This window comes from Cricetulus griseus, chromosome 3, assembly GCF_003668045.3.
Source record: "Cricetulus griseus strain 17A/GY chromosome 3, alternate assembly CriGri-PICRH-1.0, whole genome shotgun sequence".
Taxonomy (NCBI): domain Eukaryota; kingdom Metazoa; phylum Chordata; class Mammalia; order Rodentia; family Cricetidae; genus Cricetulus; species Cricetulus griseus.
In genome coordinates this window covers 186,418,479-186,490,163 of record NC_048596.1, presented here as the reverse complement: position 1 = coordinate 186,490,163, position 71,685 = coordinate 186,418,479, and the positions used below count along the sequence as shown (strand labels likewise).

Here is a 71,685-nt window from a genome sequence, read left to right as displayed (position 1 = left end):
CACAAATCAAACATTTACTAATAACATAAGGTTTATTTTCAAACAGTTCTTTGGTATACATACAATTTTACATTTATTAAAAGTTAAAGGAAATTTGCATACTAATGAGATGGACTTGCTTGTCTAACATCAGACAATCAAAGGCATACTAATTACATACATGCTGAGAACTGACCATAGGAAAATATCAAAAAAGTATTTTGTTTTCCATAACTAAGCTATTATGTTTCTATTAGAGCAGATATCTTTATTCATGCAATGAAAACAGTGCAATCTATTATTTGCTATAATTTCAAGTCTGAGTTGAGAGGTGTTTCAGGTGGGCTGATTGGTGTTTCATGGCACGACGGTATTCACAGTACAAAATAACACGTGCCGTATTTATTTTTGTTTCATTTTGATCTTTTGAGACAGCATCTCACTGTGTAGCCCTGGCTGGCCTGGAACTCACAATGTAGACCTGGCCTCAAACCCAGAGAGATCCACCTGTCTCTGCCTCTAGGATACTTCCATGAAAGGCGTGCACCATCATGTCCAGCCCACCCTATAGCTGGTCACCCCAGCTGCAGTGAAGGGACACAGTGCCACAGGTAAGTGCTGACAGAAACACCTGATTACATGTCTGATTCGGAATTGTGGCCCACTGAGCGTTCAGAAGCATTTTATCATCATTGTCAAATGTTTTAACTCTGCCTTGCATTCTGAGTGCTGACACCCAGGTTGGGGGTGGGGGGTGCGCTGGGTCCCGACACACAGTTGAACTTTGCTCTATAGGACACACCATCTAAAAAACCCATCAGAAAGTTTCATGGGTTACAACCCATGCACGTGAAATCTGAAGAGAACAATGCTCAACACGCTGGAAGCACACTGTAAAGAAGCTGTGTCTCCCTCGTAAAACAGTTAAAGGACTTAGCTCTTAATCCTCACCTCAGTATAACTATTGTTTCGTATTTCTAGACATGGTGACACAGAACTACAAAGTAATTCACCTGAAGTAACACAGTGGTAAAGTCACCATCCCACTCAGGGAGGCTTTATGGTTAGACTTCTCAGTACAGTGGTAGGGAGTCTTTGTTTATTGTGTAGGTGTTTGGTGAACACCTTTGATAAGGTAAAGCCCCTGCAAGAAGCTGGGGACATGGAAGTAAAGGTCAGCTCTCCCCTGGCTGCTGGGAACATAAGACTGAGGTGAGGAAAGTAGCAACTTGGCATGCTGTGGTGACCGTGGTGGGCTCAAGAAAAGCCCAGGAAGAGACTCCAGGCTGAGGCAATGGAGCAGCTGAGAAATGTAGGATTGGGCTGGGAGCGGGAGCCAGAGAATAGAGAAGCACCAAAAACATTAACATTCACAGAGGCCCCAGGTCAGAGGTAGCCTGTCTCATCCCAGGAGCTTCAAGTCACTCAGTACAGAAGTCCAGAACCATAATTAAGAGGTACAGCTCAGGGAATTGAGGGAGTTATCTGACCACAGGCAGTGCTAGCCTGCTGACTGGGTGCGGGTGTCACTTACCCACTTGTCCTAGATGGCAGCATGGCTTGCTTCCCTCCTTTTGGTTCTAATGTTAACTTCTTGGTGAGGCTCACCCTGAGCAGACTGTCCCCCCACATCTACCCTCCTCACTCCATAGCTGCTCCTGCCACCCTTTCTGCCTATGACACTTTCATGTATGTTTTGGTGCTCTCCCAGCTAGGATAAAAATGCTGCCAGGCTGCCCACTCGCCTCACATCCCTGGGGGCACCTCTTCCTTCCAGCCAGGGCTCTGCCCCCACCTATTGCCTCTATCTTCTCTAGAACAATCAAGTCTCTAGGGCTCGGCAGGCTGTGTAAAGGTCAGAATGATGATGACCCACTCAAATACACCTGTGTTCTAATCACTGATGGTGGTAAATATGTGACTCGTGTGGCCAGGGTACAATTCAGCTTGGGGTGGGGGGTGCAAGGAGCAGAGACAATGATCCAATTTCAGGGTCACCTGGATGGATTCTTACAGTCCCACAGAGCACCGGCATAGGAAAGGAAGAGCCTACAGCTGTGGTCTTGACCCTGTGAGAGGAGAGGCCAGGACAAGAATGGCCTGGGGTGAGAAAGACTACTGTAGCCAAGGGCTTTGAAAACTGAAAGCTGCAGCTAGAATCCAGAGAGGACAGGAAATCTCTTCCCCCCACTAGGGCCTTAGGAGCCAATGCTGATGCCCTCCCTTCCCCCCAGGGAGACCTGTTTGCAGGCACCTGCCACCACAAACCCCCACCAGTGTGCCCTGTCACCGCCCCAGGGCTCACGGGGACCTGGTTGGCTTCAAGTTCAGCAGTTGTACCTCACTGACCCTCAGAAAAAGTGCCATATAAGATGTCTCCTCCTGTGTGTCCATTTTCTATTACTTGAACAAAATACCCAAAGCTGAGTACATTACAAAGAGAGCCTGGTGGCTGGATGTGTCCAAAAGGCATGGAGAGGGCTCAGTGGTTAACAGCACTTACTGCTCTTACAAAAGACCTGGCTTTGATTTCCGGCGCCCCACACAGAAGCTTACAATCATATATAACTCCAATCCCAGGGGATCCAAAGCTGCCTTCTGGCTTCCACGGTCATCAGGCATACATATATATATATATATATATATATATATATATATATATATATATATGCTGGCAAAACACTCACACATAAAAATAAATTTAAAAATTTGTTATACTTTTTTAAAAAGCAGCAAAGTACCAATGTCCTGGTGACAACCTCTTGGCTGTGACACTACATGGCAGAGAAAGAGAAAATGAATTGGCAGCATACAGGAGCCAAGCACAGGGGTAGGTACGCTCACTTTATAATGACATAGTAACAAAAAGGAACTTATTTAAAAAGGCCAACATTAATCTGTAGCAATATATTCTACTCCGCACCTGTAGGCATGACCATGCCTTTTGGGTGTGGTTACAGGTGAGGACATGACCGGTTGAAGGGAAAGGATTGGGGATCAAAAGGCCCCTTCGGGTCATGGAGAGCATCTGGGAGGCAGGGTCTGCATCCTAATATATTTCGAATATATCGCTCCATTAATCCATTCTGTGGGCAGTAAACAGTGCCCTCATAGAAGGCCACAGCTCCAGCCCTACAGTAAAACCACACTTGGGAGCAACCTCCCTGGACATGAACCTTGGGGAAACACATGAAACCTCATCCAAACCATAGCCCTCCAGCTTAGGATATGTGGTGCCTCTGAACTAGGCACACCCCAAGGGCATACTTGTCTATTTCCGTGGAGTGACCTGAACTGCACACACCCATCCTGTGGCAGGAGCAGGAAAATGCTGAAGAGATAGATACAGGGCCTAGGAGGTACCCCAAAGCCTGACTTAAGGTGCCAAGTCCCCCTCCCCTCCACTCTTTGTTTCCATGCTAAGACTACCATCCTCTGGCCAGACTTTCTTTCCTGGGCCTTAGGTTCCCATCCCCATCTATAGGACAGGAAGTTTGGAATGAATGACACACAAGGCCCTTCAAAGCAGCATGCTCTGACATTTCACTGAAGAGCATGTGTGAGTGATTGGCAATAAAAGATGATTGACACCATCAGACGTTGGGGAAAAGCAAAATTAAAACCACAGTGAGACACACCCATGCGCACCCATGGAAAACAATGATCACTTTCAAATGTTTTATTTTAGTTTACAAAGGCAGCATCTATTTAATTGCTGGGTTTTACAGAGGACTGAATGGGGTGGGGGAGGGGGGCTTCCCTGAGGTGCCTAGGAATAAATAGAACATTAACAATAGTTTAAATAAATAAGAGATCACACTGGCATTCTCCTGTTGCTTCACACAGTCCTATACAATTACTTCTCATCCCATTGTATCATGGACCTCATCTGCTTACGGTAAGCAACCTGCTTCTGGATCAAGAAAGGTCATGGGATACCAACTTGCTATGGGAGCTGCCTATGTCGGTCTGAGGAACCTTGCATAGTCATCCACCAGCAGGTTTGACATCTTCTCTCATGAAAGACACAAGCTACAGAGCAGAGCCACCTGCAGGCAGAGACCTCACAGCTGTGGTAAGGTTCTTATGCTAACCAACCATATCAGAAGGGAGAGACGGACAAGCAAGGACCTTGACACATCACCGGGGACTTCCTTCCCAGCAAAAAGACAAGATCTAAACAGATTTCTTAGCACCATTTTGTCTGTACAAGTGGGAATCTCTTTGGATCTGGTAACTGTCCTTGTACAGATCTTACAATAAAAGAACAATCTCTTGGACGTTCCAAGCCCCGCCCCCTCCCTGGGAAATCTCCAAGACCACTCACTGTAGGTTCAAAAGATGTCCCAAGAGCTAGTTTCGTTCATTCTCCCTGCCTAGTTTGGGACGGCAAGAGCTGAACACTGTCACAGCAAAGTCAGGGGTTAGTCCACGGCCACAGGTGCTGACAAGCAAGCTGTGCTTTATCCACTGAATTGATGGCATTCCAAAGTAAACAGGCCCAAGAGTGCTGAAGACATGCTTCAACATAAAAACTAATACAACAAATGTGCACAGCATCGTTGGTCATGGTCTCAGAGTGAAAGTGATTTGAATTGCCACCTACCAGTGAACAGAGACAAAACATTACACACTTCCCTAGAGTGGGTGCAATTAGTCATAAATAGCACAAAACACTGCAGCAGGCAAGGACACAGGCGAACTTCTGAATCATGATGCAATGTGAAAGAAACCAATCGTAGGGGGCCATACTTACTGAATAAAATCAGAATTTATATGAAATATCCAGGATAGGCAAATCCATACAAACAAAACATGTTAGAAGTTTCCTTGGGTTGGAGATGTAGAAAGAATATGAAATCTTATTTTGGAAAAATGTTCTAGAATTAAGAGATAAGGTAGCAGTAATATTTACACACCTCGATAATGTGCTGAAAACCATCAACCTGAACTCTTTAACAAGGCAAAGAATATCTCAGGATTTTTATAATAGCCTGCACAGTACTGGATGCAAAAATAAATAGTAAAATGAACATAAATCACTTAAAATTGAGGGGTCTTTATGGGACACTACAAATCCCACACAAACACCAGGAAGTATTCTAGTGAGGCACAGAACATCTGCTAACCAGAATGGCTTTATAAACACAAGCAATGGTGTCACTCAGGAACTAGAGGTTCAAATCCATCAGCCCCAAGCAGATTTTGCTAAATCCTTAGCTTCTTTCCAGCACTTGTATTATAAAACCATGAGAACCAAACTCACTTTATGAGTTTTCATTGTTCATTGGGCCCTTTCATACTGCAGAACAAACTGTCATTTATCTAGAAAAGGGAGTCTACAAGGGCAAAACTATTTTCCCAGTAATGCTAAAATGTGTTAACACACATGTTCATCATTGCTCTTTTCAAATGAGTCCATAAATATTTTAAACAACTCTGTTTTACGTTCTAGCATAGTGAATATCAGAAGTTTTAACCCACATAAACAAAAGCTCTTTGAGTCATTTCAGTATGTTTTAAGTGCATGGAAGGACAGTCACATCTTAAGATGTAACATTGAGTAAGAAGGGGGACACGGAACACCACCTAGGTATTAAAGGCACCCATACACAAGCAAAGCTCTTTGTTAGAGCATTAACAACAGGCACCATTGATTAGCTCCATAGTGGATAGCCTTCCATGAGGGAGGAAGCCATAGCACTGAGAAACCCCATTCAAACTGAACAAGACAAAGAGGAAGGCCTACTTAGACCACTGATAATGGACTGCTAGGAACTGCAGCAAGCACACAAGCTACGAAACTCAGCCTTCTGCACTAGAGTTCTCACGGCCTTGCCTAAAGGAAACTACTATCAGCACCTGGTGCTGTGGTAGCTGAAGGTGACCATGACAACAGTGACACCAAAGACTTCTTGCTCCTGGATCTCTGGCATCATCACCTTCCTGAAGATGCCCCAACCTGAAGGATTTTCTCCAACAAATCCACCCAAAGTGAGAAGTCCAAAACAACCTGTCTTGTTGACAAGTGACACAGAGGAAACTGAGACTTGGCAGAGATGCAAAGAATCCAGAGTCGGGGGCCACAAATTTACAGGTGACTGCTCTTTGACATGTACGACTGGACTGGGAAGATGGCTCGATGAATAAAATGCTTGTATGGCAAGCATGAGGACCCGAGTTTGATCCCTAGAACTCACATAAAAAAGCCAAGCATAGAGGCGCGCTCTTGAAGTCCATCTTATCCCGGAAGGCAGAGACAGGGGGGCCTCTGGTGCTGACTCGCCAGCCAGCGTCACATGAGAGATGAGGTCTAAGCCAATGAGACCATGTCTCAACAACAACATCAACAACAAAAAATGATGACGCTCCTGAGGAGTGACTTCTGATAGTAACCTCTGGACTTGACTTGTGTGTGCAGAAGGCCTACTTTGTGCAAGCCATTGATGGCTCTGTGTTGTCACCTAACCATAGGGTTTCTGCTTCCCCAGGGTCACTGGCTGAAAACCCATTGCTTGTCAAAGGGCGCCATCACTCAGAGTGAAGGTGAAGGCAGTCACTGTTTGGCAGCTGTTCCCTTTGGAGCACTGCTACAGCATCACCTTGTGCCAGGCAAAGGACTTGGGGGGGGACTGCTATGCAGAACTGCCTCGCAAGAGGCAGGTCATCCTAATGGAGTTTCTCTTTTCCTGAATTCCATACAAAAAAAAAAAAAAAATTCCCAGATTCTCCTCTGGCTCCTCCTATTTAGAAAGCCTTTGGGTCTTCCAGCCCTTTTCCTGTCCCTCAATGGCAACCTTTGGCTGCCCTTCCCCTCCCCACTTAGGGAACCTTCTGTGGACACCCCCCCCCACTCTGACACCAGCATACTTCCTCTCTGACATGGCCCTTCTTCAGAACCATGGGACTGATCTGTAGAGCCTACCTCTAAAAGCAAACTATTTCAAAGGTCATTAAGAACTTCAAGATGGCAAGAACAGAGTGCTAAGCCAAAGCCAAGGCCACATGTGACCACAACAGCACACAGGCAGTCCCTTCAGGCCAACTCCTCTTAACTATAGAGGGTGAAAGGAGCCCTCAACAAGCAGCCCAAGGCAGAGCAGGCTAATGGCCCCTGTGCCCTCAGCTTACCATGAAGAGGGGACATGCTGCCTCGAGGTTGTTAGGGAAGCACCCAAAATCTCAGCATCTTTCTTGTGAGATGGCCACAAGTGGCCAGAGCACAAAATGCAAAATAAAGTTGAAGGTTAAGGAATAGAACGATTTCCAAAAAGTCATTTTAAAAACCATAGTTAAGTCTGGAAGAATCCTTCCTGAGCACAAAAACAAAAGAGCTATGCACCCATTCTGTTCCCTGGGGTGGGTGACTGCAGCTATGGGGGGACCGGGAGGCTTGGGAGCTCAAGACAGGCATCGTGGGGGCATGGTGGGTGCCAGGAGGGACTTCCTGTTGTTAGAAAAGCAAAAGGGTGCGAAGTGCTGAGGAATCTCTTTGTAGTGACTTCTCTCAACCTCTGGTTTCCTGAGTCACTGAAGTCCTACCTTGCAGATGATGGGAGGATTCATTAAAGGCAGAAGGTGAAACCAGTTCATTGGGAAGAAGCTGAAAAGCTACAGGCACAGAGAGAGGGAGGAAGAGGAGGAGGGAGGGAGGGAGGGAGGGGTCAGAGGGAGGGATACAGGGAGGGGGGAAGGGAGGGAAGGAAGAAACTATTCAAAAGATTTGATGCCACAAGCTCTGCAGCATTAAGTCTCCCCCCCCACCCCCCACTCCTGGCCATGGTGTTCCTGAGCTAGGAGTTACACAAATACCCCAACTTCCTGGTTCTATTTAACTTACATTACATGTCCCCTACCACCCAAGCCCCAGGCAAAGCACCTGCCCTTAGCATCTGCTGCTGAATACTATGGTGACAACCCAGAAACTCAGACAAATCGGAGCATGGTCCCCAAGACGAAATATTGCTGGCCATGTCTAAGGATAGGTAGTGATCCACCAGCCAAAAGGGGAAAAACAGAGGATGCCAAAATCACACTAGAAGATCAGCAAGGAAGGAGCCTCACGCAAGCTATCAGAAGGCTAGCACCAGCAAGTCACAGTTCTGCCACACGGACAGTCAGGAAGAATGAGAGTGGTTTGAAAAAGAGGCTTCTTCAGGTTTTTTTCAAGTTGAGAGTTGGGTTAGGAGAGGTGAGTCACCTGGAAGACCAGGACAAGAGGCCCCAAAATTCCCTACACCTCTGAAAAATGAAGGCAAAAGCCACGTAGAGCCAGCCCTCTCTGGGGACTGCTAGAGCAAGGCCTGTTGGTGGACAGGCGGCTGATCAGGAAGGAGAAAGAGAAGAAGCTGCTTGAGGAGGTGAACACGAACCAGCGCCAAATCAAAGACCTGGATAAAAAACCTAAAGACACAGGATGCCCAGAAGCCTTCTTCCTAGCCCTAGGGACTAAGAGTGCTTCCTGAGCAGAAGTGGGGGAGGGGGCAATGTGCCAGCCCGAAGCACATTTTCCTATAAACACATGGAGGGATTGGGGGGTGGGGGCTGCCGCTAATCCATACTCTCCAATAAGCTCAGAGCAGCAGCAATCAGTAGAGATGTGCTAGAGACAGCACCCACCACCACAGCATTCTCCTGACCTCCAGAGCAGGGCAGCACCTGGTCACAAACAGCAAGCAGCCACCCACCCGGCTTTCTTTTCTCTGAGGAGTCCCATCTAGACCAGAAGTCCCCAACACCATATCCTAAGGTCCCTGGAAGTTTCCAGCACAGCACACAGCCCCAACCTGGTCCAAGTGGCCCACCCCCAGCAGGTGCAGGAATCTACCTCTTCTGAAAAGCTACATGGCAGGAGTAACTGGTCGTTTCCATGATAAGGACGCCCACCCCACCAGGGAAGCCACACTCCAGTCAGCAGAGTTTCTTTTGTCTTTCTCAACTCCATCCATTGTTTGTTCCCCTTATAGCTCCTTGAAAAACTATAACCCATGCTTCCCTAAACTAGATCTTCTGATTGTCCAAAAGGGTATATAAATGCCATAGTCTAGGGCTTGGTACTAAAAATTAAAAAAAATTCAAACAAAAAAAACCAACTCTTTGACAAGTCTTTCTAGAAACATCCTTCAAGATTTTGATTTCTCCAAGTAACAATGAGTCAGACTATTTTGGCCCTCACCCCACACTGGGAATCTCAGCTCTGCAGAAGGGTGGCCCGCTAAGGGAACACTCTTTAACTTGTTCTCACCTGATGCCTTTTCTGATTTTTGATCTGTGCTTGCCTTGAAAGGCTTTCTTTATTCGGGAAAGAGCAAAAGAGCCACTGCATGAACACATCAAAGAGGAACACCCCATTCCTGAAATGATAGAAATGACCCCAAAACAGGGGTCAGCCTGACCCTAAGCTTCCTCAGGTCCTCAGCACCTGACCCCAACTCTTAGAGCCAGAATCTAAAACATCTAACAAGACTTGGGGCCAAGCCTGACTTCCTGTGCAGGCTAAATAAAAGGTCAACCAAAAAAGCAACAAAGGCCATCATCACAGTCAAAAGAGCAGGACGTGGGCTCAGAGCCCACACTTAGGAAAACTTCCTAAGTAATGGAGATTCCAGATGCCTCCACCATGACTCCCATCTAACCTGTCAAAGGAGTATACTGTTTGTTCTGGTACTCACTGGAAGGAGGAACCACCTGCTCTCGGGTTTGTAGTTAAACAAAACTATATTCACTATACATCAGGGTCAGATCCCTGTTTCCCATGCCACATTCACCGTTTGACCATGACTCATATTTTACCCAAAAGGAAAGGACCCAAAACAGTTAAGTGGTGCTCCATAGCCTTCCAGACCTTTAGGTTTAAAATAACAGGACCTACAAGAACTGAGCAGCAGGTGATCTGCTGCCCAGCCCAGTCGGGACCCAGTCATTTGTTTCAAATGGGGTTGTGATGCGAAAAGTCAACAGTCCTTAAACTTAGAAAATAACCTTTCCCAGGACTGATCAGGCTCCTCCAGTCAGTGTACATACATAGTTTGGAATCAGCAAAATTAAGAATCTCAACAAACAACAACGCAGCAGGCTATAAGCAATTACAGAGGTTCACCCCAAAGGGAACACAGAAATGCAGTGATTCTCCACCAGGGTGACTCTCCTCCCTTCCCAGGGGACATTCAGCAAGGTCTAAAGATGGTTTCCATTGTTAAAACTGGGACAAGATGGGATGGAAGGTGCTACCGACATCTAATGGGTGGAGCCTGGATACTGCCAATCATCCTACAATGCACTGGACAGCCGCCTTCCCCCTCCCCCCAACCCCCGCCACAAATGATTCAGTTCCAGTGTCAACAGTGCTGAGACTGAAGAGGTCTGCCCTAAACATAGTCACTTGAAGCCCACCTGAGGCATCCAGCAGGGGCCATGGCCTCTGTGAGCAGCTCAGCTAAGCTGTAGACTCTGCTGCCAGGAGCAAACAGTGTAGACTCTAGAAATGCAGGCACAAGACACGAAGATCCCCTGGGGCTTGCTGGGGCTGGGGCTCATCAGCCCCTTGTGTCCATTCATGAGCCCCTGTAATTACCAAATGCTCAGCTATCAAGGTCAAGTGCTATTTTCTTTCCAAGTAATCCACCTTTTAAAAAGACCCTCCCTAGCTAAAAGGAAGCCTGGTTCAAATGAACTGTTTCTACTCATGACCTCATTTAAACCTCCTAGGTATCCAATCGGGACCATTATCACCATATGACAGAAAAGAGGACTGGGGTACATAGGTTAGGTTTAGACAACGCTTCCAAGATGACACAGCTAGTTAGTGACAAGGCCACAGAAAGGTCTCCCCAGGAACACTGAATTTGAAGCTTATTTGTGAACTCTGGAGTGGGAACCCAGGCATCCTGGATCCATTCAGCTCTCCATCTGGCTCACACAGATGAAATGTGAACGCTGAGCCTAAGAAGTCAATACAAGCACTCTTGTTCAGGTAGATGAGCAGAGCTACACCATGGAGGTTGCCATGGAGGTGGATTCCAGGCATTAATCTTTGAGGCTCACCGGAAACTTGTCACTGCCCTGGTTTCCACAGGTGTAGGCGTCTCCAGGTTTAGCTCTTGCCAGTTCACTGCTACCTTATGGTACCTCTTGGACTCCATCGGCTTCTCCGTTCCACCTCTCTCCGGCAGACATGACAAACAGCATGAATGGCTGATTTGTGACATCAGCAAGCCAGCTCCAGGATTCATTTACTACCCCTGACTTGCCTGCACATTGGTCGGTCACCAGGCCTCATTCCAAGCTCCCTCAAGGCCAGAAATTCGATATTATCTAAAAATAATGAAAGGAAAGTAATTGTCAGTTCCAAGGTTTCCTTATTTTGCTCCCAGGGCCCCTTGGCCTCTCGCTGCTTTCTTTTGTAGCAGGAGGCTCTACTCATAGACCAGGCAAGCTATAGACCTTTCAAGAACACATCTTACCATGTCAGGAATTGGTTCTGAGCTTGAGAAGCCCAACCCAAAGAACTGTGCCTTGTCCTTATATCTTGATGGTCATTCCTTCAGTCTCATTGCCATTGAGACCAACACAGCACATCATCTTTTCATCCACAGGAAGCCAGTGACAGTTAAGGAGCCGCATTTATCCAAATTGTGTTCAGAAGCATGTTTCTGATAGGTTGGTGATATATTCAAGTCTAATACTTGTTTCAGAAAACAACTGGGATGGTGAGTCAGTGGATCAAGGTGCTTGCTGTCGAGCCTGACAGCATAACTTCAGTTCTGGGATCCTGTGTGGTAGCTGAAGACAACCTACTCCTACAACTTGTCCTCTGGCCTCTGCGTGTACACTATGGCACTAGCATATCCCCCCCTCTCTCTCCTCTCCTCTTCTCTCTCTCTCTCTCTCTCTCTCTCTCTCTCTCTCTCTCTTCTCTTTCTCTCTCTCTCCTCTCTCCCTCTCTCTCTCTCTCTCTCTCTCTCTCTCTCTCTCACACACACACACACACACACACAAAATGTAACTTTAAAAAAAGAAAACATCTAACCAGACTTACCAGATGGAACATAATTGTCAGATCCACTTTTAAAAATTTGATTTAGGGGCAGGTAAGATGGCTCAACCGTAAAGGCGCTTGCTGTCAGGCCTGAGGATCTGAGTTTGATCCCCAAGACCCACATTGTGGAAGAAGACTAAATTCTGACAGGTTGTTCTCTGTCTTTGCATGCATGTACACACACACACACACACACACACAAAATCAGTCGATAAGTGTACCTATAAGAAAATAAACAAATAGGTTTTAGATTGATTTATGTGTGTGTTAGATGCACATTTGTCTATGCACTGCGTGTGTGCAGTGCCCACCAAGGCCTGAAGAAGTCAAACACATTAGAACTCGTCTTCCAGATGCCTGTGAGCCACTCTGTGGGTGCTAGCGACCATACCTAGGTACTCTGGGTGGTCAATGCTCTTCACCTATGAGCTGTCTCTCCAGCCAGCCTTTACAACATTTAACTTATTTTTTAAAAAAAATGAGTTAAATGTTGTAAAGCTAAGCTTCCTGCCTCCCAGCACTTGTAGGATTTCACCGTCACCAAGCCCTGCCCTTGTCTGATGTGTAGCCCTTCTCCATGCATCTGTTACTGTTTGTTAGGGGACTGTCATATAACCAGAACCAACATAGCTTGCTGTCTGGTGAATTTTGATATTTAACAGGCACTGCACCCTGTCCTTGTCTAGGTGCTCTTGAGGGGAATTTCTGGGAAGGCAGCAATAACTCCTGGACGGCTGCTTTTATCCCTGTTGCTGAGCACGGGTGGCTTTGGGAAGGGGCTGAGAAGTGCCCACCTCAAGGCCTCCCTCTACACCTGGAGGAGGTTGTGTTCCCATGATCTGGTCCCTTATGGGTGATGGCAGCTCACAAAGCAGGGGTCCAGAGCCCTTGCTAATCTAAGGAGCAGTGCCTTAGCACAGAATGGTTTGGAATCAGTTACTCTGAATTGTACAACAGGCTGGAAAGGATGAGCCCCACCATATGGTAGTGGGCAAGCAGCCTAGATGGTGAGTGCCAAGATCACACAGGCAGTTGGAGGATGAGGCAGCGACTAGACCCGTGTCCTCCTGCTTCTGCAGACCCTTCCTCTTACCAGATCCCACAGACAGCAGGATGTGCAGATCCCACTGCACTTCCACCCTGAGAGAAGCCACCTTAGTGCTGCAGTTATTCCCAGAGAGCATGCTGCTATCAGGGCTAGAGATTCCTATCAAGACAGAGAGGACTAGAAACCAGAGAAAACTCTGCCTGATACCAGGGTGCTCTCTGCTGGCTAACTACTGAACAAATCAAATCTTAGATATAAGGCATGTGAGATATCTCAGAGAGCTGTAGGATGGGTTCCAGGAGTGAGGCAGCCAAGGGAGAGTGTCCTTCCTTTCTAGATCACCTCTTCTGAAGCCCCAGGAGCCCTGGGGGTGGACAAATCATACTGTATTCCTCTGACTGCATCCCTAAGCATGCCTGCCACTAGGATGGCACTGTGGGGACCAGGAATGACGGTGTCTGAAAGCACAGACCAAAACAAATAAAAAAAAAAAGTGATAACATATATTTGACAAGACTAATCAGCAGAGTATACTGAGCTGGAATAGAAAAACAAATGTCAAGGAAATCTAAGAGAGAGGGTCTACTTGTGCCTGGGCCCCCAGCTTTGAAGAGAAAAAAGAGGCTGATGAGAATGACAATGAAGATGGTAGTGAATTTCTGGGAGAAGAAGCAGACTCAGCTACTTTGTCCCCCACCCTAACCACCAAGCTTCCACTTTCTTGTTCCCTCCCTCCAGTGCTGAGTAGGTGAGTGGGGCAGCTCCTTGCCAGACCATTCTAGTCCTCAGCTAGGGCTGAGAGCCCAGAGCTGAACCTCTGGAGCTCCAAGCCTAGATCACTGGAAACCAGTTAGAAGTGCAAGCTTTCAGGCTGGGGAGCTGGCTCAGTTGGATCCCCAACACATATGCAAAAATCCTGGGCATGGTGGTACAAGCCTGAAACACTACAATTGAGGAAGCCCAGACAGTGAGCTGGAGATTCAGTGAGAGAAGCTGCCTCAGGAGCAAGGTGGAGAGTGATTGAGAAAGACACCTGACATTGACCTCCGACATACACACACATACATACACATGCACTCTCTCTCTCTCTCTCTCTCTCTCTCTCTCTCTCTCTCTCTCTCTCTCAAGACCCATCTAGATTCCACATTTTAACAGATTCCCCAGGGGACTCCTGTGCCCATTAAAGTTTGAAGGACTTCTGTCCTTGTTACCAAAAAGGCATTTTGAGAGAATCTGGTCATGTGCTATACTGACAGATAATAGATGCAGACATGGAAGCACAGAGTGAAAAGAAGGTACATGCATCATACAGGTACCCTGGCTTCCCCTACCCATGAGGACTTGCCCTCAGCAGCCCCAGAGCTGGGACCAGGCCCTGGATATCATTAAGTCATGCCAGGCATACAGCAGAGTCTTGCGAAGTCCCTGAACTGTTATCCTATGCTTCTCAGGAAGCCCAAAGAAGGCTAAGTGACTCTTCTGGCCCAAAAAACATGTGTGTGTGTGTGTGTGTGTGTGTGTGTGTGTGTGTGTGTGTGTGTGTGTGTGTATGGGTCAAGTGTGACCCAGCTAAGTATACATAGCCTCTCACCTGTAAAATCAGCATGCATGTGGAATATCACCACAGCAGGCTAGATCTGAGCGTGTGGGTTAGATTTCAGTGGCAGTAACAGAGACCTAAAGAACAAGACGGGTGGGCAGTATTCAGAGCTAAAGGCAGAAAGGAAATCAGTGTGACCAATGTACCAGACTAAGGACACAGCAGCAGTGAGAGCTGAAGTTTTGGATGGGATGGAGGCTTAGAGAAGACAGCTGATTCACACTCTGGGCTCCTTAGAGGCCTTGGGGAACCATAGAGAATGTTTGGATGGGGATGGGGGACAGTCTGGGCCTTAGAATGACCCTCTGGTGTTGGTTATGTCCTTTATTGGATGTTGCACAGTGGCAGAAGATAATATAGGTACCTTCACCCTGGAAGCTCACAGTGGCTACAGTACCACCAGCTTTAGCCTCTGAAAGGGGCCCTGTAAATGTCCATCTAGGAGGGAAATCAGCCTTTAGGTCAAGGGTCACCTGTAACCAGATTAGGAAAGGAAGCCAAACCACCCTCTCTAGACCACAAGTCTGTGACATGGTAGAGTGGGGATGGTGACAGAAAGTCCTTCCTCCTAAGGGTACAGAAAGAATTGTGACTACGATTGCTACATACCTGGCATTCAGCAGGTGCACAAAGCCACAGTGACTCCTCTCTACTCGAACCCTTCCCTTCCCAGACAGGACTTTAGCAACTTTTTGAAGGCGTTGTTTTTTCTGTGGCCCCTTGAGGTGCCTCTTCAGTTTCTTCTTGCCCCTTGTTAATGATAACATTGGTTGAGTGCCTTTTGTATACCACAGCCCCAGACCCAGGGGCCCATCTCACCCTGAAGTGAGAGGCTGATGTTAGTGTTTTCCCACTTTAGAGGTAAGAAACACAAAGCCAATCCTATAGGGCACTAAGGAGGTAGAAGGGGGATCCAAAGCTCAGTGTTAGTATTGGCCACATAGAGAGTTAGAGGCTAGCCAGGGCTATGTGAGACAAAAAAAAAAGGAAGAAAAGAGGGGAGGAAGGAAGGAAGGAAGGGAAGGAAGGAAAGAAGAAAGAAAGAAAGAAAGAAAGAAAGAAAGAAAGAAAGAAAGAAAGAAAGAAAGAAAAGAAGGAAGGAAGGAAGGAAGGAAGAAAAACTCACAGGCATATAACTTGCATTTGAGCACAAAGGTACCTGAACCAGATGCCAGCTTAAACATCTGTCTTCTCCTGCAACCCCAACATGAGACAACCCAGGACTGTAACCCTCAGGGTACCCTTTCTCCCTCTATAATTCATCCTCAGATAGTTGTGGGGGCAAATCTTAACTGTTTGAGTCTTCTTCTTTGACCAACAGGCCCACATTTCCAAAGGTTAGTGGGCTATAACCTCATGAATGCCTATCTGCCCCTGAGGGTAAGCAGCCCAACTACCAGCCTCAACTCTCATGAGCCGCTGACAGCTTTTCCCAAAGCCCTTCATTGAGGTCCTAAGTTCATGCCACTGTGTCTGTGCTGCCCTAGTTCATAGGATCCTTAAGTGGCCTGTCCTAGATTTTGTGGTAGGGTCCTGTGAGACAGAAGTATTCTCAGTGTCTCTTACCAAGTCTGGCAGATACAGGGCTTATGTCTTTTCCAAACCAGCATCCTTGATGAGTTTCCCTATTCTGCTCATGAAACCAGAGCAGACCTGTCTCTCTCCAACTGTCTTCTTGCCAACCGTGACCCTCTCAGCTCATAGCCACCTTCTAACTGCCTTTTAGATCGTTCACTCCCTGAACATTCCAACAAGCCAACCGCTCATTCAGCCCTCCAGTGGCTCAAGCCAGGTCCCTCCCTGACCATTCTCTGCTCTTCATTAGTTATTTTCCAGGATGCATGCTTCTCAGTGAAGCATGACCACAGACTCTTTAGGCACAAGAACTGTCTTAACTTTTCATCCCCACAACACTGGTCACAATAACTGGGGCCCAAAATTACTAAAATTTATTCTAACTGTGGCTGGAATGAATGTGAATTGATATGAAGAATTAGTTCAATCAAGAGGGTTTTAGATTCATAGGTCATTTGGGTTTTCCAAGATAACATGAATGTGCTTCTTAACACAGAACCTTACAAAATTACCCACCCTCACAGGGTTCTCTAGAGGAATAGAACATGTATGGGGACTTATTAGATTGGCTTACACAGCAGGAAATAGGGAGTTAACAGTGCTCCACTAAAGAGGCAAAGAACATGGTCAGTTCAAGTCCCAGTCGGGGTGCTAGAACAGCTTAGAACAGTTCTGAACTGCCGCTGGTGTATTGAGTCCACGCTCAAAGAGCCTGAATGCAGAGTGTGAAGTCAGCAGAGGACAGAAGGCACTCCGAAAGAAGGGTGCTTCAATCTGGCTGCGGCGATGCATGCCTTTTTCACATGCCTTTGATGACAGCACTCGGAGGCAGAAGCAGGCAGATCTCTGTTCAAAGCCAGCTGTCTACATAGGGAATTCCAGAACCTCTTCTCAAAAACCAGAAACAAAAAATAAAACAGTGAGGGAGGGGGAGGTAGAAGAAAGGAAGGAGGGGAGGAGGGAAAGAAGGAAGACACAGGCATACGCAAGCACCATGCTTTTTCCAGTGACTTCTTTGCAGCTGGGTTACCTGTTGCCCGGTACAAACCATAGTGGGAGCAATTCCCTCTCGTCTTAGCCCCAGTCACTGTCCCACATGTAAGTCCTCTCAAGACTCCCCGACCAAACACACCAGTGCATTTCATTCATCTGACTATTTCTTAATCTAATTAGGATGGTCACCAAGACTGAATCCTAGCAACTTCTAGGGAGGCTGTAAAGGACTATCCTGGGTTGGCAAGATTTACTCAGAAACTCTGGGGTAAGGCCTAAAGGAGTCTACGCTTCGGTTTTAACTTTTTCTTTTAGTGTTCAGACTCACAAAAAGTGATGAAAACAATAAAGTTCCCACACACTCTTCACCCAACTTCCCCATAGCCCATAACCATAACACCAAGACCCAAATCCAAAAGTTCACATCATACCACTCCATAGACCACCCAGGCCCAGTCAGTTGCTTGTTGTCATAGTCTGCTTTCTGTTGCTGTGATAAAACACTGACCAAAACCAACTTGGAGAGTAAAGTGTTCATTTTTAGCTTACGGATTATAGTCCTTAACAAAAGGAGCCCAGGCAAGAACTCAGAGCAGGACCTGAAGCAGAGAACACAGAGAAACACTGCTCACTGGCTTGCCTGGGAGGGCTTGCCCAACTTGCCTTCTTATACAGCCCAGGACCAACCACCCAAGTGTTGCACCTCACACAACAGTCTGAGCCCTTCCACATCAATCATCAAACAAGAAAATGTCCTACAGGCTTGCCCATGGGCCAGTCTGATGGAAGCAATTCTTCAATGGAAGTCCTCTCTTCCCGGGTGACCACAGTTCATGTCAAGTTGACAAAACCTAACAGACCTGTTAATGTCTTCCCGTGTTCCAGAGGTCACCTGGGCTTTCGTAATCCTTCATGTCTGGCAGGGTTAGTGCCCCTCTTTTTGTCTTTGTTCTCCCATTTTCACACACTAGTGAAAACATTTCAGCAATTCCATGAAACAAAGCTTGTTGATATTTTCAGAGTGTGTTAAAACTTACACATTTACTTGGCTAGAATTGGCATCTTCGTGGTATTGACTTGAGAGATCCAGATACAAGGGTGATGTCAATCAACCTGCTTCTGTCTCCCAAAAAGCACTGTACATTTTTCCCATTTTGGGTTTCTTTTCTTTTCTACACGGAAAATTAAACTCAGAGCCTTGCATATCTTTGGCAAGTTCCCCACCTCTAAAACTCACACTCAGTCTTTTTGTTGTTGTTGTTGTTGTTTGGAGAGAAGCTCTCACAATTTGTTTGGGCTGGCCTTGAATTCAGTTTGTACGGCTCAAACAGGCCTTGAATTTGCAGTGTTTCTGCCTCAGCCTCCTGATTAGCTGGAATTACAGCTCTTTCCTAATCATTTAACCTTCTCTGAGGTTCTTCTATCTAAGGTTTCCTCTGTGTCCTTTAACACTGCAGACTATTTGTACTTCAAAAGGCAGAGAGAGAGAGAGAGAGAGAGAGAGAGAGAGAGAGAGAGAGAGAGAGGGAGGGAGAGAGAGATGCTCTACTACTGTGATAGTACTTTTGAATATCAGGAATTCTAGGGCTACAACCACATCATCTGCCAATGGGAAGAATTCATAGCCATCCTTGAAGACTCTGACTTTTCTAGTCTGATTACATTGGCTAACAATGATACTATTAGTAGGCAAAAGTAATGCTTTGAATGAGAAATGTCTCCCAAAGGCTCATGTCTCTGAATACTTGGCCCCTGGTTAGTGGCACTTTGGACCAGCTATGGAACCTTAAGAGGTACAGCCTTGCTGGAAGAAGTTCATCACTGGGGTTGAACTACGAGAGTTTATAGCCCTCCCCTATTGGGGGCCATGGCAAAAGTAACCTTGGACCTGTAAGAGAATTGGGCAAAAGCTGCCAGTATAACCCATTACAATTAAAAGAATAGCTACCTTCAATACTTCCCTCCCTGATACATAACGTCTGGGCTCATGAAGTAGCTTATAAAATAAAGATACACTTCATGGTGAGGTTACCTAGCAACCCCTACCCCCTTTCTAACCCACTAATACCTGCACCCTGCGACCTTGGTAACCTCCTGCACCCTCAAGGACTCAGGCACTGGGACATTCCTCAGCCTGGTTATCAGGCAATAACAACAACAACCTCTCCCTTCCTGCCAAGCTCCCCGCTTGGCACCCCTATATAAGGTCCCTGTGAAAAATAAAAACTGGGAGCTTGATCAGAAACCTGTCTTGCTGTTGGTTTTTGTTCCCCCTGACCGTTCTGTTCTAGGTTCTTTGGTGACTGCAGCACATCGGGGTGTGAGCTCAAGTGATTCCCCCCAGATCGGGGCATTCCCCCACTTTGTTTGTCCTCTCTACTTTGTTTACATTTAAAGATGTGTTCTCCCAGCTCCTTGCTCCAGCTGCCATGTCTCTTTAATATTGCAGGCTCTCCCTTCTCTCTTCTGTAAGTCATTTCTAGTCATAGTGTTTTATCACAGCAATAAAAAGTAGTCAATACAGCATGCTAATTTTGTTCCTGATAATACTAGATGTTTCTTATGACGATAGTGTTTCTCTTACTAAAATAATAACTTTAAGACTAACTAGATAGATTATACATGTCACATATATTCATTAGGAAGATGCTAATCAATTCTTACATTCTTTAATGTTTTAAAGTCATGAACAGGTACCTAAGTTTAGTGGAAACAATTTATTAATATTGAAATTCTTAGCAGATTTCTTATTATTGATCCAACATCACCTCCTACAATATTCCATTTAGTCTTGGTATCTTACTGTCTTTATACAGAATTAGAGTCCATATGCTATTACATATTTTACATGATGATAATATTTTATCAATGCTTTGCATTGACATTTATAAGCAATTTTTTGTTCTCTCATCATAGCAGAGACAGATTAAGTGTTCATGCTCTACTTGAAAGGGTGTGTGCCTGTATCTGTGTGCACGTGTGTGTGTGTCCGTGTGTGTCCCTGTGTGTGTGTGTCTATGTGTGTCCCCATATGTGTCCGTGTGTGTGTGTGTGTGTGTGTGTGTGTGTGTGTACGCGCGCGTGTCTATGTAAACAGGCAAATCAATAGAAACAGGAAGTGGGGTCTGGGTGGATGCAGTGGGTAGCCAGGGCAGGGGAGGGGTGGGTGGGGTAACCTGCAAGGGTACACCTTGTTCCCACTCCTCACACACTGTTTCTGGGTTTCACTGCCAGATTCCATTAGGTGAACAGCTCTGCTCTCTTATGCCCTTTCCATATGATGCTACTTCATCTCCTGCCTAGGAATGGAACAATGGAGCCAGCTGAGTATGGTCTGAAACTGTGAACCCAAACAAACAGCTACAAGGCATAGTAACAAAGTTTCTGAGAGGATGTGGAGAAAATAGAATCTGCATTCTTTGCTGATGGGATTGCAAGATGGTGTGGCCACTTTGTAATACAGTTTATCCATTTTCAAAATGTTAGTCACTGTCTTGGTGAGTTCAAGGCCAGCCTGGGCTACATAACACCCTGTCTCAAAATAAACAAAACCCTCAAACATTTGTATCCATTAAACAGTAACCCCCTTATACCCCTTCCCTGGGCCCCAGGTGATGACCATTCTAGTTCCTGTTGCTATGAATCAACTAGTACCTCATGAATGAAACTGTGTAGTACTTTTGTGGCTGTCTTGAAATTAATCCAGACTGTGGCATGTGTCAAAATTCTCTTCCATTTTAATGGGGCATAGTGTGTTCCTGTGTGATTATGGCACACTGGGCTTACTTCATTCATCCTTGATAAACAAATTAATTTTAAAGCCTATATAATCCTATAGCCCCACTGAATAGCTTCACTGGGTAACCTCTTCTCTCTCTCTCTCTCTCTCTCTCTCTCTCTCTTCTCTCTCTCTCTCTCTCTCTGTCACACACACACACTGTCTCTCTCTGTCTCTGTCTCATATATATATATATATATATATATATATATATATATATATATATACTCTCTCATATATTACTCTGTAGATCAAGCTGGTCTCCAACTCAAGAGATCTGCCTGCCTCTGCCTTCCAAGTGATGGGATTAAAGGCAGGTACCACCATGCTCAATAACTCTCTATAATTTTTAATGGATTTTAATTGCTTATGTTAAGGCATATTGAGAGGGGTTGACAAACTATACCCAGAAGACCAATTGGTTCCACTGTTTGTTGTTTTCTATAAAGTTTCATTGATAAAATTCACACTCATTTGTTTATCTATGGCTGTTTGCATGCCACAGCAGCAGAACTGAGTAGCTGTAACATCAAATTATAACAAAATCTAAAATATTCACTACCAGGCCTTTTAAGTACATATATTCTCTTTTCAGAGCTATAGTAACATATAGACTTCTACGTTAATAAAGTGAAAATACAAGCTTATTTTTCTTTTGTGGAATCTTAGTTTGGGGTTTTATTGCTATGAAGAGACACCACAACCACAGCAATATTTAATAAGTCTGGCTTACAGTTTCAGAGGTTTAGTCCATTATCATCATGGTGGGAAGCATGGTAACAGGCAGGCAAGACATAATGCTAGAAAATAAGCTTGAGAATTCTACATCTAGATCTGTAGGCAGCAGGAAGAGAGAGACCCTGGGCTTGGCTTGAGCATTTGAAACCTCAAAGCCTACCCCCAGTGACACACTTCCTTCAGCAAGGCCACACCTCCTATGAGCCTGCGGGGGCCGTCTTCATTCAAACCCCACATATGGCTAGGCAGCTTCTCTCCTTGCTGGATGCATGAGCACAGGGTGCCACCATCTCATGTCTTAGTGATGCCTGGGATCTCTGCCTCTTTTGCCTTGAGCTGATAGAAGGGGAAAGAGTCCCTGCAGGAGACTTCTACTCTACTTCCCTCTACTTCTTTAGGCCTGGCTCAGATGGAGCACATATGATTCATGATCCTCTAGGTGGCAACTCTAAGCCCCAAGCATCAGTGGGTATAATTGCCTCTGCCATACCAATGCCAAGCAAAGAAACAGCAAATGGAGGAGGACAGCCATGCATGTGCAGGTGGCTTTTCCAGCCTGGAGAAGGCCAGGTAAAATGTTGTGCTGGTCATATGCTAACACAAGCAAGCCCTCCTGAAACAATGAGATAGGCAAGTTTGACTGGTACCAGCTGCCACAATTATGAATAGGCCTTGGACAGAGCTAGATGACATCACCTTTATGTATCAGTTACTTTATTGCTGTGATAAAACAAGCAACTTGCAGAAGGAAGGGTTTGCTTGGGCTCACAGTTCCAGAAGGACACAAGTCAATCACGGTAGGGAGGCGTGGCAACAAGCTGCAGGTGTGGCTGCAGGAATAGGAAGGTAAGAGCTCCCATCCTCATCCACAAGCACAGAGCAGAGAGAGTAAACTGGAAGTAGGGGATATTGTAAATCTCAAAGCCCATCCCTAGAGATGCACTTCCTCCAGCAAGGCTGCACTAACCTAGTCCTCCCCAGACAACACCACCAACTGGAGACCAGGTGTTCAAATGCCCAAGACTCTGGGGATTATACCTCATTCAAATCATACTCTTCAGCACCCCCATGGGGTTACACACTGCCAAGATCCAAGCCTTAGGACATGGTCAGACCAGCTTCCTGCCAAACACAGTCTCACGTTTGTATATGAGGAATCACCATGCTTGGCTCCACAACCTTCAGTGGATACCAAAGTCCCTTACAAAGTTGCATATCATTTCATACAGCCAGTGCATAGCTTTCTATGCATTAGTCACCTTTAGATCATTATAGTACCTGTTGTGATGGGAGTACCATATAAATAAATGTTATAATGTATTGTTTAGGAAACAAAAAGCACATTTTCAGTGCAAAAATCAACTTCTTTTAAATACTTGCAACTCATGATTGGCTGAATCGCAGATGCAAAACCCATGGATACAAAGGGCTACAGCATACACTTCCTCTCACATTTCTTAAGATTTCAAAAAGTTCATGGCTACTGCCCTCACCTCCAAAGTAACAAATAAAACTAAATCTGACCTAAAATTCTTTTCACTCTGTGGTGTGTGAATGAAAAATGTGTCTCATGGATTCTTGTGTTTGAACACTTAGTTAATGGTGCCATTTGGGAGGTTATGGAACCTTTAGGAGGTACAGTGGGGAGGAAGGATGCCACTGGGCTCCCTTCCCTGTCTCTCTCCATCTGTCTGTCTGACCCCATGCTCCTGCCGCCATGCCTTCCTTGTCATGAGAGACTCTTTCCCTGTAGAACTGTAATCCAAAAATAACCCCTTTCTCCACTAAGTTGCTTTTTGTTAGAGTATTCCATCACACTAATGGCAAAGTGACTAACACACCCACCCTGGAACAATGAATGGCCCCCACTTGCTAAACATGGACAGAAATGATCCAGTACTATAACTTTGTTATCTGAAACACACAAACAGGTTATTCTGGGTTTTTTCCTCTATTTTTATTAATTGCAAAGTCATATCTCATAAAGTTACTGCTAAACACAGATATCAATGAGTGGGGATTTAAAAAAAACAAAACATAAAAAACGGAAAAGGCCCCAAGCCATATACTCAAAGCCTGGGATTACAGCCAGCTAACCATAAAGGCTGAAGCAAAGGGAGGCAGGTATTGGAGATGTCCAGTACTGTGAGGTCACATGGTCTGATCTCTTTGGTTCTTCACTGGCAAACCATAGTCCACAGCCTTCAGTACAAGAGCTGGTACACTGTGGCACTTTCCTTGGAACCCGTGACCAGATACTGACTATCAGCGGACATGTCACAGCATAGAATCTCATAACACTCCTCTGTCTAGAAAAGAGTTGTGAAGAACATGAAGGGTTTGGGATTGAGCCACAGACATGAGGACTTCATGTTTCAAGGTTTATGTAAACGAAAGGCCTCACTGAGTCACGGACAAAGCTCAAAGTGAAGACCATGGGTTTACAGGGTAAGTCCTCAGTCCCTACCACTATAAAATGCCATCTCTGTGGTATTTCCCTGTTCTCTCTGGGACCCATCAAATAGGGAATCTGGGGCCACAAGCTCCGAGTGTTTCAGTCTGTACACCCACCCCCACTTCCCACCTCCATACCTGGAACAACCTTCGTAAAGAAGGTGCCGCTAAACAATGGATCATACCATCCAGTGTGGCCACAAAATGGGTCCCTGGCAAAGAGAAGAACAGGTTGAAAAGTCAGAAACTGAGCCTATGTTCTCTATCCAACTGTCCTCAAGTAGAGGACAAGTAAGAAAAGAGCAACTGTCTTCTCTGCCTCAGTTTCCTGCTTTATCAAAATCAGATGCATGGCCCAAGCCATCCCTTCATCTGCTGTCACCAGAACCACACTCAGGACATGGTGAGTGATTACTGAACAAGAAGTCCACGAGATGGGACTCCTGCCACCTCTGCCTACCTGTACCTTCAGGCTTCATTCTACCTGGGAAGCCTTTGTGATAGAGGGGAGCATAAGGAAAGGGGTGGGGAGAAAGAAGGTAGGAACCCATGGGGTCACCTGGCTTCTAACTCACCACAAGAGGCGAACTTGAGGTTGTGGTGTTGCGTGTATCTTTGGACAACAGCTTTGTACTTCTCCTCCCGGTGAGCATGTAGGATGACAATGTCACTCATTTTCAAGCCTGCTAGCACCCATTCCTCACTGGGGTCGTGGGTAATGCTGAGGATCTGTGGGAAGTTTGGGTCAGCATTCAAAATTGCCAGTACCCTTGTTCAAGCCCTGACCTCAAATTCACACTCAGCACCTCCTCCCCACATCAAAGCCCCCACCCCAGAGTTGAATTTGGTCCTGAGGGCAACCAAGCAGGCACCTCATGGCATAAGTTGTGTTGTTGCAGTTTCTGGTAGCTCCTCATGTCCCAAGAATACAGTGTGGTGTCTTCACCACCTGTCCAGAACTTAAAGCCTGTGATGTCCACGCAGCGCGACCCATAGAGAGGAACCTCGTGTTTCCTGGTGGGAAAATGACTCACAGGTCTTTAGAAAGGTCTGCCCCTTACCTTGGGCCAGAATGTGGAAGGGTTAGAAGTACAGTGCTAGTTGGGAAGTGCAGGGTTGGGAAGTCCAGGGTTGGGAAGTCCCTAGATGTACCTTCCAGGCTGTTTGGCATAGCCCTACTGCCAAGAAGGAAAAGTGGGGTCTCATTCTCAAGCCCTTCCCAAGGAACACCCGAGTGGCTCTGGAGAAAGGTCCTACCTGATCAAGATTTGGTTCTGCACATCCCAAATCTCCACAAATCCTTTGAAAGAAGCCAAGCAGATGTGGGCATCGGAAGAGAGGGCCAAGGAATAGCACATAGGACCTGTGGAAGCCATCTGGGCCCTGATTTGGGGGGTGGGAGCCAGGTCCCAAAGAGTCAGAGCCCGGGCCATTCCCCCTGTGATCAGGCTCTGCTCATCAGGGAACAGCTTGCAGGTAAGGACACGATTCCTCGGGTCCTGGGGAAGAGCACATACCGTCAATACACTTTGCAGTGCTGAAGGTAGAGATTCTGTCTGACCTCCCTAAACCTGATTGAGAGCCCCTCACCTGAAAGTCCAGCTGGGCCTGAGGTGCTCTATCTGAGGCATGCAACGCATCTTCATCCCACACTCTGATGTAGCCAGTGCCACATGTGTACACATGCCGTGGGGCACTGCTAATGGCAACAGCATTCACTCGCTTCCCATGGCGGAGAGTGCCAACCCTCCAGGTACTACGTGGGGACTTCTGTGTGACTACTGCCTCGTCTGGAATCGGAGGCTGGGGAGACAACAGGACTAATCAACCAAGGCGGTGGCCTGCTCTGTCCCTACTCCCCAAATTTCTAAGCTTCTTTCTCATAACAGAGCTTGGTTCAGGGGTCCCCAAGTCACATCTCTTGTAGAAGTGACACTGTGAGCCAAAGGCCCTATTTACCAAATTGGCAGAACAAGGAGAACAGTCTCATTAAGAAGGTGGTATCCCAGCCACCACTTCCTAGGAGAAAGGGAATAGGGCCATGCAAAAACACCACTTCTCCAGTGGAAGGTGGGAGGGAAGGAAGGATGACACCTGGATGTCAAAAACATAATACTAAGGTACTTACAATGGCTTTGAGGAATGACCAGACTTCTTCATTGAGCAAGGACGAAGAACAGAACTGGCCTGCAGGGAGACAGCCACACCCACCTCTCATGGACCAGGTATCACAGCAACAGTCACAAGGTCAGAAGGAGAACCTCCCTCTTTCACCAAACCAAGCACCTCATCCACCATCTGGACTCCAGCTTGGGCCACTCCACCTCCCTGACCACACTGTCACAGCCTACACTTACCAGCCATGGCTCCTGGTTGAAAGCTGTGACAGAGAAGAAAGGAGGAGGTGGCATGCAGTGCAGAACTTTGTGTCAGGGCCCCTCCACCCAGGATAGTGCGTCACCCTGGCAAGCCTCGCTCATGACAGCCTTACCTTGAGCTGGTTCCTCTTTCTGGTTCTGCCTCTGAAAACCACATGGGCTGGAGCCCGGATGTGTCCTGGGCCTGGGGATCCCACCGTGGCTGGGTCATACTGTGCATTTCCTGATAAACAGGGCCATGCTGTACTGAGGGACATGGGGGCAGCTGAGGAATACCCTGCACACTGTCCATTTGGTGTTGTTCTTGTTGCCCATGAAGAGAAAAAACACCAGAGCTTTCTGGCATCTTCTTTATCTCTTCTGTTTCATCATAAATCCTGAGTATCCTGAACGAGTTCTCTTTCTCTTCACTCATGGTCTTGGGTCAATCAAGTAAAGGGACTGTCGGGCTCTAGGCACCCAGCAAACAGATCCTGGGTTCCCAGTTCATCCTGATCTCCTGTACTGTGAGAGAGAACAGAAAGGGGCTGGGAAACAACTCCATCTGTAAAGGCTTCTTGCACAAGCATGAGACTCTGAGTGCAGGTTCCCAGCTCCGTGTAGAAAGCCAAACACGTACCTGCAATCCTAGTGCTAGGAAGGTGGAGGCAGGGGACCCCTGGGGCTTGTCAGTTCGCCACTCAACCTGAATTGGTAAGCTCCAGGTTTAGTGAGAGACCCTGTCTCAAAAAACATGAGTTAATTCAAAATAAAAATAAGGAGAAGGGTCAGGGAGATGGCCCCACAGCCTGATGGCCCGACTTCAGTCCTCAAACCTGTGTAAAGATCCAGATGTGGTAGCACACATCTGTAATCTCAGCACTTCTACAAAAGGATGGGAAGTGGAGACAGAATTATCCAGAAGCCTGAAGACCATGGAGTATGCAGTATAGCAACAGACACAGAGACCCTGCCTCAAAATCAGGTGGAGGAAGAGAAGCAACTCCTGAAAAGCTGTCCTCTGACCTCCACAGTGCTCTGTGTCCTGTGCACTCATATTCAAAGGCACACTCACCCCCAAAAACCAGTTTTTTAAAAAGGTGGAGAGTGATTAAGGAATACAGATGACATCGACCTTTGACTCCACACACTTGTGCACACACATACACACACACCACACAGGAGCACATATACATACACACAGACAGAGAGAGAACAGAGGGGGGAAAATCAGGTATACAGTGCAGAGTCAGTTTTGAATGTTCTGAAAATACCTCATTGGAGATTAAGTGTCAAAAGATTGACTGACAACTAACTTTTACAGACATGGACTGTGTTTCAATGTAGACAAAATTCAAACTCACCCTTTAGTGTGGACACTCCCATTTCAAATGTAGCTCATCCCCATTGTACCCAAACCCTAATGCAACAGAAAATCCATGCAGAGACCGTGGAGTGCCTCACCCACAGGGGACAACATGAAGGAGCTTGGGAACATGAACTTAAATATAAAATGCTCTGTTTGGTGAGAACAGGATGCAGAGTGATGAAGACTTGGCCTGGCAGCAATTGGCTTTTGCTGCCCTCTGAGACAATTCTAAGATGGGAACAGACTCACATCTGCATGGAAGACTGTATTCAATTGCAGCCTGTGCAGAGGAAATTGTGAAATTAAGGCAGGCCAGTGCCCTCCTTAGAAAGATTCCACTCCAATCTATCCAACCGCTATCCCTAGAAATGTCCCTGGGAAAGCCCAGGCTTTTCTATTAAGGGAACCTAGCAGAAACCTCAGGGACATGGGTAGCCATGGAGAGGAACCTTCCTTTCAGAACAATTGTTTTGACAGCCAGGCTCACTCCTTGGCGCCCAGAAAAGGCTCTAGCAGGACTTCAGCAGAAAACCAGCAGCCTGGCAATGCTGAGTTGTCTGTCTGGCCCTGAAGTAACCACTTTATATCTAATTTTCCTTGCTACCTTATGCTCTACAGTTACAGTGGGTTGGGTGATTGTTAGTTTAGGGTGCTGCAGATCAAACCCAGGGCCTTCCTTGCACATGCTAGGCAAGCACTCTACCACTGAGCTGAACGCCCAGCCTTTCTGAACCATTTTATATACATTGTTTTGAGACAAGATCTCATTCTATAGCCCAGGCTGGCATCAAACTTCTGACTATCCTCCTGCCTCAGCATCCCAAGTGCTAGGGCATGTTTCAGAGACTAAGAAGTGAAGCCCAGAGCAAGTGAACGCCAGGTCCTGGGACTAGAAAGCATGGAGCAGCTCCCACTGTGTTCTCTCTGGCTCATTTCTTACCACCCACTAGAAGGAAGAAGGCAATACCCACCGTAAAAACCAAGGCACACACTGTGACCTAAAACCCTCACGTCCACAAAGCTATCCTGTAGACACAATTGGAGATATACAAAACAATACATGTACAAGTTGGAGCAAAACCCAAGCATCACAGGTGAAGATTAGTGATATATATATATATATATATATATATATATATATAATCACATTCCCACAGTGGAATAGTTAAAAGAGAAAGGACATATTCATTGACATGGAACATCTCAAGGTATAATACTAGAGAGGAGAGTGACAAAGCTCACAACAATGTTCAAAATATATTAACTTTGTATAAGTAAGGATGGGAATTGGAATTTATTTTCATATATGTACGAGAGATTTAGAAGTATTGCTGTGTTTCCAATATAGAAATTGAAAAATAGGAAAGAGGAAGGTGGGAGGGGGCATGGTTAGTCGCACAAGACCCGATACTGCTTTTTCTTCTTTGGGGATATTTCAACCCATATTAGAAACTGTTGAACCAGGAGCCAAATTTTCATCTCCCCCAAAGCATTGCTCCCATGATTCTAATTAATTATGTCGTTTGTTCACTTAACACGTTTTCTCTGAGAGGTATCAGGCCTCCTTTAACTACAGATACCCCGGCTAGTTCAGCCCTGGTGAGAATAAGCAATGGGGTCTCTGTACCTAGCAGGATCCCGAGTAAGTTAAGTGAGGACCCTGCTGCAAAGACGTCTTGCAGAGGTCATGTAAAGCTTAAAAGACAATGAGACTACATAACCAGGGCTTCTGACTTCAAGTTAACCAGATTTTCGCCATAAAGACAAGTCAAGGCTTTTGAAGGAGCCACTGTCATGGGTTCCCCTCTTATCTCTCCAAGATAAGAGGTAAATTCCACATTTCACAAATAATCTGGGGCAGGAAACTCACCTCAGAAGGCAGGTCAAAGCCTAAGAGATTGAAAGTGGGAGAGTAAAGACCCAGTTAGGCCTGGATCCACCCTTCCACACCCGGGGGTGGGGGGAGGCGGAGAGGAGGAGTAGGGGGCTACCCAGTGCCTGGGGTAAACACCTGCCTAACAAATAATGAAGCCCTGGGTGAGCACCGGGTCAGGTGTTTGGATCCGGAATGGCTGGTCAATATCAGGGTGTGGCCACACTCGTGCTGAGCTCCCGTGTCTTTGGGTGGAGAACAAGGCAGGATTCTGTCCATGTAAGTTCAGCAGATAGAGTGAGAAACTTAAGGAATTTCAGCTGACCTAAAAGAGCCAGTATTTGGTCAAAAGGCACTTACTGTTTAATTCCCACTTCCAGGTGAATTCCCTTTGCTCCAAGGGCAGATCTTCAGTAAGCCAAAAACAGGGAGTCAGGGGAAGGAGGGGCCATTCTGTCTCCTTCTCCCAGCTCTGGCTCTGTGACCCGTTGTCTTTTACCAGCGTTTCTGAAATTAACCACTAGAGAAGCCTTGTGGCTGTCTTGTCTAGGGATTCTTAAATTGAGCATCCAACAGAGTCCTCTGGAGGCCTCGATGAGAGTGCCAGCCCCACTTCCCGGAAATGCTGATTCAGGGGTCAGGTGCTGAGCATCTGCACTTCTAAGCGGGTGCTTGGTGATGAGGATGATGGTTAGAAGAAATGGTTGTGGTGATGGGGATGATGGGTAAGACTGGTGCGGTCGGGATGGGAGCAGAGATAGGGATGGGATTGGTGGTGAGGATGGGATGGGATGGCGATATGACCGAGGTGGTGGCTGGTGGTGATAATCGTAGATGGTTATAGTGTTACAGCGGTAGTGGTGATGGTGGCGGCAATGGCAGTAATGGTGGTAAAGCTGGTAGTAATGATAGTGCTGATGTTATTGTGGTAGTTTTGGCAACAACAGTGATAACTTGGTGGTAGCGATGGAGACAAGAGTGGCGATATGGTCGTGAGAATGTTAGGTGTTAGGTGCTGCTACTGTTGGCTGGAGCACCATGTTTGAGAAGCTCTGCTCAACTCTTCTGCCCGCTGGTTCCTTCCCACAGCCACTGGTGAGGCTGGACACTTCTACTCTTGTTTCGTAATCTGCTGCCTACCTGACCTCTCTCCTCACTAACTACTCCACTCTGGTTTCTTTTTCATCCTCTGGCCTTCTTCTTTTGAAGCAAAAATCCCGAAAAGGCTGCTGCTTAGAAGCCCTCAAATCCTGTCTCTTCCTCTCGTCCCCTTTCTTCTTGTCCCCAAGACTTCTGAAGCTATCTACTACCTTTCAGATTACCCAGATCCCCTTGCCTGACTGGCGTTTAAGATGCATCCACACCTACTCTCCTCCTATTTGTTCCCTGTGTCTGCCATACCTGACCCACAGTCTTGTGAGCAGCATGTTGCCACGCTAAGGCTTTGCTTATGCTTGTCCCTGATCTAGGAATGATGTTTCCTGATCACTTGTGTATCAAATAGATGTCCCCATGCACTCTGAGCCAAGCTGGTGTCAGTGACCAGAGACCAGGCCAAAGCCAAACCTGCATCCTTGAGGAGCTCCTGCATAAAAGGGGACACAGTGTCTGGGGTCAGTGCAGCCCGTGGAGGAAAGAACTTCTAGACAGGGCCACTGTGTTTCCCATAAAATGGTACGTGTTTATCACAGCCCACTGTGTAGCTACCCAGGTGGGAACTTTACATAAATCCCTGTCCTGGCACAATCCATCTCTTGATGAATTATGGTTGCATTGATTCTCACAGGAAACACACAGTGAGGCAAAGCTAACAGGGCCTGGGTTTGTCCCCAATTTGGAATCATAAGAACTAATGGGGTTGGAGGTCAGAATCCCACAGATACAGATTCTTGCCTAACCAGAACACAAATCCCAGTCCTGGCAACTATTTTTAATGTTGTAAGAAGTATTAAATATGACACTTTTTCTATCAAATACTGTAAAGCTTGTGTTTAGTACAAGGACTTCAAAACTTTCTCTGTTTCATTTTTTGAGACAGGGTCTTACTGTGTAACCCTGGTTGACATGGCTGGCCTTAAACTCAAGAGACCCGCTTGCCTCTGCTTCTGTATTGTATATAGATGCTCGGGGAGGGAGAAGCCTAGTGAATCTGGTCAGTTTTGGGGGCTTCTGCAGCTTTTGAGTGGTCTACTTCCTGATGTCTTTTGTTTTTTGTTTGTTTGGGTTTTTTGTTTGGTTGATTTTGGTTTCCTGAGTCAGGGTTTCTCTGTGTGTTGCCCTGGCATTCCTGGAACTCTCTATATAGGCCAGGCTGCCCTGGAACTTGCTCTGTAGACCAGGCTGTCCTGAATTATTTTTTTATTGATTCTCACAGGAAACACACAGTGAGGCAAACAGGGCCTGGGTTTGTCCCCAATTTGGAACCCTAAGAAATAATGGGGGGGATTAGAATTCCACAGATTCTTATCTCAAACAAATTGAGAATCATTCAAATGTCTTTAATAAGAAGGGTAACTATAGCCAGGCATGGTGGCACACACCTTTAATCCCATCACTCGGGAAGCAGAAGCAGACAGACCTCTGAGCCCGAAAACCCCCTAAGTAGACCTGGCTGACCTCTGCCTACTGAGTGATGAGATTAAAGGTTTATCTCTCCTACCTTCTAAGATATTTATACTAATGTTTTTAATACCGCCCCCAGGTAAAAACCTCTGTTTATACAAAGACCCTGCTACAGTTTCAGATTAAAGTGACAGATTCCCTCCCCACTTCATTTCCTTCGCACTATTTGAAACTAGCCAGTCTCAGAAGACCATGAGATCAGACCCCAGGCAATGGGGGAAAGACACAGACAGTCACCACAGCATCAGAATAAAAACCAAGTGCACTACCAGCTTGGGGTCCTTGCTCTTCCAAGCACACCCTCTTGATCAAGAGTAAAGTCTTTCTGCTAGAGTGGCAAAAGTTATTGCCCCCTGGGCTCTTTTCTAACAACATATCTGGGTGTTTTGCCTGCATGTATGTCTGTGAGCCACATGTGTGCAGAGGCTGGAAGACCCTCTGGAACTGGAGTTATAGATGGTTGTGAGCCTCCATGTGAGTGAGGGGAATCAGGTCAAAGTCCTCCCTGGAAGAGAGCAGCCAGTGTTCTTAACCACTGAGCTATCTCTTCACCTCCCCCATATGTGGAAGAGCCTTACTGAGCCATAAGAATTCCTTATACATTCTGCAGGTGTGTGTGTGTGTGTGTGTGTGTGTGTGTGTGTGTGTGTGTGTCTCCCCCTTGTTGCCCTCTGTTCAAAAGTTCCAGTTCAGTATTTTAACCTTCCCCTCCATTTTTATACTATCTCAGTGACTGCCAGTTCAGTTCTTAGCAATCTGTCATCTGCTCAAATGCACAGAAGCCACCCTATCCAGGTTACTGGAGCCAAATGTCCCCATCCCTCCACCTTCCTCCACCTTCCCACAGCTGGGTGAAGACTAGGCCTACACCCAGCACTTCTGGGTTTGTGACTGCGATCAAGGTCAGCTCCTTTGGAAGCCTCAGTTTCCTGACACAAGCTTCCCCGCAGGGTAGCCATGCAGGAGGGCTGGGACAGTTCACAGAGCAGCATGGGCTAGTCTCTGCCTTGCCTAGAAATCCTGGCCACACAGCTCACTCCCTGATCATAGCGGGCCTCCCCAGCACCAGCGTCTGTCTCTCTGAGCCCCAAATGAACGCGTATTTACTTGGAATCTGTATTGCTAAAGCTCTCACTGATCTAGGGACTTTGCCCTCTTTCCTCATCTATCCACTCTGAAGCAAGCCAACTCCTCCTCCAGAAACAGAAGTTAGATCGCACCTCTTCCAGCCCTAGGAAAGCTGTTTATTATTAGCTCCATTTTCAGATGGGGAAACTGAGGTTCAAGCTGATAACCTGCGGTGATGAAAAGTTGTAGAACTGGAAAATGATGGTTGTTGCTCAATGCTGTGATGGTGCCGAATTGTATATTTTATAGAGTTAAAATGGTGGCTTTCAGGTTGTTATATATGTATTTTACAAGAAAAAAAAAGCAATAAGGAGTTAAAGGCCTTTAAGTTCCAATTTCGTGAGTCTTCTTCCTCTCATTCAGTGAACAACAGGTAGTCTGGTCTGTGGTTTCTTACCTTTGTGACCCTAGGAGCGCCAGTCAGCTGTAGATGCCCCCTGCCCAGGGAATATAGGCAATGAAGTACGAGGTGGTGAAGGTGTACCCCAGCTGGTGGGTCAACTACCTATGTGATACCAGAATGAAGAGCATTGGTCTGCAGGCCTTTATTTGAGGCTGCGCCCTCTGGCGGACACGTGTAGAGCAGCTCAAATCTAATTTCCATCTATATGGCCCCTTGCAGTTCCTATGCAGCTCACTAGATGGCTCTGCTCAGAGCATTGACAATCGTCTGTCCCCCCTTCTGTCCCTGACTCCGGGAGCTTCTCTTTCAACACAGTGCCCCTGTGAGAGTCAGACACTTGTTAATGAAAATGTATAAATGATAATATCCACAGGTACCAAACACCTTCTCTCTTCCTGATAGCGTGAACACCTGCAGTTCCGAGTCCAGAGGGCAGTATCGAGTAAGCTGAGGTCACAGAATTGGGGGTGGGGGAGACGCCAAGGAGAGGTTACTTCTGCTCTGAGCAGTGTAGAGGAGGGCCCTTCCAGAAGGAAGGGGTGCATTGGGTCAGGCCACTTCCTCACTATTCATCCGGCCCTTTGATGCCACGGGAAACCTCCAACTCTCCGATCCGTATCGAGTCTCCTTTCAGACAAGCACACGATGATGGCAGTCGCTTCTCACGCAAGGTGCTGTCCTTATCCATACCCTTAGACTGAACTCTTGCGTTCCAAATCCTACTGTCCGGTTTCTGTCCAGAATCCTCCTCCTTCTTCCTAGAAACCTTTGAGCTGAGCCCTGAGGCAACACTCCTCCGACTGAGAGCTAGCTGTTTCATTACTGGAGTGCGAGCCTCGTTTAAAGAGGATGCGGTGGGCCAACAGGTGCGCTCCCCTCTGCCGCCCCTGCAGCCCTCTGGTCTCTGCCATCTTTTCACTCTCCCCTAGGAGACCCCGGGGACATTTTCCCACCACCGTCTCAGTCCCAGCTACTCGCGGCCCTGGATCTGAGGCAGCTGCTGAAGGGCTTCACCTCAGGTTCAGAGCAGAGAAAGAGCCTTCGTGTGGCCGAGGAGACCTGGTAGCCACACGCCGGTGATTTGGCCACTTGCTTCCCGCCATGCTGAAAGCAAGCGCCCAGGCGAGTTGCGCCACAAGGAGGCAGCAGAAGTGGAAGACAACTCTCTCAATGGCTGTGCCCGCCCTCCTCCCCGTGCAGGGTACCCCCAGACTCCCACATAGGGCTCGCGTCCCTGTCCCCTTGCACCATGACACCAGCCACAGGCCCAGACAGCCCTGCGCGAGGCCCTCCAGGAATGGCGGGATCTGTGCAGCTGGGTGCAAGAAGCTCGGGCCCGCCTGGGAGGAGCCCTCGGAGGCCCACTCCCTGGTGACAAATGGGTGGCCGCAGCCGGGGGGTGGGGTGGGGAAGCAGAGACTAGAGGATACGAGGGGGTCGACGACAGAACAGTCTCTTACCGTGACTGGCTGCAAGTCTCTGGGGGAGGCGCCGCCACAGGAGACACTTGCAGCTGAGGAAGGCTTCCTGGAGGCTGGGCTTGGTCCGAGGGTGGGTGGGATTTCCGCGGCCGATAGGGGGTGGGAGCCACACCTCAGGAACATGGCAGCCATTTGAAGACCCGCCCTGCTGTGGTAAATGAAGCTACAGCAGGAAGCAGGCTCTGATCCCACAAACCAAAGAGTAGGCCGATGACGTCCACCTACCCTTCTGGTTCAGGCCTTAGCAGGGAGACCCCAGGAGGCCTGGAAGGTGCTTTACTAGCAGGGAGCCTCCTGATCTGTAGTGTGTGGGACTAAAGGAAGCGGGGAACTTGCCCGGTCCTGTGGTTGCGTGCTTATCTCTGAAAAGACCAAGATCAGCTCATCTCCTGTTGTCCGATTCTTGACTAAGTGGAGGAGGTTGGCAGGCATTCTGGAATAGAACGGAGTGCTCCTCAGTTCCTGGTCAGGCCAGACAACAGACAAGCGTGGCGGAAATGGTCTGGAAGGTGGGGAGAATTCGGCGTCTTCCCCTTCAGACTCGGGTATGCCCAGGTGTTTTCTGAGGGTGACAGGTTTGGGCGGGAAGGCACCCTGTACCCCTGAGACAGATGTACTGATCCAGACTGAAGGAAAAAGATTGTAACAGATGCCCATCTAGGCCTAGAGCTCCAGGTGAGAAATGTTACAGTGTAGAAACTCAGTCTTTGGGGCTGAGGCTCCTGTTGTCATTGTAAGGCATCTATTAGACTTGGGCAGCCGTGGCTGAGGTACCTTCCTGGTGATGAGGCTTGATAACCCGAGGTTCTGCAGGTGACAAATAGGGTTCTCCACCTGCCAGTCTTCAGAGTCTGAGCAGATAAACCTGTCCTGGACAATGACAAACCTACAGAGAGGGAAAAATATCACTGACCGTCAAAGCATACCCTTCCAGAGCCCCTGGATCAGCAGCCACTTCCTCATCTTGGCCAAGACTCTGAGCCCCAAACTTACACGTTTCCATTGGTGGCAGATCTGGGATATGAGACCTTCTGATTTCAGTGCTCTTGAATTTGTGCCTCAACAGCACATCTGTGTTAAGGAGGCAGGAAGCAGGGCTGGGGGACACCTGTTCCCTCTTTGACATTATTCCAGATACCAGCAGCAGATGAGCATGACCTAGCTAGTAAAGGTGGGACAAGCCCTGAGACAGAACTTTTCCTGGGGAAACGCAACACAGGCATCTAGTCACCCCCAGGTGGGGAGCCCATGGCAGACCAAAGTATGGTTACCTCTAAAGTCCAATTTGATGAATCAATGAGTTTTATCATAGTTACTTACAAGAGCAGAAATGACTCTAAAGACAGCTTTATCAACAAAGCCCACTCCAGCTCACAAAACTGGAAACCTGGAGCACACTGCATAACCTCCAGGCAGCTCAACAGGTTAGAGAATGCCCTTTCAGGTACCTCAGTTGGCCTATACCTCTTCCAGACAGCTTGGCTGGTTTCTGCTTCCTCCAGGCAGCTGGTCTGGTCTCAGAGTTGTCTTTGTAGTTCAGCTTCTTGCTGTCTGGAGGGGACTTTCAACTTTTATTGCTTAGTCTGGTAGGGAAGGGCCTAGTGAATCTGGTCAGTTTTAGGGACTTCCTGAAGATCATTTGAATTGTTGATCTTCCTGCTTAAGGAGCTTCCTGCAGGATGGAATGTTTCATCTGACCTCTCCCCTGCCCGGGATTAGAGACACATGAGCCATTGATTTGCTGTGTAACAAGAGGGTGTCCCATTCATCCCTGAGTCTCAGTTTCTCCATAAGTAAAGTAAGGACTTGGACCCATGGCTTGTGGCCCCTCTGAGTCTCATAGTGTTTGAAACTACTCAGTCCAGCACAAGTGGCCAAGGGAAGGAAAGGTCCAGCTCCTTTCTCCAAGGTATGATGGAGGGGTAGAGGCTTGCCTCTATCCATGGCCAGCTCCCAGGAAAGAGTCAAATGACACAACGTCCTGAGACACTCCACTAAGGTCTTATACCATGTCACCAGTTGACAGGGATGGCTTGTTTGAAGTACTCAAGGCAGCACTCCTGGCCAATATTGGTGGCTGAAGTTGTAAGAAAAGAGAAGGCATGCTTTGGGGTTGTGGTATGTGTTATGTGTGTTTCTTGGAGTCTGTGTATGTGGAGATCTGTGGAGGGCACTGTCAGTGGCAGATCTTTGTGCACACCTTTGTGTCAATGGGAGAGAGACTTGGAGGCTTGACTTTGCATGAGCGCACATGTGTGTACACATCTGTGATACACAACTGTGCAGAGAATTATCAGTTTTCAATATCACACTTGGGTAGTAGATCCTACTACCACCCCATTTTGGACATGATAAAATGGGACCTGCAGATATAGAGACACTTCTCCAACCTCAGCTGTGTACAAAGAAATAAGATATCCAGAAAGTAGGATATAGGCAAAATAATGCTTTTGTGGGTTTTAAAATATTTCCCCCAACTGTTCTCTGACTCTCCTGGGGGATAAATTTAATTTGACTGTCTAGAAACAGCTGAGGCTCAGTCTTTTCACAGCCCTACAAACATAGTCTGCCTGGTTGAGGCAATGCCTACATGATGGCAGTTCCTGGAAACCACCAACCTGCTTTCTAGAACAGCCATCTGCCTTTGGCCTCCTTCTTACAAGTAGGTATGGCTATCTATTGGTGTTTATGCTCTCAGAAACACGTCTTTCTGCTGGCTTGGCGCCCCCCTCCCCCGCCACACACACCTACATTTCTGTCTGGACGTCTGTCTGTCTACCTACTCAAGAATAAAATAGATGCTAACGGTGGTTCTGAGAAATTTTCTTACAGATGTGAGACCAGATGCAGCCCGATCTTTGCTACCATCAGGCAGGGCTCAAATCACAGTATGGTATGTAGAAAAGTATTGCTTCCTGTGTGTTGTGAGGTGTCATTATTACTTTTCCTTGGGTTGACTCCTTTACAATCTTTTTGTGACAGCCCATAAAATCCTTAGTGGGGACAGATAGAGACTAGTGAATTACCTGAGTTGTCCTGGGCCCCCAGTGCCTGGTGTCCCCTTCAGACCATGCCTTCCTGCTCTCACTTACATGGGCATGCTGCAGAAGAGGACCCAGGAAGCAAGTGAGCAAGAGCAGCAGCTATAGGCAGGTCAGGGTACCAGGAATCCAGGGAAGGCCCTTAGTGCTGAGGACAGATGGTCCAGTTAGACTCACATCCTCCCGCAACCCCTACCCATCCATCCCACAATTCTATCAGAGGACAGTCATGAACTATTTGTAGTCTCCCAAAGGACACTCAGTTGAAGACAGTGCAACAATGATGAACTGTGGCTCCTTCAAAGGGGACATTCTTTGGGTGCTCTATCAACAAAAGCAAATAACTATCTTGAAGTGGGTTAGCCAATGGCTGTGCCTCTGAGGATAGGCGGATCCCACCTGGCTTGAGCCTGGAGTCAAGATTAGTGGTAGCTGATCAACCAGGGCGGGAGCAGGAGAGAATCTTGACTAGGCACCGTGGGCAAGGCTTATTGCTGGGTATGAGATATTACTGGGTGCGACCTATAGACTGTGGAGGGGGCACATACACAGCTTTATTTCTGTCTGAAAACAAGCTAGCTAAGGACCAGATTGGGTATCCTCTCTAGATGGTAGCACTGCATCACTACCTCTGCAAGGATCCCATTTGCTCATGGAATGTCCCCTGGACACCATATTTACTCTCTGTGTGACCTTGGCAGCTCATATCTGAGCTCTCTGCTCTATTGGGCAGGTACATAGCCTACAGCACGTGGTCTAAACTTTCCTAGGTGTGAGGTGATAGGCCACGGGGATATCCCTGTAGAGCTGAATTTGGGCTATCTAGGAGAGCCTGGGCGGGACTGGATGTGGAAGGAGTGGGGTCTTTCCTTAGATCTGCCCTCATAGCTACAATTTTGTGTTTCTATGGGGGGTCATCACTTATACAAGCCAGAACTCCACTCCATGTTCACCCACACATCTTGAGTGTAAGGAAGAGATGAAAGAAAAATTATTAGGCAGAAGGCTACTGAGAAGAGATCTCTGGAGGAAGAGAGGGAGGCTGCCTCTATTGGAAGTGTCCCCTCTGTCCCCACACCTGTGGGCATGTATGCAAGCCTGTACTGGGCAGGTAGTCCACCTGGCTGGGCGTCTGTGAGGGTTAAGTATCATGGCTGTGCAGGTATGTGAGAACAGACTGGGTGCTGTGCAGATAAGTGACTATAGATGGGACAGAACAAGTACAGGGACATATCCACCCTGTTAGTCATGTGTATCTTGTCCACAGACCTACCCAAGGCATGTTCAAATGTGATCCTTCTGCAAGATCCAAGAAGCCCTGCCCTGTATGCATTTGAATGTGCTGGAAGCTTCCTCCAGAGGTTGTTTATGTTCTAGCTTCCCTACTATCAGAACTCTCCCTTTCAGATGAGCAGGCCAGGTAACTTACTTGGGGCAGAGGAAGCGAAGGAGGGATACCACTGCCCTTGGTGGCTCCGGATTGAGGCAGAGGGGGACTTATACCTACAGCACATCCCCTGTGTCTTCTCAGAACTGCAGAGGACCATTCTTCCACACAGAATAGGAAGCCAGTCCAGTAAGGCATGATGGACATTTCCCAGGATTCCTGGGTTTCTCCAGTGCTGGCAGAACAGAAATCCACGTGACAGTCGTGGAGTCTCCAGAACTCTTCACAATAGTATTTGGTGCACCCCTCTCCCCACTCCAGGCAGGGGTCACATGTACACTCACAAACCTGCTCCACTCCACTCCACAATGACTGATGTATTCTGCTGGTGTCCCGACTGCAGCACCAGGCTGTCTTTCTCCAGTATGGCATCTTATCCCAAGGGCTCTCTACTCCATTTAAACAGGCTACCAACAACACATGCCACACAATTTCTTAACACTGGGAATCCTGATTTGAATGAAAATGGGCCCCATAGGCTCATACATGTGCATGCTTAGTCCATAGTTGATGAGCTGTTTGAGGATTAGATATGCCCTTATTATATATAGGAAACGTGTCGCTGGGGATGGACTTTGAGGCTTCAAAAGCCCATTCCAGGCCCAGTGTCTGTCTGCCTGCTGTCTGCAATCAGGATGCAATGCTCTGTTACTTGACCAGCACCATACCTGCCTGCATGCTGCCACACTCCCCACCATAATGGACTAGTTCTCTAAAACTGTAAGCAAGCTATCACTTAAATGCTAAAGAACAAATAAAGAATGAGTTGCCTTGGTCATAGTGTCTCCTCACAGCAATAGAACAGCAACTAAGACACTGAGTATAACATGAATTCCTTTGGAAAGATCCATACCCAAACAAGGGAAACTGTTAAGAATGTTGTTTGTGACAGGTGGGAGTGGCACACGCCTTTAATCCCAGTACGCAGGAGGCAGAGGCAGGTGGATCTCTGAGTTCAGGCCAGCCTGGTCTACAAAGCTACACAGAGAAAGCCTGTCTTGAAAAAAAAAATAAAAAAAGCTGTCTGCCCCCACTTCATGCTACACAAAGATGTTTTCATGGTGCCATACTATACTTAATCAACATGGATTTTTTTTTTACACCAATTAGAATAGACTTGGTCTGAGACATTTGCCACCTAGGATATTAGATGTTGCATCTCTACTCAGATTTTCAGCTCTTCCCCACAGTAATTTTACAAAGTGCATTCTTGTTTGTTTTTTCAATACAGGGCTTCTCTGTGTAGCCCTGGCTGTCCTGGAATTTGCTCTGTAGATCAGGATGGCCTCGAACTCACAGAGATCTGTCTGCTTCTGCCTCCCGAGTGCTGGGATTAAATGTGTGTGCCACCACCACCCCACATAAAGTACATTTGTATTGTGCTGTGTAAGCAAGAAATACTAGGACTAAGTTTCCTCATAAAAAAAAAAAAAGTCAGAAAGTCAGGTCTTGGTTTTCCCACTGTTCTCTTCCCTGTAGAAAACTGTTCCCAAGTATCTAAAATTTGCTAGGCTATATTCTACTTCAGCTCAGTAAAGGCCAGGTCTGCATTGCTATCTAAAATTATCTGGACAGTTTTACTTCAGCCTTATTTTTAAGAGTATTTTGAATGTCATCTTTATTTTCTTATAATCTCATGTCCAGACTAAGGAGTAAGTATCCCACTAGAACCTGATTTTTTTCCCCCAACCCCTCTGGTATTTAAACCCAGGTACTTCCTCATGCTAATTGTAATCTCAAAAAAAAAAAAATGGCCCTGATTTAAATAGACATATTTTCCTATATTACAGAAAACAAGTTTCAACAATTTTTCAATTTATTAGATTTATTTGGAAAGACAAATTGCACACTTCAAAATGATCAGAATGCTTAATTTCATTATATGGGTATTTTAGTTTTTAAAATTTAATTATTTTCATGCATGCACAGAGACCAGAAAACAACTTGTATGAGTGAGTTCTGTTCTTTCTACCATATGGGTTCTAGATATTGAAACTTGGGTCAGGCTTGGCTTTTACCTGCTGAGCCATCTCACTAGCCATTGCACAACTTTTAAATGGGGACATTTTGCAAAGAACTGCTGTGTGGAAGAAAAACACCGATATTCTGTATTGTCTAATGTTTGTCTGTGTTCATAAAATTGATAGCTTTCCTGTTGCCAGATTTCGATTTTATCCTGCTTACTGCTGAACTAAAGATAGACAACCACCAGACATAGGGAGATATGAACCAAGTAAATGGGTTTCTGCCTGTGGCAAAAGAAATGTTCGGTTTCTCTCCAGTTTCTAGCACAAGAGCTTCTAAAACCTTTGGTCTTCTGATTGATATGGGAGGAGCATCTTCTGTTACTCCTAAGGTAAGTCTCTTGCAGTCATCTCTTTATGCTAAAGTGACTGATTGCTAGACTGCTAGCTATCACCAGGATTGGGGCTAGTTGTCAAAAGAGCCAACTATGTGTTAAGAGAGAACTTTCAGCAACCCCTGTTGATTTCTGGAGGGGGAAACTTACTAACAGTCAAGGATTTCATCAATCATGGATACACACTGTAATCTCCATAAAAGCCCTAACAATGGAGCTCAGCAGGATGAGGCTCTCCAACTCCATGGGGGCAAAAGCACCTGCATATGGGAACCCTGTGGTTCTTGCTCTAAGTATCTCTTCATGTGGCTGTTCATGTGATATCCACAATATTCTCTAGAGTAAATGGTAGTTGTAAATTGTCTCTCTAGGTTCTTCAAGTTAATACAGCAAATTACTGAACACAGAAGTGTTCAATTTGTAGCCAAATCAGAAATGTAGGACTCATCATTAGTGTCTGAAAATGGGGGGGGGGGAGGGGATGAGAGACAGTCTTCCCAGACTGAGCCAATTTCACCTGTAGGATGTTTATTATGAGTAGTGTCTAAACTGATAGAAATCGGAGAGCATCTAGTTGGTGTCTGCAGAAAACTGAACTGGTCTAGAAACCCGAATATTTGGTAGTAGAGAATATTTGGTAGTAGAGTTGTTCTGAGTAGAAAAACATTTCCTAAGTCGGGCGTTGGTGGTGCACACCTTTAATCCCAGCACTAGGGAGGCAGAAGCAGGCAGATATCTGTGAGTTCGAGACCAGCCTGGTCTACAAGAGCTAGTTCCAGGACAGCCTCCAAAGCCACAGAGAAACCCCGTCTCGAAAAAAAAAAAAAAAAAAAAAAAAAAAGGAAAAACATTTTTTTTACTACCCATTAACAGCTGACAACATGGCAGATGGCAGAAATATATAACTGCTGTTTCTCAGCTTCTTGGCAGCTTACATGATCTTACTAATGGCTTAGATTTTTTTAAAGTGAGTAAGACTTCACAGAGTATCTTGAGAATTCCAACATTTTCATGGAACCCAAGACATCACAAAGAGTTGAAATCCAAGGCAGACACATTGCTTCAGGACATAGCCATGTTTGTAGAGTTCAGACACTACAAAATAGGAACTCTAACATGCTATTTTTGTTAAATAGATTTTATGCTTGTATGGCAGGTATCTAGAGCAAATATGGCATCTATAATCACTGAGGGCTGCATAGTATTAGGGGGATATGCATACCATATGCTCATGTGACATGCAAAAAAATGTCTTCACAAATTTTCACTCCTTGGGGTATGACTACGGTGGAACACTTTTTAGAATGCTTGTGATGTTGAAGTGTTGCCTGTTGATGTCACTTCACTGTTGATTTGTAAGTTATCTTTTATAAAATCTGGATACTAGATACTACACTTTATATCGCAAATTTTGCAATGGTATTTCCATTTTTGTGTGTATGCTTTACATTTCAACCTATTTGGAATTATTTACAACAAAACACACAGGTTTATTTTTGAATGAGTCATTTGCCAACATTTTCCTTATAGTTCATCTCTACTTTGAATCTGCTTTTTTAAAAATATTTTTAACTTTATTTTTTATGTATGAGTAGCATGTATACCTGCATGCCAGGTCATCAGATCCTATTACAGATGGTTGTGAGCCACCATGTGGTTGCAGGGGATTGAACTAGGACCTCTGGAAGAGTAGCCAGTGCTCTTAACCACTGAGCCATCTCTTCAGCCCCTGGATCTGATATTTTTAAAGACTTATATCAAACAATTTTTTTTAAAATATACCCCCCTTTTAAGGAAATGTAATGCACTCTTGTTGTCAAAACTAAGCAGAAATAAATTAATTTCTCTCCACCCCTTTTCCTTTGGTTTTCCTCAGTGGAGAATTCTTACTTTTCCTTAGTCCCACAAAATAATTATTCCTAGAAAATCTACTTGTCCTGATGCTGCCGGGGATAGAATGTTTTCTTTCATTATATTTCCTGACTGGTTACCCGATATAAAACTAAGTTATTTCAGATATAACTTTGCAGTTGCTCATCTAATCTTGATTAAAAATAGAGTAAAAAAAATTGAATGCCATATTCATTCCCTCTGGTGGTTTTCTTTTGAGTAATAATTGATGAGCCATGATCCATTTCCAATTAAACATAGGAGTATTTTTTGTTTGTTTGTTTGTTGTTTTCTTCATCTGTTAGGCTTTTTCTTCACTATGCACAGCTTGGTGCTGACTAAGTTGGAAGCTAAACCTGAAAGTTTTTCCACATATATTACACACATAGGGCTTCTTCCAAGTATGCACAGTCTGGTGTATAATACAGTCAGAACTAAGGCTAAAGCCTTTGCCACACTCAACACATCGGAAAGGTTTTTCCCCAGTATGGCTTCTCTGGTGTCTAATTAAATGAGCATTGACATGGAAGGCTTTCCCACATTCACTGCATTGAAAGGGTTTCTCTCCAGTATGGATTCTCTGGTGCACAATATAGTCAGAACTACAGCTGAATGCTTTCTCGCATTCCATACACTTGAAAGGTTTCTCCCTAGTATGTATCTGTTGGTGTCTAGTTAACTTGGCATTGATACTGAAAGCTTTTCCACATTCCTTACATTGAAATGGCTTTTCTCCAGTGTGGGTCCGCTGATGATCAAGTAGGTTTCTTTTAGAAGTAAAGCACTTTCCACATTCATTACATTCAAAAGGTTTTTCCCCTGTGTGAGTTCTCCGATGCTGCATTAGTTTTGCATTAACATTGAAGGCCTTTCCACACTCACTGCACTTATATGGCTTCTCCCCAGTATGGATTCTCAAATGCTGCCGAAGCTGGGAGTTACACCGAAAAGATTTCCCACATTCACTACATTCATAAGGTCTCTCACCAGTGTGGATTCTCTGGTGCTGGATTAATTTCCCTTTGGCACTGAAAGTCTTTCCACATTCGCTGCATCCATAGGGTTTCTCACCTGTGTGGACTCTTTGATGTTGAATGAGTTTTGCATTTTTTGTGAAGCCTTTCCCACATTCACTACACCGATGTGGTTTTTCTCCAGTGTGTATACTCTGATGCTGCCTAAGCTGAGTGCTGCACCTGAAGCCTTTTCCACACACATCACACTCATAAGGTTTCTCTCCAGTATGAATTCTTTGATGCTGAATTAATTTTGCATTAACATTGAAAGCTTTCCCACAGTCACTACACTCATAAGGTTTCTCCCCAGTGTGGGTTCTCTGATGTGTAATGTAGGCAGAACTACAGCCAAAGCCAGTTCCACATTCCTGGCACTGATAGGGCTTCTCTCCTGTATGTATCCTCTGGTGTCTAACTAGACTTCCATTAACACTAAAGGCTTTTCCACATACTGTACACTGATAAGGCTTTTCTCCACTATGGATTGTCTGATGTGTGATATAGTGGGAACTATAACTGAAGCATTTCCCACACTCCACACATTTGAAAGGTTTCTCTCCATTATGAAGTCTTTGATGCCAAACAAATTTTGCTTTAACGTTGAAGGCTTTGCCACATTCTGTACATTGATAAGGCTTCTCCACAGTAGAGCTTTCTGAAAGCTGATTAGCTTGAGAGCTACCTTGAGAGGTTTCTACTAAATCTTTGTGTTTCAAAGATCTCCCCTCTGTAGTAATTTTTTCACTATTAGTAAGTGTGTTATCAGAATATGGTTCTTCAATGGAGTTGGTATGGTTTTGAGACACATTTAGAGTCTGATTAAATAAATACCCTTCCACGGAGCTTGTCTTAAGTCTTCCATCAGTGGTACTGATATTCTCTTTCACACTTCCTGTTAAATGAATTTCCTGTCGTTGGTCTACAATAGAAGTTTTTGAAAAAAATGTTTCCTGGGAAAAGTCCTTCTGAAGATCAAATAATATACTCTTTTTTTCTTCATACACTTCTTTTATCAAATTATTGCCAATCTGGATAGCAGTATATTCTACCAAAAGAAGTAGAAAATTAAAACCTGTTATATAGAACCATGATAGAAGTAAATAGTCAGAAAACTATTTATTATCTATAGGGTTTCAATATGTTATAAGGCTGGCTTTGAACTATTGATTCCCCTGCATCTACTTCACAAGTACTAGAATTAGATGTGTACATCACCATGCCTTGCTCTAGAAGGTTCTTTAAAAAAAATCACTAGACTAGGTCAAATATCCTAAGGTTCATCCAGAAGGTATAATTATCATTGATAAAGGAAGGAAATAGAGATATGTAGACCACGAAAAAATGCCCAGGATATACTTCAAAATAAAATTAAAAGAAATAGTAAAGAAAAGAGATTTTAATTGTGTAATGAAGAATGAGAAGAGTAGACAAGAACATGTATTTCCTCAGAAAACTTCTATAAAAGTTCAGCTACTTGAGACAACATCAATCAAAAAAGATCCCCAGCCATACTCTCCTAAAGCAAGGCCACTACAAAAGGCAGCATCAATAACACAAAGGTTAAAAGTGATAGCAGTGGAAGAAAATTCTAGGTCTGGTCTATCAGACATGTATCTTTCCCATTGTTTCATGCTTTCCTACATTCTACAGTTCCTTCCAGGTTGTTCTTATTAATAAAAGCAGAAACATTCAAGAAAGAAATGGCAGAGGAAGGACCTAATGATGTGCTGAAAGACTGGGTTGACAGGCATCAACAGAGAGAGCAAAAGAAGAGCTGTGTAATAGCCCTAAAACTTCACTCTAGCCTTCCTGAAACCATTCTTTCAAGTTCTTTCTCTACTTAAGAAAAGCTCTGCTGTGGCCCATTTGATCACATCTCTTCCTAACTCTTCTAAAATACTGCTATACAAACTTTCCCTTCCACGAATACCAACATTCTTTTGTATATAATCATAATTTTTACAATACTGACCTCTCCATTTCTCCCCAAAAAGTTACTTTATTTTCTCATTTCTCATTTTTTCCCAGCCACATATAATATGCCCTTCCATCTTCTGTAACCAGACAAGGATCCCAGTGGTGGAACTAGCACACTAACCCTGCCTCCAAACCTTCTACCCACATCTGTCCTGCCAGTGAGATGTGCTGGAGTAATGGCGTCTCAGAGCTTATGGGAGTGAACAACCAATGACTGGTCTAACTTGAGACCCAAGCCACAAGAGGAAACCCATGCCCAACAGGATAATCAGGAACCCAAAGCTGGATGACTCACAGACATGGAGTAAAACCAAACATGACTGTTCAAAAAAAAAAAAAAAAAAAAAGTAACTGAAATGATTCCTAATGATATTCTGGAACCAGTCTCTGACTCTTGCCTGCACTTGGGACCCTTTTCCTCCTACTGTGTTGCTTTGTCCAGTCTTGACATGAGGGTTTCTGCCTAGTTTTATTGCATGTTATTATGCCATGTTCAGTTGGTATCACTGGGAGGCCTGCTCTTTTCTGAAGAGAAATGGAGGGGCTGTGGATCTGAGGGAGAGAGGAGGTTAGGGGAGGGAGTGGAGGTGTCATCAGAATGTACTGTAGAGAGAATAAATAAAATATAAACTTGCCTTGCTACTTCATTATAATTATTCTCAACAACGTAAGAAACCTGGGTTCCTCTAGAAAGGACTTTAATATGAGCCTTTTCAAAATTAAAAATATGTGTAGCTGTTGCTATAGATTCAATTTGTTGCTGCCCATCCCTAACAGTCACCTGTAAAAGCCCTAACTTTAAAGAAGTGACCATGATTAGGAGGGAGAACCTTTTGCAGAGCCCTCACATATGGAATTGCTGTGCTTTAGGAGGTCTGGTAAAGTCCTCCCTTCAACTGTATGAAGACACAGCAAGAAGATAGATAGCTGCCTACTAAGTAGGAAACAAATCTTTGTCAAATAGAAGCTGCCCGAGCCTTGCTCTTCTTGGATGCCAAACTGGAAGAATAAATTTATGTTCTTATAAACCACCCAAAATATTGTTATAGCAACCCAAGCTAAGCCATATGAAAGACACAAATTATGTTGTTTATAAACCAGTCAGTCTATGGTACTCTGTTCCAATAGTTCAAACTGATGAAGACATCTGTAGTACTAGAAACTTAAAAATTCAGGGTTTGCATTGCTAACCTTTTTTCATTATGACTCGCTTGTCTTTGGTTTCTACTGAGAATAGGTATTTTTCACATTGATTAACATTTGAATTTTTTTAAATCTAAATCTTTTTTCTTTTGGATTTCTTTGTTTGTTTCCTTGGTCTGGTTTATTTTTTATTTTTTTGGTTTTTCAAGACAGGGTTTCTCTGTGTTGCCCTGGCTGTCCTGGAACTCACTCTGTAGACCAGGCTGGCCTTGAACTTAAGACATCTGCCTGCCCCTGCCTCCTGAGTGCTGGGATTAAAGGTGTGTGTCACCACTGCCCAGCCAATATTTGTACATCTTATGCAGATCAACCACTTATTATTAGTTCTTTACCAACTTTTATTAGTGATCTTCCAAATCCTATGGTATAGCAGATGTTAATATCCACTGTCTATTTCATCTTTACTAATACATCTTCAATTTAGTTTTTTAAATTTATTTATTTATTATGTAGACAACATTCTGCCTCCATTTATGCCTGCACTCCAGAAGAGGGCACCATATCTCATTACAGATGGGTTGTGAGCCATCATGTGGTTGCTGGGAATTGAACTCAGGACCTCTGGAAGAAAGCTATTAAGGCTGTATCTTCCACTTTTAGTAGCAACACTAGATCCTCACCTTAACCTCTGAGCCATCTCTCCAGTCCTCAGTTTAGTTTTTTGAAGTACTCATCTGCCTACCAAAATCATATTTTCCAGCTTCTCTTGCAGAAAGGATCTAAGGTCCAGTAAGTAAAGACTTCTATAGAAATCACTGAGCTGAGTTATAAAAAAGGCCTTTGGTTTGTTTTAAAGTTTAACTGCCATCAGAGTCCTCATGCCCTCCACCTTCTCTTTTTGCCCACCCACAGTCTGTCTCATTTTTCTTCCAAACAAGAGACTAACTGCTGCCTATAGAATGAGAACCAAACACCTTTGATTAAGGAGCTCACAGTATTAATATAAACACAGACACTTGGCTGGGCTAAAGACCTACTGACAGTCTGTGTACTTGTAAGAATCCCAAGTAACCTTTTCACATTGACATTCAAGAAGCATGGCATGGGGGCACTTTTTATACTCTCAGTGTATAGACAATTATAATTTAACCAAGCTAGACCCTTAATATATGATATCACATTTAGTCCTGAGCCCACTGAGTGGTAAGGACTCATTGCCATTGCCTTTTATCAGAGATGAAATCACTAGACTGTAGAGACCTCAAATAACTGACCTGCTCAGTCATGTAACTAGGGAAAAAACAAAACAACAACAAAAAAAAAAACAGTTTCCTCACAAACACAGATAGGGTGATACCTCAGGAAAAGCCTGTAGCTTTTAGCTGCTTCTGCCTCTGTGTAAAAAGCTATTAAGGCTGTATCTTCCACTTTTAGCAGCAACACTAGATCCTTACCTCTATCACTAAATCCATAGTCTTGTTTGAAAATGGTGGGGTCAGAGATAGAATATGGCAACTTGGAAAAAATGCATTGCCATAATGCATAAATGTGGTACACATTTATGTTGCTGGGCAATCTGTGCCTTGCTTACCAGTCCAGAGGCCCTGGGAGTCTGTTCCAGTGGCCAGCTGAGACAGGTTTTCCAGATCCTTTCCTTCCTCTAGCTGTGAGATCAAAGCAGGTTTGAGAAATGGGAATCCTGATTTGGGAAAAAGAAACAGAAGAAACATGAAAAATCTCCCACAAGTGCATCCCTAAGTCTCCCGAGATGCCTCAACACTGGGAAGGAAAGTAAGATCTCTCAGAAAGGGGTGAGAAGGGTCAGACTGTGAGCCAGGGTCCACATGCAGAGAAAGCTGGGACAGTCTGCCCAAAAGGGTTACCACTTCTTGATCTTGGGCTGAAATACCCAGAGACCACTGAGATTCTTTAAAAAGACTCAGTATAAATAAGGCAAGGAGCAATCTGAAGATGCCTCTATAGAACAGCAAGTTTCTATCTTTCACACTATGTCCAATATACAGCTTCTTTAAGGTAGCTCAAAAGCATGCATTAGTCTCAGCAAAGTCCTATAACAACATGGGATTTGCTCTTCCAGCAGCCTATACATAAGGAGATTAGAAAAAGCCCATTCATAAAGGATTACCAGATCCCCACTGCCACCTGTTAGGACAGAAATAGCCAAGAAACCCAAAATGGCAGTCTGAGTCCAGGGAGAAAGGCCTTACCCATGGAGGCCAAGTTCCTATAATTCTCCAGCATTACATCCTTGTACAGTGCCCTCTGTTCAGGGGACAGAATATCCCATTCCGTCTGGGTGAAGTACACAGCCACGTCCTCAAAGGTCACCAACTTCTGAAACAACAGGTTCTTGCTGCCCTAGGGCCAATTCCATGGCTCAGGCCCTAAGTGAGGGGCAGAGGGCAAAATAAGGGCTTGGGGAGGGGGCTTGTGAAGAGAACAAAATTAGTAACAAGGGAAAGTGGAAGAAAAAAACACCAGGAAAGTAATCTATGGAATATCCGCCTTCTCTTACGGCAGAGAAACTGCATGCCATTTTCACACTGGGCTGAAAGAAAAAGAATTCCCATAAGCAAATTCTACTACATCAATTCTGCTCTTTGGCTACTCCCTCACTGGCAGACTATTGGAGACATCTGCAGTTCCCACTGCATCCCTGTGAGGTCTTGGCTCCTCCGTGGCTTACCTCAACCCCCCAGCTCCTCCACTCATTACCCTCATCCTCATATGGTAAAACAGATGTTCCCCACCCCATAAGGGCATCTATCCCATTTACCAACTGACTCCCCACACAGACCCCCAAAAAGGGCCCCCAAGTCTCCTGTCTTTTCCTTCCTTGCTCCCACTTTCCATCATCTTCCCTATCCCTCATCAGAGACAGAGCCACCCTTCTCATTCACCTGCAGCTCTTCTTTTCCCACCCCAAACCTCTGCAACTCCACTATTCATGCATAGAGCACCACATGGGTGGTTTCCATGGCCCCATTCCCCAAAAGCCCTCTGCCAGGGTGCTCATGCACAGTGGCATAGAGACCCTTGTGTGACTCCATCTGCTAGGTTCACTTTCCTGCTACCTTCACTGGTCATTGCCCCAGTCTCTGCCACTTGCCTGTCCACCTTTCCCATAACATCCATGGCAGGTAGAAGCAGGTTTTTATTCCAAGTCTCACCATCTCTCTTCTCAGTCTCAATCTGAACTGCCCAGAGGAAGAGATGAGGGACCCACAGCTCACCTGGAGCCAAACTGACGGGATCCTGGTTGTCATCACCTGGTCTCTCTCAAGGAAGAGCTGGAGCTGAGGAGAAACAGAAGACAAGCCACCCCAATCAGGAGCACAGTTAAGACCTGAGGTACAGGCAGCTGGTACCCAGACAGGAACAGGAGCTGCCAGAGTGTGATCCTGCTGCTGGCTCAAGTGCCCGGCACTCCTCACAGAACACTGATGCTCTAAAGCTAGCTGCCCAAAGGCCTCTGACTGCCAAGTCTTTTAGTTAGTTAGTTAGTTAGTTAGTTAGTTAGTTAGTTAGTTAGTTAGTTAGTTAGTTAGTTTTTAAGACAGAGTTTCTCTGTGTAGCTTTGGAGCCTGTCCTGGAACTTGCTCTGTAGACCAGGCTGGCCCCAAACTCATGGAGATCCGCCTGCTTCTGCCTCCTGAGTGCTGGGACTAAAGGCAAGCACCACCACCACCCGGCTTGGCAAGTGTTACAAGCACCATATAAAAGAGTGTTTACAAAACACAGGCAGAGCCTAAAGAACAACAGTCTAGAAACTGACAATTCAGCTCAAGGAATAGTATTATCAAGTCTACCTTACTTCTCCTTCTGTAACCAAGCATCATTCACTCACACGTAAGAAAAGGCCAGCTAGGTGCAGCATGCACTCGGAGTCTGGGAGCCAGGCTGCAGGAAGAGACCACACAGAAAGTGGACAGTTGCTCCTCTTCCTCCTATCAGTGCTCTCATTCTTAAGTGTCAAGAATTCTAATGCTTGCCAGGAGCAATGGTAGGGGAGCTAGAGGCAGGAGGATCAGAGTTTGAGGCCAGCCTGGGCTAAGGCTTTTGTGCAGGCAGGTCTCACCAGGCTGGCTTCCTGCATGGCCTAAGCTAACCTTGAGAAAGCTGGGCTATAGTGAGGTAGTGGGCTGCCTCTCAGTTCTCAATCTGAACTGTCCAGTTTTGCATCACAGACACGCCAAATGGAGGCTTTTTGCAGTTCTCCTATGTGAAGACCAGCTTCACAAAGCTGTAACCAACCTACACTAGGGCTTCTCCCACATTTTGTGTGAGATGCCTGCTGAGCCCTGAATTGCAGGCAAGTAAACATCAGTGAGGCCACCCTTGGCCAACAAGGGACAGAATTCGATGGGTAAGTGTTTTCCCATTAGCCCTAGAAGGGCATCCTTGAGATTCCAAGGCTCCTTAGAGACCCTGCAAGACAGAACCTGTTAAGGGCCAAGCCTGACAAGGCAACCTTGTATTGGTTTGTTAACTAATAAACTAATTTGGCCCAGGAAAGCCTCCCTAGTCATATAGCGAGTTCTTACCTGTACAGAACTTGCAATCCAACTCAGTATGTAAACAAGTTCAAAACCTAACTTAGGAACCAATCTCAGCCAACCAAAGTGGCCAGGCTGGTCAAACTAGATTGAAATAAGGCAAGCACCAGGCACAAAATGACCCAGCTAGCTTTCCTGTAAGCACTTCCCTTTTCCTGTCTACAAATGTCCAGCCCCCTGGCATCCCCAGTCTCACAAGTTGTTGTAGTACCACAGACTGCCCAACTGTTAAATCATTCTTTGCTCGACTGACCTTTAATTTGTCTGTAGTTTGTTTTGTTTTTTTCTATTTTGCTTTCTTTGTCCTTCACTCTGTGCAGGTGAGCACATTCATAGTTAAATTCCCATTTTTAAAAAGAAAAACAATTAATCCCATGTTCTACACCTGGAAAAACCTAGATTACATAAGGATTTTTAATTTTTTCTACCTTCTTCAGGTTGCAGGAGTTACTTTTATTTATAATATATAGGTGCTGCTCACACTTTCCCTCCTAATAAGCTCTGGTTTTGTTATTGTATGTTTAACTGACCTGATCTATTTTTACCTTATTCTTTACATATTTAAAGGGTTTTTTCTTAATATCCTTCAGTATTTAAAAAGACAACTTATTCTACAATAAAAATATGTAATTCAATTTGAAGATTAAAAACTGTATTAATACACGGTCAATCTTTACGTCAAAGGTGTTTGAAAAAATCAATATTCACATCTAATTTTAAAAATGTACACTATAAGGGTGTCTAGGAGATGGCAAGATCAGAGGGGTTAAGATGATCAAAATGTAGGAGATATGCACAAAATATTCACTATGAGTACTATTTTTTTATACATAACCAGCCTGAAAACAACCTGCCTGCCATTAAAAATACAAATGTCTGTGTTGTTTTTATAACTGAATATTGCCCAGCAGGTAATACACCCATGAATTTAGAAATTAACCAAGTACCAGGTGACTGTACACTACGATGCTCAAAAACAAAAAAAAAGTTTAAATTGTTTACATATTAGTGCATATAGATATACTTTTAGAAACAGGCTGTGATTAACACAGAATTCAAAAGAGTTGTTACCTCTAAGGGTGGGAGAGTCTGGTGAAGAACGAATTGGAAGCTGCAGTAAGGACCCAAACGCTTTCTTAATTGGCTACTCATAGTTGTCATGACCAAAGACAGACAGGCACACACAGACACGCACAGACAGACAGACAGACAGACAGACAGACAGACAGACAGACAGACAGACACACACACACACACACACACACACACACACACACAAGAACCTTGGAAAAATAGTATTTGACTACGGTAAAGTAATGACCAAAGAGACCTGTCTTCTACGGGATATGAAACAGCAATTCTGAAACTACTCTGTGTGCATTCTAGCGATGTCCTAATCATGTGTGCGTGTGAGCCGCAAGGCACCTTTGGGGCCTGACTTCGATGCAGCAGACCAGGCCTCAAGGCTTCTGTCACCAGCGGCTGGGAAGGGGTCCTGCTTTTCCTGCAGTGCCCTGTGCCCCTCACCCTGTCTGGAGCCCGGGGACACGCTGTACACACCTGAAGCGCCTGCGGGGCCGCAGTGCGTCCAAAGACTTGAGATGTCACCTGGAGTCGCTTCGCCCCCGCAACGCAGTCGCCCTCTGGCTGCAGTGACACAGCTTCTCCCGCCGGCCACCTGCTAAGCGCTCTGGACCTGGCGTGTGGCCGCCACACACGCTTCGCCACTGTGGGCACCGAGACGTGGTGGGCCGCAAGGCTGGCTGCGGGAGACCGTGCGTGAGGACTGCCAGGACACCGCTCACCGCAGCGAGTCCGCACTCACCTGCGCTGCACGACCCGCGGCGCGACCGGAAGTGCGTCACTGGCCCGGCCCGCCCCTCCACCAGTTGCCCTCTCCCTGGGGTGCCCCGCCCCGCCTCTGCGGTTTCCCTCGGTGCCCTAGGGCTCAAGCCCCTCGCCCTTCATCAGAGTCGGTCGGTGGGGTCTGACGCCTGAAGACGTTGCTACTGGGGACCTGGACAGACCCACCCGAGAAAGGACGCCCGAGCTTGTGTCTTGGTAAAGTTGCAGGTGCCAGCAGGTGGACTGTGCCAGTGCGAGACGGGCTGGAGGAACCACTGTCCGCTTTAAAATGAAATGTTACACAATGTCATGCGGGCCTTGCTGGGCATCATCGCAGCTGTTCTGGAAGCTGAATCTGGAGATGTAGTTTAGTGGTACAGTGCTTGTCTGTCACTCTGGATTCAATCAGCGCAAATAATACAATAACCACTTTGTTCTTCGCGTGAAACTCGTCACTACCTGCTGGTTGACACCTTAAAGGGCATAGGAGATAGTTTATTCTGGAACCAAATTTGAGTGATCATGACCCAGGAGCATAGATTTAGGTTACCTCAAATTCCATGATCCAAAGTGGAAGCAGTTTCATAGTTTGGCAGAGCAAGGCCCTAAATCAAGGCAAGTTAAAATACATTGGTGGTCACATCAAAGAGGTGGTTACAGCAAGATAGAGAACACTTTTCTCTAGGTCAGATGATGCCATCTGATAATGTTCTGGGCCTTGGGGTTGGTGGAAGCTAGTGGTCTGTTGTTAGATTCGGAAGGATGTTTAATCTATTGTCACAGGATGTTAGTTCTGACACAAAGATGGGGAAGGAATGGTTATTCTGGGTGCTAAAGTTAGCCCAGGATAAGATAATTATCCTCTCCACCTGCAACATTCTAGGCCCTCCACACCACTGCATAGAGATCCACAAATAATACATTTTAAGGATACATGAATATAATTTATAATAACAACACTACTTTGATGTAATGATATATATATATATATATATATATATATATATATATATATGCCATTGTCACACATAGAATTCGAATGTCATGGCCACAGAGCCGCTGTCTTTTGCTAGCATTTTCAAAAATCACGAAAGTGCTATCTGAAATGCTGAATGCTTTTTGACAAAAGTTGTGAGTGAAACCCAGGATGGTTTTTCTCTCTTTGTTATGCTGTAGTTAGATTCCTAGAATTACTACATGTTAGAGCCATGTGAACATGCATTGTGTAAGTCCTAGATTCAGGGCAAGGTTTTCACTGACATGAATGACCAGCAACATGCTTGCAAGACTGAAATCTTCCCCGTAGGCAAGGCTGTCCTGCATGCTTGGTGGCACTTTTGACCTCCATGTACAATGCAACTTCACCATCACCATCAAATATAAAAACTTACCCCACATAAAGCCCTGCAAGGAACCTGGGGAGGATAGAGAACACTAAGAGCTACTAGGTTGGACTCCCTTTGAAACTTCTCCTTTCTATAGATGCTCAAAATACCCCACCTCTCATGGAGAAGGTATTGGGAATTGATGGCTGCTGGTGGAAGGGGAGTCAATTTTCTTCAGAGATGGGGATGTGGTCCCTGAGAGTCTACCCATGCTCCAGGACTGGCAACACTAAGATGACTCAGTGAGTCTAAACAAGAACACGTGAAGTCGGAGGGAAGGGGGAGAAGGTGTTGGAGGGGAGGAAATGAGGGTGGATTTGGTCAAAATGCATGCATGTATGTATGACATTCGTGAGGATTAAAAAATCCCCCTTCCTGACTCTGATAACATACGTAATTCTTCCTCCCAACTTGCCCCCCACCACCATACTGATGTACTTGAAGGTGATGGCTGGCTCCACACACCTCTCCAGGCTCTCATCACACCCATTTTCTTTTCTCTTCCTGCACTTGCACAATGCTGTTCTCTAAATGATCATTTCTAGAACGTTCTTCCCTTACCATCTCTACAGGAAATGTCAGCTGAAATCCCATTTCTCTCCTGGAATGTGAACCTTCCCTAACCACCCAGAATAAGGCAGGAACCCCCACTTATATGCCATTACAGCACCCTGTACTTCTCAGCATGTGGCACCTTCTTACCTAGTTAGTGTTGGTAGTTTACTTACCTATTTGTCTTCTGTGGTAGTTCCAAGAAGCAGGAATTACATATATCTATACCCGTACCTATACCTATGCATACACGTGTGTGTGTGTGTGTGTGTGTGTGTGTGTGTGTGTGTGTGTGTGTGTGTGTGTGATAGCATAATCCTCAACTAAAGACCAAGCCAAGCAGAAAAAGGAGAAATAAGAAACATCTGTTAACATGACCCCAACCTCCAGCTCCAGCTCCTGGTAATCTTTTATTTCTGTGCTACCAAGGATTGCTGTGACCTCCATTTTCACTGTTTTACAGAGTGGGCACTTTATGTGGCTTCTCTCATTCAGACGGGAAGCTGGTTTCTGTGATGAGCCTGAATGGTGTGTACGAATCTTGGCAGTAAATGCTGCTTTCTCCTTCTTCCTTGGCTCAGAAAGCAGACCTGTATGAAAGAAAGGGAAGGAACCCCAAGAACAAATTCTCAGCACAAAGAAGACTTATTTTCTCTGAAGATATAAAGGGCAGAGAATAAGAGACAAACACCGGAGATAGAGGATAAGGGAGAAGGGGAAGGGAACAAGGGAGAGGGGGAAGCGTATTTGTCCAGGACAAAGGACTGCCTCTGGATAAGGAGGAGACAAAACATGGCCCATAGGAAAATGGAGATTATAAAGGTAAAGGGGGAAACCCTGTGTTAGGATGAGGTGTTTAATTTTGATTGAGCGTGTTAATTAGGTGAGCCAAAGGGGGCTTTTGATTGCTGGATTTCAATACTTTGTTAGCTGGACTTGGGTAGTCAGCCTCAGGAAGAGGAATAGTAAGGGAATAGACCTTGGTGGCTAGCTTTAGGAATGTAATCTAATGGTTTTTAGAAAGGCAGAGGGAATGGGAGAGAAAGGCAAGGCCTGCCAGAGTTATGTTTGCCATGCTTGGGCAGGCTAGAGTCCCTTCAACAAGGATTGCTGGGACAGATAGGAAAGAATTCAGAGAGCACAATACCATATCAATATTGGACTTGAATGAACAGATCACACACCAGTTACTGGATTTTGCAATTAAGAAAATATGGCCAATAAATAATCCTGAACTCCTATTCCTAATAATGTTATGACAGACACAAACCAAGTTACAAAAGCATGTGACCATATCAGCCATGCTGAGAAACTGCTGTTCTGATTCTGCCTGTATGGAAAGGGTAGAACACAGAGCACTTGGTCACACCAAGACTACAGAGCCCCCAATCATTCTAATACTGGAGACAAATGACAGCCCACAAAATGGCTTCTGTATTCCTAAAAACTGACATTGTATCTTAGTTATAGTTACTATTGCTGTCATGAAATGCCATGACCAAAAGCAACTTAGGGGAGAAAAGGTTTATTTGGCTTCTACTTCCGTATCACTATGCATTACTGAAAGAGCCAGGATAGGAACTCAAGCAGGACAGGAACCTGGAAGGGTGCTGCTTACTGGCTTGCTCTCCATGGCATTCTCAGCCTGCCTTCTTATTGAACCCAAGACCCAGGGGTAGGCCAACCCTCCATGGGCTGGGCTCTCCCCCATCAATAATGCCCCACAGGCTAATCTTATGGAGGTATATTTCTCAATTGAGGATCTTTCAGATAACTCTAGTTTATATCAAGCGTACATAAACACATTGAAACACAATTAAAATCAACCTATTGTGTATACAATGTTAGCTTAGTTTCAGCATTCAAGTTACCCAGGACTAGTCTGATATTAATCAATTATTTCTTTTGAGGGTAAGTGAATGAGTCCAGGACCTTCAAAGGCAGTTTTAGTAGAGAAAAAACAAATCCGAGAGTTCAGTCAGGCTAAGGCATTTGAGGCTCTAGTCTGTGCTCATTCGTACTTCTCTTTGTTGCTTGGTGTCATTGGTCAGAGCTGGACATTAGTCATTAAATGACTGTACCTTGACCAAACATCTGAAACTGCACTCAACACCAAAAGAGTTTCTCAACACCAGAAAACAAAATGTATTGCCACTTCAGACCAAGCCTTGTCATTAATTTGCCTTCTAGAATGAAACCTCTTTGATTCTGTAAATGCCATTCTAGTCTTTTGCTGTTGTACTTACAAGGGTACAACAGGCCTCAAACTGTTTAGACACCGATTCACAAATGCTGTCTCAGCACTCTCCTGCCTCCACTTGGCTGCTCCCAGTGTCCAACCATCCCACATACATGCTCAACTCTGCCCCATACCTCAGCCCACAAAGCACGTGCATCTGACACTGAAGGGCTATGCCGCCTGATTTAAAGATGCCCAGCAGAGGGCACTCACTACCTATGGGGATGGAGCTCTACATTCTGCTTCCTGATAGTCTTCCTGAGAAAGGATGCATCTAGAGTCTGATGGCTGCTGTTGGGTAAGTCCCTTGGCTAGCCTATCTTTATACCTCCTGACATTATATAATACATTTTGCCAATCAAACCTTGTGATTTTTAAATAGTGGCCCTTTCCTATTCTTAACAGTCCCAACTCTGCCTTCTCATACATTCTAGCATCTGGCTTAGTAGCTCTGCTCAATGCTCAGACTTTGGTGTTAAAACTGGTTCCCTAAAAAGCATCCTACGCCCCCCTCCCAGACACAAGTGGCCCTTCACTTCCTCACTGCCCACTCATCCCAGCCATGCCTGGCACTTAAAAGGTGCAGCACAGCGGACCTGGCATCCCACTCACCTTCCCTACAAACTGGTTCATTTTAATTCATATGGACCAACTGGCAGAGACAACTATGTCTCACTCTCTGTGCACAGGAGGTGCTCTTAATGACTGCAGCTGAGGACATACCCTGTCAGGCCAGGGCAGGCCAGTACAGATGCCTGAATACAGGGCCTCTCTATCCAACACTGGTATGATTAACAAGCCACCTCTGGCCATTTCCCACGAGTGAGGATTTGTCTCTCCAGCATGGTTTCTCTCGCCTTATGGCCTTGTCAAGTGCAGGTGTCAGGCAACTGTGTCTCTCTGGGGCTGAGAGCCCTTGACCCCTGTTCTTGTGTGATGATGTACTGAAACACTCATCTGATCCTCCCCGGATCCCCGGGAAGCCAGCATACTCCGACCTTGGGATCTTCTTTCTCTACCTCACTCATGGGAACTGTGTACACATTTGCAGTCAGACCTGGTCTCAAATGCCCCTTAGATACCAATATAAATGGCTGCTTCCTGGCACCTTATATCCCAATATTTTTATGGGACCTTTGCAACATTCTGCCAGCAATCTGATAGATGGAAGGAGGTATCACCCTTTCACTCATTCTTCCCCTTACCTCCCTCCCCTAATAAACCTCTTATACTCTGCTGCATGCAGCATGTTTGCTTAGTGGCAGGGCCCACCGGAAGGTAATCACTTCACCCTGGGACCCTACCCACCTGCTTCACCCTCACTAGATCTACTCTCTTCCTCCTGCAACAAATCTGCTTTCTCTTTCGCTGGTGGCTTTGCCTTCCATTCAGTACCAACAATTGGGTCTCTGGCAGGGCTATCCACCTCTGACCATTCCCCTGGATGTGAGGCTTCCTTTCTTGAGCACAGTCCTCTCCTCACCTTCTGACTTTTCTCGAAGTCCTGGTACCAGGCGACTGTGTCTCTCTGGGGCTCAGAGCCCTTGGCCCCTGTTCTTGCATGAGGACATACTGAAACACCTTGTGCCCACTCAACCTGATCCTCCCTGGATCCCTGGGATGCCAGCATACTCCAGCCTTTGGTTCTCCTTTCTCTACCTCACTCATTGTGCCTCTGCCTCATCCTTGGGAACTGGGTCATGTACCTCCTCACCCCCATTGGGATGTCTTTTGGAGACACTCTGACCACTCATTTTAAACAAAATCTGGCCTTGGACCAGACAGTCAGGGAACTGAGAAAGAATTCTCCAATTTCTTTCTTTTTCATTGCTCCAAAACCTGCTTTCTACTGGATTGGGAACCCCATATGGAAGTGGATGCTTTCCTTCCTGACTCCTCTCCTCCTTCATCAATTTCTTTTCTGCTCCCACTGTTAGAGTCCCACAAGAACACAAAGCTACACAATCATGACATATATGCAGAGGACCTAGCTCAGACTCGTAAAGGTCTGTGATTGTCGCTAAACTCTCTGTAGGTGTTAATTAGTATTCAGGCATCTGTAGTGGCCTGCCCTCAGGGTCCTGACAGGATACATCCTCAGCTGCAGCCACTAAGAGCACCTTCTGTGTGTATTTTCGATGTTCCCTTATAAAAGGTGGGCCTTGTCCATCTCCTGTCTCTTGCACTGTCCCATCTCTCTCCCTCTCCATTTCTCTCTCTCGTTCTCTCCCTCCCCTCCTCTCTCTTCCACCACTGTTGTCCCTGGGGACTGGTCTCTCTCCCCTTCTCTGCCCCCTTCTCTGCCCCCTTCTCTGCTCCCTTTTTTGTCCCATTCTGTCTCCTTTTCCAATAAACCTCTTATGTGAGCCCTGCTGTATGGTGTGACTCCTTGAGCCGTTTTTTTAATCGACAGTGTGTGTGGTGAGGGAGTGTGTGCATGTGAATACACATGTGTGCTGTTGTGGGCAGAGGCACTGGATCCTGTTGCTGAAGTTACAGGCAGTTGTGAGCCACCTAACCTGAACTCAGGTCCTCTGCAACAGTGTGTGTCTTAACCATGGGGCCATCTCTCTAGCCCATAGTAGAGGTTTTTAAGAACATATGCATTATAAAGAGGAAATGATTCTTCTAGTACTGTCTCACTTCATTTTTTTAAATGTTCCATCCTTTGATTAACTTGACAGTTTAGTTAGATGTTGAAAATGTCATTTTAAAATACGTTCTTGTAAAATTGAACTCCAAAGTTAATTTGGAAGTAGATTTTATTTCCCTCAACTCAAAAATCCTTTTTGGCGGGGGTGGGGGGGTGGGGGTGGGGGGTCAGACAGTGGTGGCTTTAATCCCAGCACCCAGGAGGCAGAGGCAGGTGGATCTCTGAGTTCAAAGCCAACTTGATCTACAGAGGGAGTTTCCGCACAACCAGGACCACACAGAAAAACTCTGTCTCAAAAACAAAACAAAAACGACAACAGCAAAAGCCATTTTTTATTGAAAACTCACCTGAGATGGTGGTTAAGTTCCTATGTAGCCTAGCCTGGCCTTGAACTTGCTATGTGTGGGATGTGGGAAGCACAGAGGTCCTTGTACTCACAGATAGGTGAACCAGGAATATTAAATACCCAGTGCTATTCCTTCAAAGGAAGGGATGCAGGACTGTTACCCACCCAGAAGGCTGGGAGCAGATGTGGTTAATAGCCTAGCGACTTTGTGGTCAAGGCCACTCACCCCCCCACACACACACACACACTCCCACTGTTGAGAATCCCACAAGAACACCAAGCTATACACACTTAACATACATGCAGATGACCTAGCTCAGACCCATACAGGTCTGTGATTGTTACTACAGTCTCTGTGATCTTCTGTGAGCCCTACTTAGTTGATTCTGCCTAGTGTTTGGCTGTGGGTCTCTGTGTCTGTTCCCATCGGTTGCTGGATGACACCTCTCTGATGACAACTGGGCTAGGCACTGATCTATGAGTATAGTAGAATATTGTTAGAAATCATTTTGTTGAGTTTTTTTTTCCTAGTTGTGTTTGGTTCTATCCTGGGTATCTGGGCTGTCCAGCCTCTGGTTACTGGTCAGCCAGGAAGCGTCAGGCATGGGGTCCTTCTCATGGTGTGGGCCTCAAGTTACACCAGTCATCAGTAGGCCACTCATGGAGTCATTCTTACTCAGACAACCACATTTTGAAATCCTGGTATTCTACATTTCATTTTCATTATTCCATCTGTGGCCAGTTGGCCAGCTAGGCCTTTTACCCTATCCAAATAGAAATCTCAAGTGCTAGCTTTGGCAGTTTTTTTTTCCTGTAGACTTTGATGGCAATGAATGGCAGCCACAGGCAGGAGGGATCAGCATTAGTCAGCACCCTCTGGTATTACAGCTGTCACAAAAGACTGGTATCTCAACTCTTGGTTCTACAGGTATTGGAGCTCTTGTGTAGACATAAAAATTTGATAATCATTAGCCCTTAGCAGCAGCCCACACAGCAGCTTCCTAGTAGGCCTAGATACCTGGATTCCCCAAGTCTTGACAACAGCCAGATCACAGGCCTGAGGCATGAGACCCTTGGCCTTCAGGGCTTGGCAGTTTTCTGAAGCTCCTCCAGTAACCAGAGCTACGGTTTCTCTTCTCTAGTTCTTTAGAACCCATTAATTAAATAACTAATTAATTTGTGTATTGTGCATATATGTGTGTACACACACACAAGCAAGTACACCAACCTTAGGTGTCATTCCACAGCAATCATCCACCTGACTTCTTGAAACAGGATATTTGTGCTGGGACCTGAGGTTCAGTGATGAAGTTAGGCTGTCTGACCCCTGAACTCCAGGGATCACCCACTCTCTGACTCCCCAGCTGTGGTGTTTTGAAAGAAAATGGTCCCCAAAGGGAGTGGCACTATTAGGAGGTGTGGTCTTGTTGGAGGAAATGTGTCACTGTGGAGGTGGGTTTTGAGGTGTCCTCTGCTCAAGCTACGTCCAGTAAGAGAGACTACTTCCTATTGCCTTCCAGTCAAGATGAGGGACTCTCAGTTCCTTTTCCAGCACCATGTCTGCCCATACACCACCACGTCCCACCATGATGATAATGAACTAGACCTCTGAAAATGTAAGTCAGCCCAATTAAATGTTTTCCTTTATAAGAGTTTCTGTGGTCATAGTATCTCTTCACAGCAATAACTAAGACACCAGCACTCACATTACAAGCACACACCATTATACCCAGCATTTTTGTGAGTGCTCCCAAACCCTCATGCCTGCATAGGAAGATCTTTGCTGACTGAGCTAATTCCCCAGCCCCTCTTCATGGCCTTCCATCCTTCTTCAACCTCACCTCACAACCGTCTCTCTAGTTCCACAATGCCTCTTGTTCCCACCTAGAGTGCTTCTCGAATTGTTTTGGCTGTCCCGTATTGGTACAGCTATTGCCTTGGTCACTATCATCTGGGGAGCAGCTGCAGTCACGTTTTCAGTGTTGCAGCTGCTGCTCCTGCAAGCAGCGGTCTTATACCTCTGCATCTTCCACAGAAGCCTGCCAGCTGCTCAACTGTGCCCCTTCTTCCAATGCTCTACCATCTCTGCAGCTTAGTGTGCAGGCTACCCTTGTCAATCCTGCCCTGTTGTTGTTTTGTTACCTGCCCCATCACTTGAGACACTCTTCCACTGGGCCTAATGTAATACTGTGGGGGGTGGGGCAGTGTGGGAAAGTGTCTTCCAGCTAGCTTAGGGAGTTAGCCAAACACCCAGCTTCTATAGCCAGGGAAGTGTTTGCAACCAATCACAGCACAGCTCACATGCTTTATTAGCATGAAGGTTTATGTGTGCACCAATCATATAGCGTCCTCCTTTTGACACCAGTCCCAAAAGGAAGTGATCCCTATTCAAGATTAGGCAAAAATAATTGTAGTGCTATCTAGAGTCCACTGGAACTTGTAATAGCAAAAAGAGGGCAGTTCAAACTGAAACAGCCCCGACTGGGGGTGCACATTCCAGATCCTGAGTGAGTAGTTTCTTTAAGTTGTTCAATGTGGAGTATTCCAAACAGCCAGTTCTGCCATCATGCTTCTCCAGCTGGCTATTGAACTGAGAGTGTTTCTGTTCAGTGCAGCCAGGCCAGCAAGGGGAAATCCAACAGCTTCCAATTAGTGAGTCAAACTGTCCCAATGTGTTTGTTTATTGCTTAGGAAAATGACCATCAGGAGTGTTCAGAGTAAGAACTCAGCATTCACACTAACGGAGATTTAAAACAACGTGCTTTAGCAGCTTCTATCACTTGCTCAGTGCCTCAAGGAAAGGCAGCTCTCCATTATCTGCCTCAAAAATAAACCAAACTGCAAATGAGAGATTGGCTTTCTGTATGATCTGGCAGGATGCATAGTACTGGCACGTGTTCAATGTGATTTCAGTTTGGGTGGTATGTTTTCCATTTTAAAAGATTTATTCTGTGTATTTGTATGTGGCTCTGTGTGTGTGTGTGTGTGTGTGTGTGTGTGTGTGTGTGTGTGTGTGTGTGTGTGTGTGTGTATGCAAGTGCCCAGGGAGGCCAGAAGAAAGCTTGGATACCCTGGAACATTATAGGTGGTTATGAGTTGCTTGAGGTGTGTTCTGGGAACTGAACTCTGACCCTCTGGAAGAGCAGCAAGCATCCTTATCTCTCTAGCCTTCCTGTGGCATGATTTCTAAACCTCATTTTTCTGGCACTAGGATTCTGCAGATTGCTTCAATCCTATGAACTCTTTGTGCCACTGGATTCAGATTATCAACAAAGCATTTCAGTTTCTGTTTTTCCTCCAAGCTTTCTCCTTGAAGTAGTAATGAACCGCCTTCCTGATTTTGCTGGCTGTGTTTGTCTGATCCTCAGCGGGGTTCTCAGCCACCTTCTTTCTCTGGGTTCATTCCTTTGGCCTTTCCCCTCCACCTTCCCATGAGCAGATCCAAAGTTCACATCTATATTGGATCTGTAAGTCCATGTTCTACCTCCCCTAAATATTTGATTGTGGATCTTTTGCAATGTAGCTCAAAACTGTGCACACGGCAGGAGTCTTTAATAATATGGATTGACGTAGTCTCCCTTACTGGGCAGAATTATTTTATTTGCTCCCTTGGAGAAATTTCTTTGATCACAATTAGTGTTGTCGCTGTCAAATCAGACTATATTCTGTCATACGGAAAGGGACAGTGGAAGAAAGTTGATGGCCTTACGGCACTGATGGGTGCATCAGGCAACACAGTTAGTTTTATGTTGTACAATGGTATCAGCTAGTGCTAGACTGAGAAACTTTCATTGGTTTTCTATTAACCTGAGATCTTAGATCTCAGGATTCTTCTACATCTCTCAGAGACAAAAAAAAATTATTCTCTGATTTGTAATTTACTGCTAACTTTGCTTATTATCCATTTAAAATTAATATCTAGTAAACTGGACACCTGTTAGAATGCTGGAACCAGTGAGTTTGGACCAGCAGAAAACAAAGTAAACAAAAACCTGCCTGCATAGGACCTCCACTCCTTTTAGTTTTTGAGATAGGATTTTATGTAGTCCAGGCTGGCCCTTAACTCACTCTGTAGCTGAGGTTGGCTTTGAACTCCTAACCCTCCTGCCTCACTTCCAGAGTACCGGGGTTACAGGCATTTATCACCGAGCCCCACCATGAGCTTTGTTTTTAATACAAACATATTCTTCATGCCTACTCCAAAGGGGTAGGGTCTGTCATGGTGTCTAAGGCAAGGCAGAGAAAGCATGTTGGCATGGCTGCTGTGAGGTAAGTCAGGAAGCATAGGGTGGAGGGCAGAGAAACTAGGGCAGGAAGCAGACCAAACTGTCATCCTCAGAAACTCACCTCGGGGACCCACAGTGGCCAGCCAGGCCCCACTTTTCACAATAGCACCACCATCTGGGAGTCAGCTGTACAAGTATATGAGCCCCTGGGGTCCATTTCCTATCTAAATCATAGCACAATCCTATACTCAAATTGTATTTATTATTGTTAATATTACCGACTTCTGTAGTGAGTCTTTGTCTGCCCCAGCTTCCAAATCACTATGAAACCTCAGCCAATAGCTTAGGCTTGTTTTTAACTAGATCTTATAACTTAAATTAACCCATTTCTATTCACCTATGTGCTGCTCCATGCTCGTTTCCCTCGTCTACATAACATCCATCCTGCTTTCCTGCTTCCCCTGTGTCTCTTCCTGTCTCTGCCCTTCTTCCCAGAGTCCTCTGTTCCTGGAAATCCTGCCTAGCTATTGGCCATTCAGCTTTTTATTAAACCACTCAGAGTGACACATCTTCACAGTGTACAAAAAGGTTATTCCACAACAGACTTCATGTCTGCTAATTGCAAACATGTAAAGAAATCCTCCAGCACGGGGACTTGATCCACATAACACCACCAGACAAGATAACACTGTATCAGTTTCATATTCCTTGTAGTCATCCAGCTTGCTTAGATCTTTCATTAACTCGAGTCCCTTGCTCACCACAAAGATGCTTGATCTTGGTAAGTGACATGTGGTTATATCTTGCTTGAACAAATAAAGCCTGTCTGAAGGTCAGAAAAAAAGAGCTTGCCACTAGCTAACCATAGAAGTCTGAAGATCAGTACAGACAGACAGGAAGCGAGGTAGCTGGGCAGAAACAGGATATAAGCAGGGAGAAACAGGAAATTGATCTCTTGTCTGCAGAATCATTAAGGAGGTAAGTTGTGCTGTGGCTTGCTCCTTCTCTCTGACATCTATGAGTTTTTTGTTACTAGACCAATTAAGAACCCATTCACAGTGACAGGCTCAGCTAACTTGCAGGCCTCTGGGGTCATTCACAGTTTGATTTTCTGTTTCCTGGATAGAAAGGAGCAAATCACAACTGGGGGTAGCCTGAGAAAAGGCTCATCTGGCCCAGAATATCTCCATCCTTCCTGGTCTATTAAGTTACAGTCAATAAAAACACTCTAGCTGGGCAGTGGTGGTGCACACCTTTAGTCCCAGTGCTTGGGAGGCAGAGGCAGGTGGATCTCTGTGAGTTCAAGGCCAGCCTGGTCTACAAAGCTACACAGAGAAACCCTGTCTCAAAAAACCAAAATCAAACAAACAAACAAAAACTCTACAACTTCTGAGACTTTCCACAAGATGCAGTTCCCAAAGGAAGCACCATCAGAGTCTTGGTTCTCAAGCCTGGCTGTATCAGGACCAACTAAGATGCTTCTCAAAACGATGCTGATTGCATCCTACCAGAAGAGCACCAACTGTCAACTGGATGACTCTCTCTCTCTCTCTCTCTCTCTCTCTCTCTCTCTCTCTCTCTCTCTCTCTCTCACACACACACACACACACACACACACACACACACACACACACACCTTAGAAAGCCTTTAGCAATGGCTAAGGGCAAGTGTCACGGGCATCTGGAGGTATCTAGAGCCCAAGATGCTGATAAATATCCCTCTGAGCACAGGACAGCTGATTTACATAGCTCCAAAGGTCAATAGTTCCCTGATTAAGGAAAGCTGACTGGGGCTGAAGAGATGGCTCAGCCATTAATGGCAAGACTCACAAACAAAACTACAAGAAAAGCCGGTCCAGGTCTTTACCTATGAATCCAGCCTAGGCATTGAGTTTTTAAAAACCTTTCCCAGGTGATCTTAACATGTAGCCAAGCTTGGGAATCCATGGCTAATACCTGTTGCTGGAGAATATTCCAGTGCGTAGCTAACTTCCACCCCCTACCCCTGAGTTTGCACTGGAAGTTTTCCATTGGAGATTGGTTTCAGAGTTGAGAGTGTTGGAAAGGAGAGGAGTTCGCTGCTTTTTGTGAGCAAGCCAAGGCGACCCACAACATGTGTGATATCTCCACCAACACAAAGTTCTGTGGCTTATCACTCACCTTGTGAGTTGGCCTCCCTAGCCCTGTTCAGGAAGATCATTAACCACAGTCAAACAAAGCCATCCCTGGGAACCTTGAAAACACAGGAAACGAGAGAAGCCAGGCACACATAAACGGTTCCCACTTGTGTGCTGTCATCCAATTAAAAAAGAATCTAAAGTAAACCCATAGAGATTAAAAGGGGGGTTGGGAGATGGCTCAGTTGTTGAGAGCATGTACTATTCTTGTAAAGGACCCGAGTTCAGTCTCCAGCCCCCAAGAAAGGTGGCTCAAAACACTTGTAACTCCAGCTCCAGGAGATCTGACACCCTCTTCTGGCTGCTGGGGGCACCTGCACTCATGTGGATATACACCCACACAGACATACCAACATATAATAATTAAAAATAAGTTTTATTTTAATTTAAAATTTAATAAATAATTTAAATTTTTAAGTAATTTAAAGAAGTGGGACTCAACCCAGTGTTTCCACAGCCAGAGGAGCCACATGGGAAAGAGAAAATGCAGGGAGACTACTTAATGTTTACAGAGCATCCTATTGGGGTTAGAAAAAACCTTGAAAATAAAGTGAGGTGATGGTTGAACAGAATGGTGAATATATGAAATACCAATGAGCAGTATTCTTTGAAAAAGAGGAAAAGAAAAACTTCAAAAACTACTAATAATTATTATAATAGTTACTTTTAGAATTATGATTTTAACTAATTAATTGTACCTGTCACCCTTTCACTTCAAAGATGCTTTGTTTAGTCTAATATACTCAAGAACATATTGTTTTGTTTTGTTTTTTAGACAGATTTTCTCTGTGTAGTCCTGACTGTCCTGGAACTCACTCTGTAGAACAGGATGGCCTCAAACTCAGAGATCTGCCTGCCTCTGCCTCCTGAGCGCTGGGATTATAGGTGTGCTCCACCACAGCCTGACTAGGGAAGTCATATCTTTATGCAAAGTACCATCACCACTTCAATGATTTAGTAAAATTTTTATCTTATCACAATTTAAATGAATTTATACTTCATTTGGTTTTATTCTGTTTCTTGTTTTAGATTTATTTTTATTTATGTGTCTACGTGTGTTGTGTATGTTACATATGCAGTATCCACAGAGGTCAGAAGAGGGCACTGGAGTTAAAAGTGGTTGGTTGTGTGCCACCTACTATGATTACTGGGGACTGAACTCAGGTCCTGTGGAGGACAAGCAAGCACTTTGCAATCTTGAGCCAAAATAAATCCTTCCTCTTTTCCCTCTGGTATTTGTCACAGTGACAAAAAGTCTAACCAACAAAGCATACAATAAACTATATAGATTTCGTGTATGTAATTCAAGAAACTTGGTGTTTGTACAGAGCTTTGCATCTACCCTGCTTTCCCAGAAGCTTTTGTGGTTTTAGTTCCATGCATAGGTCTGTCAATAATGTTCTGGGTTTGTTTATAGAATAAAATATGAGCAAAAAAAATCAAGAAGCAATATATCAACATATCTTATAAACTATGTTGTTGAAATAGGCAATATTCAAAAAGCACAGGTCATAAATAGTTAAATTTTATTTGGGATAATGTATAAATTAATTATTTAATTTATTTTCACTCAGTCATAGTACTCTACAGTACTGTATAGCCAACACTGTAAGCTATGTATAAAACCAGAAATGTGACAAGATATGCTATCCATTTGCTCTGTGTGTACCAGAATAGAGTTCAGCTTTGGAAAGCAACTGAACAAAAGATCTATAAATCACAGCCTTGCTAGACAACTGAATCTGAATTTTTCCTGTGGAAGAAGAGTGTATGTTTCACTTACCGGTCAGCCTGTGTATAATTAAATGATTTTACAATAGAAAATAAGGTGATGATTATCTACCATTGGAATAAATACCTCAAGATAAGATTCAGAAGAGGAAAAAACAACCACCTACCATGTCAACTACTGTATTGCTTGCTGCACAGAAAGGTGTAAAAGAAACAATATAAAACTTTTGTTGGTGAGTTTATTCTATGGATAATGAATGATGTGTTAGACCCAAAACACATTCCAAATTGCCTTACAGAGAATGACAGTATCAGTCAGGCATAGTGGCTCATATCCATAATCTTCAGCACTCAGGAGGCTGAGGCAGGAGCTGAAGACCAGCCTGGGCTGCATAGTAAGTTTCATGTAGCCTGGACTACATGAGTTCTTATCTTAAAACAAAAATTAAAATACCAAAAACCAAAGGACTTTTCTTCATCTTCCTATTTCTTTTTTGGGGATATGCTTCTTTCCAAGAGTCTTGGCTTGTGAAAAAGATATGCTGAACAGAATAATTTGTCTCAAACATGTAGAAAAACATGTAGAAAAAAAGGGCTTGTTTGGGGGGGTTGCTTTTTTGTTTTTGAAATTTGATGCTAGCCTTGTATCCTAGAAATACTGGCTAGCAGCTAACTTTGTGACACAACTAGACCTTAAAGAAAATGGCATCTCCTGTGTTACCCTACTTCACAGTCTCCAATTCCAAACACCTTCTTGCTGGCCAGCTCTTCCCAAAAGAGCTGTGCACGTACATGAAATGGAAGATGAAAGGTTTTATTCCTTCCTCTTTGATTAATTATTGAAGGAGAATTCCCTATTTTAAAGTGCCCCTTTGTTTGGCATTTAAACTCATGGGGCCACTCAAGAGGACCGAGTGTACATTCTTCCTATACAGCAAGAGAAAGGCAAATGACAGGGGTTTGGGAAAGAGCTGGCACGCATAACCAGGCACACTCTCAGAAGACCACATAAATGAGCGAGAACCTAGACATTAGTTCCCTTAGTTAGAACTGTCTGAACTAGGCGGGTGAGATGACACCAAGCCTGACTACCTGAGGTCTATCATTAGGGCCCACCTGACGGAAGGAGAGAGCCAACTCCTGCAAGTTATCCTCTGACCTCCACTCATGTGCTATGGCATGCATGTGCACACACAATGAGCACCTAACAAAACTGATAATGGTAATACTGTTAAACAAAAAAAAAAAATCCTTTAAGGGCTGGAGAGATGGCTGAGCAGTTAAGAGCACTGGCTGCTCTTCCAGAGGTCCAGAGTTTAACTCCCAGAAACCACATGGTGGCTCACAACCACCTGTAATGAGATCTGGTGCCCTCTTCTGGCCTGCAGAACACTGTATACATAAATCAGTAAAATAGAAGAAAATCTTTAAAACTGCCCTGCTGTCCTGGCTTAGAAGGCACTCACCTCTAAGCTTGAAGGCTTTTCCTCAGAGTGGGAAATGAGGATACAGCTGGCTCAACCACTGATTTGCTTTGCGACATGAATATCCTTTAGTCTTTAGAGTCCATCGCTGGTGTCTTCACCCAGAGCCTTCCACCTGAGGAATACAGTTAATGACTTAGGTCCTGAATACAAGATTTTATT

At 45.3% G+C, this 71,685-nt stretch overlaps 2 protein-coding genes across 2 annotated transcripts; both read right to left on the bottom strand.

Annotated features, from left to right (window-relative positions):
- Positions 1 to 23,952: 23,952 nt before the first annotated feature.
- Tle7 (TLE family member 7) lies at positions 23,953 to 35,567 on the bottom strand. Its single transcript, XM_035442323.1, has 10 exons — positions 35,415 to 35,567; positions 26,694 to 26,803; positions 26,560 to 26,582; positions 26,331 to 26,389; positions 25,793 to 26,005; positions 25,460 to 25,701; positions 25,075 to 25,216; positions 24,778 to 24,931; positions 24,341 to 24,414; positions 23,953 to 24,057 (listed from the first exon to the last, which is right to left on the bottom strand). Exons 1-10 carry the CDS (start codon positions 35,565 to 35,567, stop codon positions 23,953 to 23,955), a joined length of 1,275 nt encoding a protein of 424 aa, XP_035298214.1.
- Positions 35,568 to 35,970: 403 nt separating this feature from the next.
- On the bottom strand, positions 35,971 to 55,059 carry Znf23 (zinc finger protein 23). Its single transcript, XM_035441696.1, has 9 exons — positions 55,032 to 55,059; positions 54,413 to 54,648; positions 51,563 to 51,625; positions 50,537 to 50,687; positions 49,900 to 50,007; positions 44,853 to 45,807; positions 44,631 to 44,774; positions 36,210 to 36,321; positions 35,971 to 35,997 (listed from the first exon to the last, which is right to left on the bottom strand). The coding sequence occupies exons 1-9, from the start codon at positions 55,057 to 55,059 to the stop codon at positions 35,971 to 35,973; spliced, it is 1,824 nt and encodes a 607-aa protein (XP_035297587.1).
- Between the last annotated feature and the right edge of the window lie 16,626 nt (positions 55,060 to 71,685).

What these genes read in the sequence shown, in the direction of transcription:
- Tle7 (XM_035442323.1), bottom strand. Translation starts at nt 35,567, where the DNA reads ATGGCTGCCATGTTCCTGAGGTGTGGCTCCCACCCCCTATCGGCCGCG. An exon ending in GAGACTTGCAGCCAGTCACG is followed by an intron (nt 26,804 to 35,414) that starts GTAAGAGACTGT and finishes CCTGTTTATCAG; the next exon opens with GAAATGCACAGTATGACCCA. An exon ending in CAGAACCAAATCTTGATCAG is followed by an intron (nt 25,217 to 25,459) that starts GTAGGACCTTTC and finishes TTTTCCCACCAG; the next exon opens with GAAACACGAGGTTCCTCTCT.
- Znf23 (XM_035441696.1), bottom strand. Translation starts at nt 55,059, where the DNA reads ATGCCCAGCAAGGCCCGCATGACATTGT. An exon ending in GTCCCCGGGCTCCAGACAGG is followed by an intron (nt 51,626 to 54,412) that starts GTGAGGGGCACA and finishes GTTTCTCCTCAG; the next exon opens with CTCCAGCTCTTCCTTGAGAG. An exon ending in TAGGAACTTGGCCTCCATGG is followed by an intron (nt 50,008 to 50,536) that starts GTAAGGCCTTTC and finishes TTCCCAAATCAG; the next exon opens with GATTCCCATTTCTCAAACCT.